Raw genomic sequence first — 72,089 nt, 5'->3', positions numbered from 1 at the left:
TACACTACCATACTAGATGTTTATTTTTTAATATAAATGGGAATATCTATATACTATATAAAGACATTTACTTGATTATATTATTTAGATAAGCATAAATAATTTCTCTCTAAAATTCTTCTAAATTACTTCCATCTTTTTTATTTCTCAACAACTAGATATATATGAACAATATATTTTCCTTAATTAACTTTCTAATAAATAATATAATATTCAAGAAGTAGTAAAGAGTTCCCTAGCCACCTGCCACCCTAAAGTATATCTTCACCCAAAGAGGAAATTTGAACAGAAACAATATGTAAATTGAAAAAGATTTCTTCTTATTTCTTGAGGCAAGATTTTGTGGTACTGATCGACTCATTTTTTTAAGTTGGCTTTTTCACTGCTGTGACCAAAAGACCTGACAAGAAAAATTAGAAGATGAAAAATTTATTTGGGGGCTCACAATTTAAGAGGTCTCAGTCCATTGAAGCTTGACTCCATTTCTTGAGTGTAGAGATGAGGTTGAACACAATGACATGAGAGTGTTGTGGAGGGATATTGCTCAAGATATCAAACCAGGAATAGGGGAGTTTAAGAGGGGGGAGAGGAGGAGAGGGAGAGAAAGAGAAAGAGAAAGAGAAAGAGAGAGAGAGAGAGAGAGAGAGAGAGAGAGAGAGAGAGAGAGAGAGAGAGAGAGAGAGAGAGAGAGAGAGATGGTGCCAGCTGGTGCTTATTTCACTAGGACAAAATATAAACATCAAAGACATGCCCCAAGGACCCACCTTCTCCAGCCATATCATACCTGCCTATAGTTACCACCCAAGTTCATTCCTATCAGGGAATCAGTGTACTGATTAGGTCAAACCTTGTCACCCAATCATTTCATCTATAAACTTTCTTGCATTCTCTCTCAATTAGCTTTTTGGGGACTCCAAACATCTAAACCATAATACTGACAAATTAAATCTATAGAATTTAGAAACCCTCTCCTTTCAGTAAATTGGGAATGTCAACAAGTGAAAAGATCAGTTCACAACTTGTTATGACTGAGGAGGATCAGCAACATCTCCCATTGGAACTGCATTTTGAAAAACTGGGCAATGCTAGGACATAGCACAAGCAAGCCTAGTGTTTATAACTGCACACAGCATTCTACCAATTGATTATATTTTGTCTTATAATACTTCCAAATTATTTTCAATCTGTAAAGAGTAGGAATTGTATGATTCTTCAATATTTTTTCTCTCATAAAACCTAGCCCCAAGTTGGGGACTAATGAAATGGGTGAAGGGATAGAAGGAGGCAGAGGAATATGAGAAAAGGAATTTAAAAGACTGTACAACTATACACAAAACTACCACTGAATAAAAGCCTCTATAACACCCAGGTATCCAAAGATTACTTCAGGAAACCACTGTTTATTCAGAGACTCTACAGGTTGAACAAGCAATATTTTAGAAACATCTAAGACTATAAAAATGCACATGTTGGAAATAGAAACTCTGGTTAAGTATTGTTATTGAGAGGTAAACATAGTAGAAGTCACTCAGCATATTGACAGTTAATTACTGCTAGAAGTTTTTGTTAATACATATAAAGTTCCATAAATTTTGAGGGCTCTACCCTAATCTATTTTTGTGTGTTTAATTCTTGTTATTTTTAGGCTACTATTTTGCAGACTATAAAGTATGTATAGCATTATAGCAGAAATACCTATACTTGGATCTCATCTATCTAAAGTAAAAAATAATGGACAGAAAGCAAATTTATGTTAGAACTCTAATAAAGGAAATATCCTCATTTGCTTTGTTTATTTTTTCACCATAGCTTTACTGATGAAGCCTTCTGCAAGTCAGGCTAAAATGGATAAAAGGATTTTTATGCCTTCAGCTCCCTTCACTGTTTCTGATAATAATCAAAGCTTTCTGTTCCAGTGAGCACAAAACTCATTGTTCTTATTATGAACACTACAGAGAGTATGTTTATTTGATATAAATTTATATATCTGAGAAATCCCTTCTATAGCATTAGCTATAAATTTTGTGCTAAATATGCTAGTTTTTAATAGTAGTAAACAAAAAGACACAAAAATCTAGATATCAAATTATAATACATATATTTTCTAATAATATTCCATTGAGAAATACGCAAAGGCACTTCAGAGACTTAAGCACATTTAGTGCCTGCATTTTGATATCTAAACTAACTATTTGCTAATAAAAAAACAGACATCCTTAGAAAAATGACTGACTCAAGGGCAAGGGCAATGGAAATACAGGACTAATACATAATATTATATAATAAGAAAAATAAAAGAAAATATCTTGAAAAATAATATGAATAAGACAAAGAAGACAGGAATCAAGGTAAATAAATTTCCAATGGCCAAATGTAGTATGGTATGAGCAACAAAATAATGATAGAAATAGAGTAAAATCCACTGAGTAAAATAAAATTTTATGTTGTTTCAATGTTTTCATTTAACTCTTAAGAATATGTTTATTTCTTTCTTGATTTTTTCTATCATTTCATTATTCAAATAGTGTATTATTTAGTCTCCATTTGTTACCATAGTTTGTATTTTTTATTTTATCATTGATTTTTAATTTCATTCCATTGTGGCTGGTTAGATTGCAAGGTATAATCTATTTTTTTTTCAATTTACTAATAGTTTCTTTCTGGCATAAGATTTGCTCCATCTTAGAGAAGAAGCCATGCGCTGCTGAGGAGAAAGTATATTTGCTTATTGATTGATGAAATACTCTATATATCTATGTTAAGTATAAATTATTAATTATATTATTTAGTTTTATAGTTTCCTTATTTTGTTTTTTTTTTTTTTGGAAGATAAGACATGTCCAGTAGTGGGAGAGGTTTGTTAAAATCACCCAGTAATATTGTATTGTGGTCTGTTTGTCTCTTGAAATTGAGAAGGGTTTGTTTGATGTACATAGATGCTCCATTGTTTGGGGCATAAATATTTATAAGTGTTATGTCCTGCTTATATATACTTCCCTTAAGAAGTATAAAATGTCCTTCTTGTCTCTTCTAATTAACTTTGGTATGAAGTCTACTTTATCTGAGACGAGAATGGAAACCCCTGCTTTTTTATGTAATCCATATGAGTGATAAGTTTTATCCCATTCTTTCACCTTAAGCCTATGGATCTTTGTCCATGAGGTGAGTCTCTTGAGGACAGCATATTGTTGGGTTTTACTTTTAGTCCCATCTGCCAATCTATGTCTTTTCATTGATGAGTTTAGGCCATTAATATTCAAAGTTATTATTGAGATATGATTTGTGATCCCTGTAATTTTATTTATTTTTGGGTTTTGATTTGTTTTAGTTTCTCCTTTTGGTTCCTTTAGTGTAGATCCTCCCTTTGTTGGTTTTTATTTTTTTTTTCACTTCATCCTCATGGAATAGTTTTTCAAGGATGCTCTGTTGTGTATGCTGTGTAGTTTTGAATTCTTTGTATTTTTGTTTATCATGGAAGGTTTCCGTTTATATCCAAAGAACTTAAAATTAAAATACTACAATATTTTACCACAGTATTTACCACATCAATGTTTATAGCAGCTCAATTCATAATAGCTAATCTATGAAACCAACTTAAGTGTCTGTCCTTCAATAGATTAATGGATAAAGAAATGTGATATATATATATATATATATATATATCACTGAGTGTGTGTATATGCAAAATCAGTGGGATATCACTCAGCTTTAAAGAAGAGTGAAATTATGTAATTTGCCAGTAAATGGATGGAATTGGAGAATATCATGCTAGATGAAACAATCCAATCTTAAAAAAATATATCAAAGGCTGAATGTTTTTCACTAATATGTAGATGCTAGTTCACAATAAGGTGGGGGGCACTAGAGAAGAATAGTGTTACCTTAGATTAGGTAGAGGGAAATATTGGGAGGGAAGGAGGTGGGATGTGGGGATAGGAATGATAGTAGAATTAAGTAGACATTATTACTTTAGGTATATACGTGACTGCATAACCAATATGATTCTACAACATGTACACTCAGAAAAATGAGAAATTACATCCCATCTATGTATAATATATTAAAGTGCATAAATGCATTCTACTGTCATGTATAATTAAAACAAATTTAAAAATTAATTTAAAAACAAAATTTATGTCTATCCTGATATAAATAAATGAATAAAGAGTTAAAAAAAAAACACCTTGTTCATCATAGAATTCCAAGGAAAAAATAGAATAGTGAAAAGAGAAACATCACCGTTTGGCAAATATTATGCCAATAATGATTGTAGGCAAAAATCATTACTGGATGCTAAAATTACTGGGTAAAAATATTATAAGTAATAGGATATTTGCATAGTCTGAAAGTACTGTCATATATGAAAAAAAAACACACTCCAAATATTAACTCTATGGTAGAGAAAAGACAGAAAATTTTAAAATGGCAGATATTTAATCAAGTGATCAAAGCAGATATCATCTGTGATGAGACATCTTCTTTAAGAGCACATCACTTCCATGGTGTTTATGGAGAACATGCATAGTCTGAATTTAGTCATAAAGAGTTTCTTTTTTTTTTTTGAGACAAGCCTTGCTATATTGCACAGGCTGGCCTCCTGCTTCTAGACTCAAGCAATCTTCCTGTCTCAGTTTCAAGAATAGTTGGAATTATTAGTGTGGCCACTAAGCTCAGCTCATGAAGACCTTTTAGTCAAACTCAAATTGAGGGACCTTCTAAAATATAGCTGTTCAATGCTCTTTTAAAAAAGGACCAAGGTCAAAAAAGCCAAAAATTAAGATAGTGTCCCCTAGTGGAGAAAATTAATGTGATAACACAACTTAATGTGTGATTCTGGAACAGGAAAAGGAAGCTAATGGGACAGTTGACAAAAATTGAATAATATGTATACATAAGTCAATACTATTTTATCAGTGTTAATTTCCTGGTTTTCATCAATTCAGTAAGGTTATGAAAGACATTTGGAAAAGCTAGGTGAAAAATATACCAGTATCCTATTCTTTGTGCTAGTTTTAAAGTCTGAAATTATTACAAAATGAAAAAGTTTAAGTGAAAATGAGCTAGAAATATATTTTTTTAAGTCTAACATTTGAAGTTAGGAATCATATATCTCCTCAGCCTTTCCTTTGTATGCTAAATATGTTTCACTTTGGACAAGATTCCCAGAACCTGTACTATATTTGCAACTCCATTATTTAAAACTCATTTGTCAGTAGCCCTTCTAATGTATGTTACCAGGAATGTCTATAATATACTGATACAGAATTTTTTAAATGTAATTTATGAAATTTAATTTAAATTTTAATCAAATTTGATGTCTTATTTTTTTTAAATAAAAGAGCTGAAAGTTTATTAGTTAAAATTGCAGTTAAACTTTAAAAACAGATTAAAGCATACAGTTGGATTAATTCAACATGAATTCAAATTAAACTTGAGGATTTCTTTTCACTGAGGTCAAACTATATTTTCCCATCTTATCCTATGCAATTGATTGGTTTAAGCCAACTGTAAAATTACATTTTCCCTTCAATATTCCCATCCTTTTAATTTTAACTTATATTTTACACTGGTTTAGCAATGTTAGACTAGTCTGATTATTCTGATTATATCTGACTATGATGAATATATTTTTTGTTTTCAATTGACAAAAAGAAAAAGTATATATTTGTGTCCTACAATATGACATTTTAATACATGTACACAGTGTGAGATGATGAAGTCAGGCTAACTGGCATATCTGTCATCTTAAATATTTTTTGTTGTTGTTCTGGGAACATTCAAAATTATTTTTACTACTTATTTAAAATATTCAGTTAATCTTTGCCAATTATAAATATGCTGCTGTACTTGTAAAACTTAAGAAGTTTTTCTACCTACACTCTGTTAGCCATCATCTCTTCATAACCCCTTCGCAGGCTCTGGACTTAACAGCCTAGCGAAAGCGACCTCACAAACTTGGGTCCCTGGAGGCTCGGGGCCCGCCCTAGCGACCAACTTGGGGCCCTGGAGAAGGGAATCTCTGCCTGGAGGGGCGGACGGAGGCGTCGCACCCTGCGGTTTCCTGGGCAACCAGCGCCGCCTCAACTCCGTCTCCGCCCCTAGTGCCTCGCTGCAGCGCCCCGCCTTGGCGCAGAGGCACCAACAAGCGCCCTAGATTCTTTCCAGAAAGCATTCGGCCTTTCTCACCTCTCAGTGCGTGGTGCATGCCACCAATGCCGCTGTACAGCTCAAGGACCCGCAAGGGCTCCATTCCTCCAGCCGCCACCTCCAACGCCGCAGCCTGGGATCTAGGCCTGCCGGTCCCTCCACTCCTGCTCCCGCAGCCCCCACCGCTCCTTCTGCCTCTGATTCCGCGATTTTTCGGTTCCCTCGACTCTGTCGCTGGGCTCAGGACTTTACTGGGCAGCGCAGGGCCTGGGGACTTGACAGATGTGGTGGTGGTGGTGGGGGGAACAAAGCACAGAAAACTATGAGGCTTTCAACTGAGTAGCAGCCATTCCAGAGCCTGATTGACGTTCATTCTTCACTGATTGTTTGCTGTGGCCTTGAGTGGGAAAGAAACCCGGAGCTCAGTAGAGGAGTGAAAAACTGCCTTGCCTTCGAAGTGAATCCAGAACAAATTGTTTTTCAGGCGGGCTATTTTTCTGCCCCTTGGAAGTCTGAAGTGTCCAAACATTCCTTCTACTAATCTTGAGCAGGATCACCTACTCAGTGGTGTGTGGCTGCAGCTGCCTGCTGGGATGATGCAGATAAATCCACCAGCCTATTCTCTAGAGAAACTTCCAGAATTAGAAGCAGAACACTGATTGAGTGACAATAACTCCAGCGATGCTTATTGTCATCATTAATAGTGTTAATTATATTTCAGCTTGGGAAATAAGCCCACATAGGATACATTGTTCTTAATAGTTCTCTGCACTATGAGCTTCCAGGAACTAGAGACTTGACTCTCCAGGATGGTCCTTGTGATCAAGTGGTTAGAGGTTCGATTATAAACTAAGATAAGTAGCCAGGAAAGAGGAAGAGGAAATATTCTCATGGTGAAGAGAATGTCCTTCTATTTGTTCTCAATACTGCCACAGGTTAACCTTTGTTAAGATCAATTTAGAGGTGCTGCTTGTAGAGAAAATGATTTGTTAGAAACTTTGCATGCCTGCTAATGTAATGGTAACAAAAATTTTACTACTATATCTGAATTATAGAACTGACTGACTGATCCATTTTGATGTGATCTATTTTTAATTGCAAGTGTATGTTAGTCTTTAAATATTTTGTTTTTATTGGTCACTTATTTCAGATAAGAAGAGTTTCTATGATAGAAAGATACCAGAAAACTGAATTTTAGCCTTGGCATTGCCAGTAACTGATTGTGAGTTTGAGATAAGTGGTGTTGTCTCATCTGTAAAATAAATGGGAAGGAAGGAAGGAAGAGATGAGTGCTGACAGTGTTGCAGTTCCAAGATTCCATGGTTGGTTTAGTATTTGAAAAAATAAGTTCTTTTTTGGCCCCATGATAAGTATCTCTTCCAATTAAATATCTAGAAAGTTTTTTTATCTGCCTTAAACAAATATAGTTTTAAACAAACTCATAAAACTATACATATATACACAAATATATACACAACATACATGTAATGCATGAAACAAACTCATGATATTTATTATATGATATTAACACCATAAACAATTTTCCGCACATAAAGTATAAAGGGGGCTTGATAGTTCCAGAGATTTATATATAGTCAACAGCCAATTTAATAAATAAACCTAGAATTTGTTCAGCATTAGCACTATAAATCAAAACATACAATGGAGAGCCTTCCCTTGAAGGAGGGGCCAGTACATACATATGTGGCACAGTTGATGAAAAATACCAACCTCCTAAAAGAAAGGAGGCTAAACCACCATTCCTGCACAGGCTAGTATTTAAGTATTCAATCTGATACTTGAGAGTCTTTGCAATGTAGCCTGGAACTTATTTTTCTTATTTTGATTTCTCCCTTTCTTGAACTCTGTTGTAAACTAAGTTGATCAGCATTCCCTAGACATACCTGTCACTTCTCTGCCTCTTTCCTTGCTGATATTCATTACCTTACCTAGAAATCTCCTAACCGTCTTTAATGCCTACACTTCAAGTGAAGCCTTCCTTTTAAATTCTCAGGCTAGACACCTTAACTCATTTCAGTTTTCTCAATCTCCCTCCTTTGCTGAAAACACAGGTTCCTCCCTGTTCCTACACTAAATCCTTTTAGTTCCTTCTAAACCTGTTTACAGCTCCCATGAGCCACATCATCTCTTTTTGTGATATTTTCTCTCTAAAGTTCTTCGTATGTGATAAATTTTTCAAGAAAAAACTTTCTGCATAATCATAATTCATAACTACCTCCATGAAAGTATCTGCACAAGTTAGGATCCCTTGGATTACATGCACTCTCTTCCAATTTCTGATACAAACTGTGTGATTTAGGAAGAGAACCAGGAGGGTTGACACAATGGGGAGCAGCTGAGAAGAAAGATAGGATGAACAAATAGAGGTGGAAAAGAGAACATATATTGACTTATTTTTTTTTCCTCAAACTGAATCTAGAATGTTCACAGGGGAGAAGAAAAACCTCTCTAATCCCCTTGTTTCCCATAAAATTATCCTTACCAACATTTCCAATAATGCTTATATTCTAATAAGAGAAAGTCAACACATTTTCAAAAATACAACTATCAAATCTTAGATTTTAGTATATTCAGTGTATTTTCTTTTAAAACATAAAATGCATCTTTAAGAAATAAAAATGTTAGTGAATCCATGGAAAATGAAGGCACATATAAAGCATATCAGAATTCACCAAGAGCACTTTGTAATACCAAGATGAATATTAAAATAATAGCAGGACTCTCAGTTATAGAAGGGCACATCATGCAACTTGGAATCCAGTGTCATTTTCTTCTTCCTTTCCTGCTTGTCATTATTGTCTAACAAGATTAAATAGATCTGTTTAAAATACTTTTGGCAATCACCTTAGGGTTTCCATGATCCAGCTCATTTTTTATTCCTCAGTGAAAAGTGAAGTGGATTCCTCTACAGGTTCACCTACAGTGAGAGAATACCCTCCTTCTGCCAATTTAGGTAATAAACAAATTCCATTCTGGTTTTACATAGAAAAAAGAATCATCTTATAAATTTCATAGAAAATGAAAGCTCATCATATAGAATAAATTGATAATAAATGTCCTCAAGAGACAAATTATAATCAGAAGAAATTTGAATTGGAAAGGTCCCTAGCAGGCATGTGCCACTCATGAGCTCCCATGAATTTAAGAACTCTTCCTACCAAGTTACTGATATTTGAGCATTAAAAAACGCAGGCATTCAAGTAGCTAATGAGGGTACATGGTACTACCTAGAGTGAGCAGTTTGATCGTGAAGACCTTGAATTATTAGAAAACTGTTCTTTATAATTACTAAACTCAATTCCTTTTAGACTTGCCCTCTGTACTGACTTTTAAAACTCTATTTTATTATGCATTATAACTAAAAACACAAGCTCAAGAGCTAGAATGTAGATAGGAATCACAGGTCTCTACTTCTTACCTGGGTGACCTGGATTAAGTCACTTAGCCTCTCTGAGCCTAAGCATAACTCTAAAATATACAAATAAATTGGACATGTGATTGCTGAAAAGGTTAAATGAGGATCATTTAATTATATTCTGGTATGCAACTTTGCCTGTTGCATACCAGAATATAAATAGCTGTATGCTTATTGAATAGTTTCTATATACAGTAGCCCCTCCTTATCTGCTGTTTCACTTTCTGCAGTTTCAGTTACCTGCAGTCAGCTGGGGTCCAAAAATATTAAATAGAATTCTCCAAAAACAGTGCTTTAAATTATGCATTATTCTGAGCAACAACATGAAATCTTGTGCAGTCCCATTCCATCCTGCCCTGAACATCAATCAGTCCTTTGTCTGGTATACCCATGTTTGATATGCTACCTGCCATTGACATCTTGATTATCAAATAGACTGTTGAAATATTGCCATGCTTGTGTTCAGTAACCTTTATTTTACTTCACTGCAGCCCCAAAGCACAAAAATAGTGATGCTGACAATTTTATTACAGCATATCATTATAATTGTTCTATTTTGTTATTATTGTTATTAATCTTTATCTGTTCTTAACTTTTAATTTTAACTGTATCACAGGTGTGTATATGTGGAAAAAACACTATGTACACACACACACACACACACACACACACACACATATATATATATATATATATATTTAGAGAGAGAGAGAATTTTTTAATATTTATTTTTTAGTTTTCGGTGGACACAACATCTTTATTTTATTTTTATGTGGTGCTGAGGATTGAACCCAGCAACCCGCACATGCCAGGTGAGTGCATTACCGCTTGAGCCACATCCCCAGCCTCCACATTATATATTTTTTTTTTTTTAAAGAGAGGAGAGAGAGAGAGGAGAATTTTTAATATTTGTTTTTTAGTTCTCGGCGGACACAATGTCTTTGTTGGTACGTGGTGCTGAGGATCGAACCCGGGCAGCACGCATGGCAGGCGAGCGCGCTACCGCTTGAGCCACATCCCCAGCCCTCCACATTATATTTTGAGTTCAGTACTACCCATGATTTTAGGCATCCACTGGGAGTCTTGGAGCATATCTCCCAAGGATAAAAGAGGACTAATGTAATGGTCCCTTCAACTCTGATGTGACATGAATCCAATCTTTTATGTCAGTTATACTCCAGTTTGGTGATGCTCATTTTAGGAGCTAAAACTGAACATTGGACCCTGAAAAAGGTCAAATATTCAGACTATAGAATGGTCCAGTTAGCTACAGTCTAAGGGCTCTAGGAACGGGTGGGCCTTGTTGTAGGTGTTCAGGAGTAGCCTGGGCTTGGGCCAGGGTGAGTAAAACTGGAAACTAAAATCCATAGACCTTGCTGAGAAGATGATGAGTGTGAAAACACAGGAAGTCAAAGACAGACTTTTCCATAGGTAGTAAGAGACACCTCCTAATTGAGGTTAAGCAGACCTGGTGTGGAGGTGGAGGGTACCACTAAAAGCATAGTCATTTGTTAACTGTTTTATGTTCCCGGCACTGAAGAAATATTTAATCAAAAAATTTAAAAATTTTTTAAAAAATCTATTTCAAACCATAAATTGTCAATAGTATTTTAAAAGTGGGGAATGTCTTCTATTTCCTAAGCATAGGACTTTTTACTAATTTCACTGATTGTTGATCAAAATTTTCATTGATTCTCTAGAGCTAAACTTTACAATAGAAGAGCCACTACCCACATCTGATGACTTATTTAATTCACAAAAAATGTAGTTCAGCAGTCACATTGGGTAGATTCAAGTGCTCAACAGTCACAAGTCGCTACTGGTTACCCTATTGCTTAACACAGAGAGTATTTTCATGTCACAGAATGTTCTCCTGGGTAAAACCACTCTAGAATGATGGTCTCCAAGTTACCACTTTTATGTCTAGGACTTCCATAAAGAAACTGTGCCAAAATGTCTACAAACTGCTTAATAATTCATATTGAACACTGATTTAAAATAAGACCCCCAAAATAGGACTAGAAGGAACTCAAATAAAGCAAGTTTTGCATCGAAACTCCTTCCCTTTCTCTAGCATCTAGTTACCTTTTCGATTGACTGTCACAACAGAAAAGAGCAGATGTGTTCTGTCAGCAGCATGATAAATTTTCAAGAGAAAAAGAACAGATGGAAAGTAAACTTTCTGGTGTCTTCAAGGAGTAGTACTTTTCTATTGAAAAAGAATATTCTGGTGACCTCTAACTGGGAATAATGTTATCTTATACTTACCCCAGAAGAAAAAGAATGCTTTTAAAAAAAACAAGAGGAAATTTTATTTTAATTTCTACTGGAACACATAAATACCATGCAGCCTGCCTGATATCTTGCCATAATTTTGCTACTTGAGATTATTTTTGAAATTTCTCATTCAAAACTGTTTGCAGCAATATTAAATATTATATTTTAGTCAAATTAAAGATAGAGGGGGTCTTTGGGGGCTGGGGTTGTAGCTCAGTGGTAGAGCACCTGCCCAGCCCATGTGAGACACTGGGTTCAATCCTCTGCACCCCATAAAAATTAATTAATTAATTAATTAATTAAAGGCATTGTGTCCAACTAAAAAATATTTTAAAAATATATAGTGGGAATCTTTCTTTAAAACTGCTTTTACCAGCTCCTTCCTCTGGAATGAACCTTAAGAACTATTTGGTCCAGTGTTTTCCAAATTCTTTTTTCCCCCAAACGTTTGTTCAAACACAAACTCATTTAGAATCAGAGCCAAGAGAGATGGAGACATAGAACAAGTGCAAGGTCCCATGCACACAAATCCTAACTGCTCTGTTGTTGAAGCATGGATGGTAGTGGGCCCAGAATAATGCTAGATTACCTCCTATTCTCCATCAATTCCTATGGCTTCCTCCCCAAAAGACCTATATCGTATACCACTGATTTCATGTAATCTGTTTTAAAGATGAAGACCTGGAGATCCAGAAAGTTTTAATATTTTGTCTGGTGTCACAGCTAGGTGGAAGAAGCCCAGCTCAGTTCCCTCTCAGTTCCCTCTGTCAATCATGGCTTTGCCATAATATAATACAAAACATGCTGAGTAGGCTCAGTGGACCCAGGCCTGCTGGGCCCCTTGACACAGAAGCAAAGCCAGGAATCTAAAGTAGCTCTAGGATGAAGATCACATTGCTTCCTGAGAACAGGCTGACCTGAGAACTGAGGGCAACTTTTGAGATCTATCAAGCAAACCAAAGCCAACAAAGCAATGCATGTTATAGAGGTCAGACAAAAAAGGTTAACATTGCATAGTAAAAGAGGACCAATCCACAGACTAATTAGCAGCATGTGTGATAGCTCTTCTGCCAATCACTCTAGCAAGACAGCCTAATACAGTGCGAGAAACATGGCCCTTAGAATCAGATGGGTTAATATGAATCTTGCTTCTTGCTTAAAATACTCAGTTCTCCTACAAAATAGGTAATATTTGCTAAAAGGTAGCTGTTTGTACTCAATTTTATACATATGTACTTCATAGATGTGGAAGATGGATAGATACATATAATCAATAATAAGCCTAAAACATTAAATAATTTTTTCTTCCAATTTTCTGAACAACTTTGTCAAAACATAAGATATAACCCATTCTTTTCTAATAGAGGAAATTCTAGTATGCTTTCAAAAGCAGTATATTAACATGAGATCAGTTTGCATATTACACAACAAGATTTCTTTCCTCATCTATTTCTAACACAGCTTTCATTCTTCCATGTGGGCAAATATAGCCCATGTTGGGACCACAGGAGAGCTGTTGTTACTTTGTTCCTTTTGTCTAGCAATTCACCCATTCAGATCTGCTGGAGGGAACCAAAACATACAATCCAGAACTATCAATATTAAGAAAAGGAAATAAATATTCAAACTCCATGAACTCTTTATTCTTCTTCATAGTCTGTTTCTGTTTTTCATTGCTACATCATTAGAATGATAAACTACAATACAAAAATAAAGGAAATACTTACAAGATTTTTTCTATCCCTGTTTATTTAGGACTAGATTAGTTACATGAAAGTATCACTTAGAATCATCTGCATATGATCCAATCATGATTAAAATAGCTAAAATGTAATAATAGTTCCCTGGAACTACAATCAATCTATTCTGTCTACATAAGAAAAAACCCTATACTTATTCTAAATTGTTAACTTATCAGCTTACAAAGTCAGTTTTAGAGTCTAATACAAGCACACTTATTCCCCAAACTCTCACTTCATATGCAGAATCTATCAATCCTTATTTTACAGAGCTAAACTTTTTCCTGCAGACAGACCATGAGTGTTTCATTTCCATGTAGGGTAACTATTGCTAAGCTAAAATATCTAAATTCCCCAAAGGAACTTGTTCTATTTTTACTCACTCAAAAAATACTGAGTGGCTAAAATAGGCTATATTTCAATTGATGGCAAGAGTACATTTTACCAGTAGGGTGGTATAACTAATAAGATAATCTAGGCTTTTAAGTTTCAAAGAATTTTAAATAATTAAAATGTTTATTAATCAGTTTTAGACCTATCAGCTTTTCTTGTTGAATATTCAGTTTTTTTATGAAGAAAAAAAGAAAAACTTCATGTTTATAAATTAACATATATTTGCAAATCACATAATCACATATATAAACAAATGAAAATAAAAAGATAGCACCAGCTTTATCTTTAAAAAAAACCCCTACAAGTTATCAAATAAAAAAAAAGAGTTGGCAAATATTTTAAGGAAGAATTCCATATTAGGAGTTTTAAAAATGATTCTTGTTAGGAAAGAATGTCAGGAATCCACATATCACATTCTCTCTTATTCCTTTCATTTTAGGGACTACATTCTAAAGTAGGGTGGAAAAATGCAACAAAGACCATTTTGTATAAATCCTTGTAGTTTAAAGATTTAATATCCAAAACTTAACATCACAGTTGAATCATATCACTTGTTCCTTCTAGGGCAAGATATTACTATTTGGAAAACAATTTTTAAAATATTACCAGAAGCGAGAGGGTCCTGATGAGCAGTAAAGTAAAAATAATCAGTAAACCTCAGAATATTGGGAGCCCAATCCAATTGTAAGAGTCTTCTGACCATTGTTTCTCAATTTTGCTAATAAGAAAATGTTTACCAATAACACATAATTTAGAAAATGAAGAAATATATAAACAAAGAAAATCAGAACTACATTAGATACCCATGGCTGAATTTTCATGTTTTTCCCTTTAATATTTGCACTAATTGTCTTTTACCAGACCTATTTACCACTAATTATCTTTTAATCAGAACATTATTGCAGATCCATCCTACATATATGAGCCCTCTCATCTAGTATTTTAACATGATCAGTTCTGTTTTTCATTAGACATACCAAAGAGACCTGTGATTTTTAAATTTATTTTTATTTTTTCTGAATTTTAGAAAGAATATGTGCTGATGGTGAGGGGTAAAACAAATGACACAAATTTAACATTCAAAGCTCCTAATATATTCTTCAGATAGAGTCTACAGGTGGGATTCCTGGGTAAAGACTTATAATTATAACCTGAGTTCTTGAAACTGGTTTCCCCCTCTGCACTGTCATGAGACGTGAGCCAAAACAGCGTATCATTTTTATTTACCATTACTGATTAGTATTGAGGGTTAATTATTGTCATCTGTTTTTTTTTATTTTGTCAATTACTGGTGATATGTGTTCTTTTCTGATGAAGAAATATTGTGTTTCTTACTGAATAATCATAATTTCATTTTTATCATTTATTTTTTAAATGAGCCAAATTTGCCTACATGTTCTTATTTTTAAAATTTATTTTCATGTAGGATGTGAAATGAGGTTTTAAGACTAAACTTTTCTCCAAATATCCAGTTTTTCCTTTCATATTGTTTTGTGATACTTTTTAAAAACAAGTTATAATTTTATTTGGTATGATCTGTATTCCTGTCATGTGTCTGCTATTTTTTCTGAAAATTTAACCCAGTAGTCCCCCATTTTCCCTGAAAAAAAATGAAATGTAGTCTTTTAATTCAAAGGATACAAAATATTAGACTTGCTTTCTTTAATGAAAAAGGTGTATTTATTTCCACCATTTCATGAGAAAATGGAAACATTCCTTCAATGGAGCATTAGAAGACAAATAAACATACCTATTTTTTATAACCTTAAAATCTGCTGATATGCATACTTATTCTACATTCCCAGGTGATGTCATCATATCAACAATCATGAAACTTAACCAACCCAGACACAAAATAACAACAATCACAACAACAATACTTAAAAATGGTATGTTCGATTTTTAAAAGCTGCATTTTCATACTTACACATTATTTTCACAATAATCCTGTAAGTAGGCATTATCAACATGATACTTTAGATGAAGAAAGTAAAGTTAAAAGCTCTTAAAAATTGTGATTTGTTGGGGCTTGGGTTGTGGCTCAATGGTAGAGTGCTTGCCTTGCATGTGTGAGGCACTGGGTTCTATCCTCAGCACCACATATAAAAAAAACAAAAAAAAACAAAAAAAAACAAAGTTACTGCTACAACTAAAAAACATTTTTTAATTGTGATTTTTCTAAAATCAAACAGCTCATATATGACTGAGTCAGCACCAAAAGGAACCTCTATCAAAGAGAAATTAAAATAAGCAACTAATTTTTAAATCAAATCTACACCCCGGACTCCCACAGAGTCAGAGAGGAGACCCACGGTGCCAGCGCAGCGACTCTCCGGGAATTCACGCCAGGCTCCCGGTTTGGAGAGAACTTGCCGCCTGGGGATCCACACTGGATCCACCGCAGCTGACCAGGTTTTCAGCCCAGCACTTCTCACCTAATTCAGCCGACTCCTGACCTAGAGTCCCGCACTCAAGGGCGCGATCTGGGTCCGGCCCACGGTTTCCAGGAGGACGTGTAAACCCTGAAGGGGTCGGATCCGAAATGGGAGCTCCCGGAGTAGGTAGAAAGCCCGAGGGCGTATTCTCTAAGAGGGAGGTTAAGGAGGCTAGGGCGCAAGTGGAGACGGCGGTCACCTGCCTCTCTCTCCTGGTGCAGAGGCCAAGGTGCTAACCGGAGGGTCCCCATAAGGGAAGGATTCTGGGGAAATTTAAAGGTTCTTCTATCCTTCCTTATGCCGCCTCCTCAGGAGCTTTCTGGCTTCCTCTGGAGTTGGCAGAGGCAAGCCTGGAGTCTCCCAGTCACAGCGGCTGGCCCGAGCGCGCAGGGAAAGAGGACTCGGATGCGCAGGGCTCCCATTCCCCTGACGCATTTTCTGCACCACTGGTGGCCGTCGGGGAGGTGGTGGGGAAGAGTAGGAGGTTCTGGGGATGAGGCGGTTAAAAAGCACAGGGACTGGGGGGCTCCGGATTGTGCAAGAACCGCCCCCTCTCCTTTACCTTCGAGCCTACCCTGGGCTCTCCAGGCTCTGGGCCCGTCCCGCGCCCGCCGCTGGCGGATATGGAGCGTGTTTCCCGGAAACCCCCAGGTAAACCTTCCTGAGTTTGGAAGGGGGACAGCTCTTCCGGGAAGCCAGTGAGAGCCGAGAAGACTATGGGATAACGTGGAGGGGAGGGAAATTTCCTTTTTCTTTTCTTTTCTTTCTTTCTTTTTTTTTTTTTTTAATATGGGAAAAGCTGCCCCTGGACGGCGGGGCCTTTCCATCTGAGGCTCTCTGTCTTGGGGAAAAAGCAGAATTGCGGGTGACACCTGGGAAGGGAGGAAGAGAAGGTCCTTAGGGGAATATTTACAGGTCAAATCGATATCCCCGTTGGGCTACGAGGATGGCCAATTTCAAAGCAGATTAGATTACTTTGTGGCATTTCAAATAAAACGGCAATTTCAGAGCCTTGAGCATGTGGGCGACCTGCGGGAGCTGTCCGCCTGCTTGGCTCAGTGAGCGCAGGGGCACTCTGCTGGAGCCCTCGAAGGGAATTCCTCCTCAGGTATTTTTCTTTTAAACCAAGGGCAAAGGGGCGGCTGCGAGGGCACAGGCTGCAGCATGCTGGGCAGAGGAGAAGCAGGGGCACGCTCCAGCCTCGAGGAGCTCAGGGAGCTCAGGCTCTGAGCGCTCTGGGTGGCGCCACCGCCTCTTGCTGAACGCTGCCGTTTACTGGTTGTTTCATTTCCTGGTCCAGGTTTAGGAGATGCATGGGGACAGCCGAGTCGCACCGGGCCTCTGGATAGTGTCGCCAAGGAGCTGGGATCGCACTTGCTGCAGGTAGAACCACCGCGCCGTGGGAGGAGCGCCGCCGCCGCCAGTCGCCCTGGCGGGGGCTCCCTTCCAACCCTGTCACCCGAGTTTCTAGGTGCGCGGCACAAATCCACAGGCCGCCCCCAAGCTGAAGAAGTCCCAGGGGCGGGGGTGGCTCCCGCCCGGGAGGGTCAAAACCCAAGCGTGGATGCTTAGCCTGTCCGGTACAGCCTCAGCCCCAGCCCCAGCCTGCATCCCTCTCCATCCCAGCGCCCCAGGGGTTTCTAGCTCACCCAGACCTAGGCGGAAAGGCGCCCCTGAACGTGGTTAAATCGTTTCAACCTTACTTCGGTTTGTCCCAGAAACCGGGCCAGGCTCTGGAGCCAGAGAAGCACCGTTCAGGAAGCATTGTGCCACAATGTGGCAGCGTTTAGCAAGTGTGAGTGTGTGTGTGTGTGTGTGTGTGTGTGTGTGTGTGCGTGTGCGTGTGTTGTTTTTGAAAATACATGTGCGAGGGAGAAGGGAATGGGGGAATATTTGAAACCCGGAACTTTCACAACTAAAGAGAACTGCGGTGGCATAGCAGCCGGCCAGGTAACACTCTCTGGGAGCCTGGCCCACACGCCCTCGGCTCGCCGTCTGCCCGCCCTTCCAGCTTTGCGCTGCATGTTTTCCGTGTTTCATACTGTCCACATTATAAGTGACACTAATATCAGGGAAAACTAAGTGCTTGCAGGGGAACTTCAGAGAAAGTCTGGTGGGCAAAGTCAACACTTCCAGAGGTCTTACATTTAATTAATTCCTGAGTGGTGTGTGGATGGCTGTCTTTGCAGTTATTATACATGTAAGTGAATTAGGTAATTGAAGCTAGGAAAGCACACTCCATGTTTTCAATTAAGAATATTATTTTTTAAGCTACTGCTGGTAACGTTTAGAATTTAATTATGATAATTTCTTCACTTTTATTTGTTTTCCTAGATGTTGCAAGAGATCTGTTTTGTTAAATGTATCTCTAATGGTTTTAGAGTTTAGCAACTATGCAAAATACATCAAAGTGTCTGTAACTTTAGAAATTGCTTTATAGTTTGTCCCAGATTCTGTTAGGAAAATGTGTTGTAGCTGAGTTAGAAACCTGAAAGTAAGACATAATCAAGTTGCTGGTCTCAACCTAGCACAGGGAAAGGTAGTGATAATTTAGTTAGCAAAGAATTTTTGCAGCAAACGGTATTTGAGACAGCAGAATGTAAGGATATCTTTCAAGTTTCATTTCTGCTACATTCTTTATAGCCCACCTCCAAGGGGGAGAGTAGAAAACCCAAAGGTAATCTGGTTTCAATTACATGCTGTAAAAATAGAATTTGTGGCCAGAAATTAATTTGTAATATTTTTTTATGGGAGTTGCACTGCGGATTGTATGGGTCTTTCACAAACTTTATTGCTTTTCTTTGGTTCTGGATCTAAAATATGAATGAGTAAATAAAGTACAGTTTCCTTTTTCAAAAGTTAAGTCTTTGACACAGAAAAATAATCATTACCTTTTTATTTGTCTTAATTATCTCTTATAGTTTTATCTTATTTTTAGAGGGATTAGGTAAAAATCAGAATTTCATTTGGGTAGTTTTAATTTTTTTGGAAGATACTTTTTCTCCTTGAATTTGGCAAAAGTTATTCAATCTTTTACAAAGTTGAAATAGTTAATTCTATAGACTTTGTCTGGTAAAATAATCAGGTATTTTGTTTTATTTTCTGGGGAGCAGCAGTGGTCGGAATTTATTATTCAAATGGTACTTATGGGTAACTAGAATATTGTGGCAAATAATGAGTATGTCCTAGTGGTATAAATGACTGCCAATTATGACTTAAATGGTCTATATAGTAGTGGATGTTCCCCTAAGTACCATAGAACTCTGGATTTGTGCTAAGTGCTAAAATAACTCCAAACAATAAAGCTACTACATTTAAAGTGAGCATGATAGGAATTCTCAAATGTTTCAGATGATTTTTGTGATGTGGATGTAAGGTTTTTTTTAAAGTGCTTTAAAAACATTTCAGAGCCTGGCTTGGGAAATAAACCTTGAATGTTGTCACCTGTGGTCCTCATGGCCCTGACTTCTTTTTTGAATTTAACAAATATGCATTGATTTTTTTTTCCCCAGTTCTGGGCTCATGGATGCTGGCGAACACTTCACCACTGAGCTTTATGCCTTCCTCCCACTTCACCTCCAGCCCAGTGACAGCAAAATTTCTAGATTTAATGCTGGTGTAGAACTAACATCTCTTACCCTGATACGTTTTCTGTTTCAGACTTTGGATGGATTTGTTTTTGTGGGAGCATCTGATGGCAAAATCATGTATATATCCGAGACGGCTTCTGTACATTTAGGTTTGTCCCAGGTAGGTATGGCCTAATTTTATGTACAATCAAAATATTCGATTATATTGTAGCAGATTGTGACAGCTTTGCCTAGCCTGAAAATGAGTCTGCATTAGTTTATGAACATTATTCATAACTGCAAAATACCCCCACCCTCACCTAGTGCTGGGGATTGAACAAGCTCTATGACTGAGCTCTACCCCCAACCCCAAATTTCTCTTTAATAGGATTCCCATGCAGTTTTCTTCTTTTTCTTCTTCTTCTTCTTCTTCTTCTTCTTCTTCTTCTTCTTCTTCTTCTTCTTCTTCTTCTTCTTCTCCTTCTCCTTCTCCTTCTCCTTCTTCTTCTCCTTCTCCTTTTTCTTCTTTGCATTTTTACCTTTTTCCTTTCTTTTTCCTTTGAGGCTTGTGACAACTATGTCTTCACTGTGGCCAGCCCTGTTCTGAGTCTGTCCTATGTATGCCCTGCCCTACCTGCTCACCTAGTGATGTTAGATGGCACAGAAAAGAGCTTCCCCAGGGGACCTACAGTCAGGCCACACATGCTGGGCTGCACATGGTATTGTGCGTTGCTGTGAGGTGAGAGGAAGCTTCTGTAGAACATGGATTTATGCGGCATGTGTTTTGGGGAGACAGAAAGGGAAGGGGTAGATTTATGAGTGTTCACATGGAATTCAAGGTCATTTTTCCTGAGTTTTTCCAGTTCAGTGGTTGTTTCAGTAAAGCATTTTATATGCTTGTGATAGAAACTCATAAAATTCAGTTTACTACTGTTTTGCACTGCGAGGTTCTGGTTTCTTTAGAACATTTAAATATTACCCATTTTTCTGGAAAAGTGAAACCATCTTCTGAAAAGGGGGTTCCTCCCTTAGAAGGAAAAGATGACCTCAGCTTGTGGACCCCCAGCCAGATGAGGGTTGGGTTGAGGGTCCGGCTGCTGTCTGGGCCTGTGGATGGCCCGGACAAGGAGAAGCAGACTGGGTTTCCCTTTCACATCTCTGATTTAACAAGCGTGGGGAAGAGAGATAAAAGTCACATTTTTTTATACATGCCAGGACTAAACGTTCCTTTATATTGTGAGCTCTCAGCGTGACTTTTCATCACAAGTGAGGACATACTTCAATGAATGACAGAGACAGAACAAGGGCTCCTAAAAAGCGTGTGAGTGACCTGTTCTTTCCATCCTTCTCCCACAGTTAAGCCCAAATGGAACATGCCTATTAATGTTTCTTGAGTTTTTCTCATTGAAAAACAAAATTACCAAATTTGGGAACCCGAGTTTGGTGTATTCCTTTTCTTTTTCTGCCAGTACATTAAAAAAAAAAACAAAAAAACTTTTCATTATTTTACAGCCATCTCTTCCAATGTATGCACATCCTTCTCCACATCCAAATGGGCTTATGTGTTTCCTATGCAAAGTCTGTTAAAGGAGATTGCATATTAAAATAGTTTAGAAGGTTGTTTCTTACTCTCTCTTCTCTTATGGGACCTGCTATCCCAAATAGTTTATCAAAGCTTGATTCTTTTTTTAATGTTTATTTTTTAGTTATAGGTGGCACAATATTTTTGTTTTATTTTTACATGGTGCTTAGGATTGAACCCAGTGCCTCACATATACTAGGCAAGCACACAAGCCAAACCTCCAAAGCTTGACTCTTGCATCTATGTGAACTGAGGGATAAATATGTGTACAGACTGAGAAATGTTTTGAGAAGATTAGATTTACTATTTCTATGGGATTGGAGATTGTAGCAGCTTAGTGGTAGAGAATGTGCTTAGCTGAATAAGTATTGCCCACTCCTCATCCCCAATCCTCCACAAATAAATGGAAAGGAAAGAAAAAAGAAATTTATTACTTTACATTTTTTAGAATTAATCAGAATTATTTACTTGCACCTAGACTGGTTTCTACTTCTGACCTAATCTGTGGATTATTTACCTTTTAAAAGTATAATTTACTTTTGATAGTCTTACAATATTGTCACAAATAAGATAAAACATTTCATATACTTTTAAGATGATTTGTCAAAACATTTTTGATCAGGGGCTCACACTGGCATTAAAGTGTTTTTGTAGCTGCAGATGGAGGCTAACACAACCTCATCGAGGAATCAGAAGAAAACCAGTTGCCCTGCATGATCAACTTGACTTATTTTTTTTGCAATTGTCTTCTCTTCAGGGAACAAAGAAGCTAAAGGAATCTACAACTTTCTTAGAAAATGGTAGTACTGGCCCTTCCTCCCTTTTAAAACAAGGATACAAAGTTTTATTTCTGCATATGATCACAGAAATCAATTTGACCACTATTTTTCAGTATTAAATTTATATCTGAGATCCCTAGCAGTCAAAACAAAATGGGAAATAAATTCAACTATCCAGGAATTTTATGTCCTGGGGTTATATTTTAAATAATATGGTAATGTCTGCTCTGTCTCTCTTTCAGATCATGCTGGGAAACAGATCAGAATAACTATTTTGTGTGATTTGTGAAGTATAGGGAGCTATACAAAAGCCAGAAAGCCTCACTTTCATTAAATACAGTTTGCAACTAGAGTACTTTGGTGGGCATCTCTTAGGGTTGCTCGGTCACTTGGAATATGTGAGCACATCTTTAGGTACTGAGCACAACTTAAGCAATCTGTCACTCAGGCAGCTCAGCCTACCAGCCTACCTTGCACCCCACACAGACTCTTTTTATGTGGGAAAAAGATTCTGTTGATTATGAACACAATAATTAAGAATGACCAACACATTGGAAAGGTAATGACTAAGCCTTCTGTCAAGATTAACTCCACATGAGGAAATGGAGGCAACATAAAAGCATGATGTTTCTTTTTCATCATATGCAAAAATACAACTTTGTATCGTTGTTTTAAAAGGGAAAAAAGTCCAGGTATGACCATTTTCTAAGCAAGTTGTAGAGATTCCTTTAGTTTCTTTGTTGCCTATGAAAGGACAATTGTAAAAAAGATAAGTCAAGTTGATCATGTAGGGCAAATGATTTTTTTCTGATTTCTCCATGGAGTTGTGTTAGCCTCCGTCTGCAGCTACAAAAACACTTTAATGACAGTGTGAGCCCCTGGTCAGTGGCTGGGGAGTGTTCCACAGTGAACTGTTTAAATAAGCAACAACAAACTTTTCTCTTAGATCTGCCTTCTGTTCATGATTAACTCCATAGAAGGAAATTTAGGTAGAATTGCAATGTGTATTTTTTTCTGTCTTCTTTACTTAAACAGTAAAATAAAGTATTGAATAGGATGTCAAATACCCAACTACTCTTTAAAAAAATGTTTTGCACCCTTTAGATTATTTTCATTATTAGCAAAGAATTGGACAAATATAACAAACCAAAAACCTTAATAAAATAGGCTTACGGACTGGGGATAGTACTCAGTAGTAGAGTTCTTGCCTATTCTGCGCCAGGCTCTGGGTTCAATCCCCAGCATACACACAAAAATATTAGTAAAATTTTACCCAGTAGACAGAGTAATGCTTTAAAATGTTTTCTGGTGAATAGCAATTGTAGTAATAGCTTATATTTACATGGTGCTCATCTGTATTCCTAGAACTTTCAATTACTCTCAGTGACATTGTCTCATTAAGTGAGGTTCATGTTAAGTCAAGGTTACACTCCTCGGTAGAGGGTCACAGGAACATACCTTCCCCCATCAGTTCTGCCATAATCGTGTGAAAATTCACAGCAGAAGGGAATTGTTCTGTTTTGTCCTGCTTTTGATCTGTACTATCTAAATACCTGAATTATACATTTGAGGATGTAAAAATGATTCTTTATATTCTTCAAACCCAAAGCCTTTTTTTTCCTTTTAAATGCTGGAGATGGAACCAGAGTCTCTTCCATACTAGGCAAGTGCTCTACCACTAAGCTATACCCCCAAACCATGTTTATTTTATTTTGAGGCAAGTCTTGCTTAGTTGCTCAGTCTGCCCTTGAACTTACCTCATTCTCCCAAGTAGCTGGGATTGTAGGCATGTGCCACTGCACCAGGCTTAAAAAGGATTCATTAAACTTTTTTTAATTCCAGTATTGGAATTTTTAAAAATCTACGTCTTATGACAGTGTATTTTTTTTTTAAATCTTAAGCTAGTAAACAAGAGGTCATTGTTGTTAAACTGTGGTATTAAAAATGGCAGAGATAAGCAGAAAATACAGTTAGTTTGTCCACCTAGTCCAGAGGCTGAGCATTAGAAAACAGTTGCATCCAACCTGGGGATTCTGTCAGGTTTGCAGCACAAAAACATACAGACATATTTTAATATGTTGGAAAAAGTAGTGCCGGGAAGCACTCTTATCCATAACATTCACTGAACATTTACCAATGGATTTGATTCCTTTTTTGTTCTTATTATTGTAATTATTTTACTTATATTTAAGCAAAAACAATCCCTGTATAGCTGCTATATATAGTTTTAAATATCCTTGTGGTTCAGATTTCCTTACCAAAGTTCCATGTTATATAACATTGAGGTTACTGGTATACATTTTCATATAAAATAGCTGTTTATGAGACACATAAAGAAAAATGTAATATTTGAGATTGATACCAGAAACACAATAATACAAACAGCAACCGTGTAAGTTAGAGGCACAAGACCAAATTTTTTCACTTTTGAAATAAAGAGAAAGGACGATGTTTTATGTTTGTTGACATAACTTGAACCCTGAAACCCAAACCATCTTAACCATCTTATTTTTAAATGCTCAATTTACCATACTCAGCAAAACATCCAAAACAGAGTAATGTGCATTTCCCCAGTGCCGAGTGACTCTGCCCTTCCCCACAGAATATACCCTTTTAGTGTTGTATTTATCATAGGCAGTTTTCTTGGCAGGAGGAAAAGCTATTCAGCAAAACATAAAAAAGCTCTTAGTAGAAAAGTCATTCATTTTGTAGTTAGCAGGGTTCTACAAATAATAAGGGATCACATCGAAGTTCTGTTTTAATAAGTCTGATGTATGAGTCCAGGGAGTTTTATGGCAACAACTTTCTCTCCTTCTCTAGACAGACAGACAGACAGACGGACACACACACACACACACACACACACACACACAATATTTTTCCTGCAAGGTAGTCACATTTCTTCTGGCATTGAAAAGCATGAATAGATAAATAAATACAGGAAACATATGTCAACCATAATTTTGAGTTAAGGTCAGCACTGTTTTATCATTCCAGAATTTGTTCTGTAAAAACATTTCCTTTATTTGACGGCTATTTTACTTCCTAGACAGTCTTAGTGTTTTCCTGTCCGTTTTATAATGGACCCAAGAACTCAGAAAATCAAGCCCTCCTTCCCTGCCTCTTGCCCCTCCTGGTTCTCCAATCTCTGATGAGAACAGGAACTTTGGAAATAGATGAAAATATTTGGGGATTAAAACCCCTAATTAGTAGAGATACAAGTTTTCCTGCAAGTCCCTAAAGGTGTTTCTCAACAGAGACGTTAGTAAAGTACTGTTTTTTTTTTAAATTTTTTAAATTTTTGTTGTAAATGGATAGAATATCTTTATATATTTACTTCTATGTGGTGCTGAGGATTGATCCCAAGGCCTCACACTTGCTAGGCATGTGCTCTGCCACTGAGCTACAACCCAGCCCCGCAAAATACTATTTTTCTCTCAAAAAGAATTTCAGGAAAACCACAATGATCATTTTTTTCCCTTAAAACATGGATAAGAGTATCCATTACAGGCCAATACTAAAACATTATTATTATTATAATTATTTTAAAATAAGCTGGACCTCAATGGCACAGTGCTTGTCTAGCATGCTTGAAGTTCTGGGTTCAGCCTGCAGCCCCCAGAATAAATATATAAATAAACACATATATAATAAGCCATTGAAATAATGATTTTAAAAATCCAGCTCCTTTAGTGTTTAGCTCGAAACTCCCCATTTTGATAACACTCTATAATGTGCCCCATAGCTCTGTCTCATGTGGCTGGCTTAAATGTTGCTGGTTTATTTAAAACTTTTTAAGGGGTAACAGGAATGACTTGAAAGAAGAAGGTTCATATCTCTCTCTCTCTCTCTCTCTCTCTCTCTCTCTCTCTCTCTCTCTCTCTCTCTCTCTTTTCCCAACAAAATGACATAAACGTTTTTCACATGGGCCAATCTCCATTGAGGTCGATTACAGAGGCCCAGATTCGGGAGGTGGCTGTGAGGAGGTGACAGGGGGATGTCTGTAACAGGATTCTCTCTGTGCTCTGCTTGCCTCATATTTGAAGGAGATGCTCCAGGAACGATGCCGAGAGTGGAGCCATGCAAGCCTTCTGAGGGGATGAAATTACTTAGCAGACCAGAAACAATCTCTTCTGAATAAAGAAGGCAGTTTGCCACATCTTGACAGATTAGGAGAACTGGCTGGGAGGAGCGGGATACATTACTTCACCTCTCCAGGGCCCTTTGGTTCCAAGTGAAGAGCTGAGGGCCCTGGAGGCTCCAGGAGAACTTCTCACTGAGCCACTTGTCTGGCCTTATGCAGCTGTGGGACCTGGCACATGGCACCTGCAGGGCTACCCCTTCGTAGATGACCCTCTGACTGACAGCAGGTAGTCTCCAAATGTGCCCTGGCCAGACACAGGACAGCCACAGCCTCCTTGTGCTCCCTAGGGTCACACCTCCCTTGGGCAGGGCTGTGAAGACTCTTCTGACCCACTCAAGGTCCTTTGCCTCCCAAGGGCACTATTTCAGCTGGGCTTTGGGGTTCCCACTGGCTGCGTTGAAATTACCGTCATTCTTCTTTATGCTCCTCCAAACAATACTGGAATACACTGACAACTGCCCTTATCTGTCACTCCCAACTCTACTAATAGGAGTCTTAAAAACAGGACTGTGTCCCAGTACTCAGAAGACTGCCCTGGTGGCTCTTTCTGAAACTTTCTGTGCCTTTGCCCATTTGTGAAGGGGTGCAGGTCTCCAGGACTCAATAGCGTATCCTTGAGTGGCATCCGTACTTGGGTGAACATTCTAAAGATGCTCACAGTCAGGAACAGGACCCCCAGGGCCCTCTGTGCAAATATCCCAGTAGTGGAGTTTTTCTGGAACCACCCATTCCTGCAGAGCCAGGTCCAGGCCGACACAGACACGGCTGGAGGGCTGCCATGGGGCCCCCTGTGGGGCATGTCTGGAAGGAGGCGTTACCCTGGTGTTGAGGTAGCAACCCCAGGAAATAACCACCACATCATGTGGCTGGCTGGAGTGGCCCCAATCCCTCCTGCAGGTCACACAGAGACACAGCCGCACCCTTGGGCCAGAGCTGTAGAATTTGCACAGTCATCTTGGACCAGGAAAGCCAGAGATACATTTCTGGCAATGTGAGAGAGGCCTGGCAGTGCCTGAGGCACACGGTTCAGAGCTGCTGAAGAAAGGGGCTTTGTCAGAGTAGAGCCTCCCGTGGTCCCTTGGTCAGCTCTGAGAGGTGGAGTGGACGCGACTCTGGGAGGGAGCACAGTAGGGCTGCAGTGGCTATCTCAGGCAGGCAGCATGTGAGTGGGGGTGCAGGACACAGCCCAGAGAGTTGGAGTCCATTTTGAGCTGTCTCTGAAGGATGCTGCCCAGGCCCCTCCAGGGCGTTCCTTTGTGCTCGGGCCTCCTGGGCTCTGAGCTCAGGCCTGGCCCTCTGGCTTCTCAGGCATGGAAGGCAGTTCAGAGCTGGGCTGTGGGGAGGCAAAGGTTCCATGTTTGACACAGGTGTGGGTTGTGGGCAGACTCCAGTCCTGACCCCAGCGGGGTGTGAGCATGTGGCACACCCTGCACTTTCCCCTGGTGCCAACCCTGGAGAGATGGTGACATTTCTGTTCCCACCCCTGCAGGTAGAGCTCACAGGCAACAGTATTTATGAGTACATCCATCCATCTGACCACGACGAGATGACGGCTGTCCTCGCCGCTCACCCGCCTCTTCACCATCACCTGCTCCAAGGTAGTTCCTCCAGGTGAAAGTAAACAAGGCCACGTTCTTAACTATGACCCAGGGCTTGGCTTCCAACACCTGCCAAGGTCTAGGGGTTACCAGGGCAACACTTGGCCCCATCAAGTGGGAGGTGCATTTTGGCCTCTGTCTTTTAAACCAGATTATTTAAACCAGCCTCCATTACTGCCAAAGACTATTCAGAGCTGCCGGGGACAAAGGTGCTCGTGATTTAGAATTGCAGGTTGCAGCCTCACAGGTTTAGACCTGGGCTGCAGCTTCTGAGGATACAGCCCAGGGGGCTGTGAAACTGCCTGGGGGAAACTACACCTGAAATTCCCCTGGGTGACAGCAGTTCCTTTGCTATGACCACAGACTGTAAACCATCCTGAGAGGAGGAGGACAGTGGCTTTGCTATTTTCATGTTACCTTGTAGCCATGGTGGACATTTCAACATATCATTTATGCTCGTGGCTACTGCAAAATTCTGGAAGTCATGAGACCCACCACTGAACCTTGTTTTTTAATGTAGTGATAAAATAGCACACTTACATCCATGTTCAGGGTGTGCCACTATGTGTTTAAATACTGGGATAACTACTTTCCTACATAGTTGGTTTGTTTTGTAACTATATGCATTTTATTTTATGCATTTAAAAGTGTTACTCTGAGCAGGGGTATGGGTTTTTTTTTTTTGCCATAGCACAAATCAGTTAAGATGCCCTGGGCATCACAAAATTAGAACAAATGCTGGGAAGATACAGAAGTTTTCTGGGACCCCGGCCTTTTAACTTCGTGGACAGCTCAGAGAGGCCAGCAGACTAATGGGTCTCACTTATGTCTTAGACTATAGTACCCAATGGGGCCCCAATTCCCCAGTGGAACAAAATGCAAATAAAAGACTTCAAAGTGGTGAGGACATTTAGCCATGGAGGAGAAATATGGCTTTCATTCTTATTGCTCCCTCCTGGGGAAGATTACCCTCAGGCTCGGAGGAGGGACCACAGAAGTGCATGCTCAGTTGTCCAGTAGCAGTTGATCTCGCTGTTCCTTTCCAAGGAGAGAGTCTGGTGTGCCAGCTTCTCAGACAAGATGGGGCCTGACTATAACTACAGCCTGTGATAGTCGTTGGGATGGGATGGCGTCTAAATCAACATGAAAAAATGATGCCGAGAGTCATTCCCAACAACAATGACTAATCTTTCCACTCTGGTGTGTTTTCAAAGCTGGACACAGACAGCAGGAGTCCTAGAGAATTCCTCAGAACACCATGTTGTTGCTTAAAACACCGCACAGGGTGCCCCCTGCTTGGCAGTGGCCTTTTGCTACTGCCCTGGGTTTCATGTTCCCCTTCCTGTGTTGTAGCCTCTGGAAAAGTGGTGAAGGAATGAAAGTAAGTGCAGCTGGGGGGACAGTGAGGCCCGTCTACTCCTGTTTCTGTGGGGTTTGAGGCTGAGGTGGAGAGCAGTCCTAGAGGAGAGGCAACAAGCTGGGGGCCTAGGGTCCCGTGCTGACTCCCTGCAGCGCCAGCCCAGGGGTGCAGGGAAGGCTCCCGAGCACACGGTGCTCTTCTCTCTCACAGATTTTCTGCCTGGATGGAACCCCATTGTTTCATGGTGAAATGTGTGAGAAGTGCGCCCTCCCCCCAGATGAGTAAGACCAGGTGGTACTTTTGAGACGTGAGCTTCCACACCTCAGTGACATCTGTCTGGTTCAGACAGGAGGACTGTGGGTAAAGCACATAGCCTGTCCAGCTGGGGGAACCAAGGAGGCCTCTGAGTTGATTCCCAAACTTCCATGAGGCAGTGCCCTCAGGGACAGTGGAGGAGGACCTTGCTCCACTTCAGCCTTTTTTTTTTTCGGTACTGGAGATTGAACTCAGGGGCACTCAACCACTGAGCCACATCTCAGCCCTATTTTGTATTTTATTTAGAGACAGGGTCTCACTGAGTTGCTTAATGTATCACAGTTGCTGAGGCTGGCTTTGAACTCACAATTCTCCTGCCTCAGCCTCCAAAACCACTGGGAGTACAGGTATGTGCCTCCATGCCCAGCCCAATCCTTTTTTAATGATAAATTTATCACCAGGCAGAATGGTGCATGCCTGTAATCTCAGCCTCTCAGGAGGCTGAGGCAGAAGGATCACAAGTTTAAGGCAGCCTCAGCAACTTAGTGAAACCCTGTTTCAAAATGGAAAAGGGTTGGGAATGTAGCACAGTGCTAGAGACTTGCCTAGCATGTGTGAGGGCCTTGTATTTATTTACAAAATAAATAAATAAATAAACTTATTAACCTCCAACAAATGTCTATTTAGAGTGGAGTGACAGCCCCTCACTCAGAGGTGTGGCCTTTCTCTATTGCTGTCTCTGAGGGCTGGTGTCCTTTAAAGCCAAGGAGGACTCCTGTATGTTTACAAGAGTGAGAACTCTTTATGCACAGGGCCTTTCAAAGAAAGGAAAGGAAGGTCTGGCTTAGCTAAACTGTGAGGGGTTCCCTGGGGAGGTGGAGACAAGAGTTGCTCCTTCCAGGGCCAGAAATGAGGGCCAAAGCTTTGCTCTGGCCATGGTGGTTCTCGGCACCCAGCCCCCACAGTGCAGGAGGTATGAGTGGCCGGCCCCCTCTGCCAGGGAAAGAGCCTACGCTGTGACTGACACTTAGCATCTGCTACCTGAGGGGAGTCAGACTCTTCTGGGCCTTCACGGTATCTCAGGCACCCACCCCAAGACTGCCAGGAAGTTCTCCCGATGCCAAGCCACTCTGTGGCCTCTAGGAGGTGATGGTGGCTGGTGGAGCTCTGCCAGGCCCAGCCCTTGACTCCAGGCTGGCCTCCAGGCTGTGGCTGAGATTTGAGCTGCTCTCTTTTGGGGCCTGTGGAAGCCACACCAGGACAGGGCCAGTCTCTCCCCTCCTCACCCAGACCTTAGCAAGTTCTCAGAGTCAGAGTCGGGCACAGAGGAGCAGGCCTCTGACTGTGGCCCTGGGAATTTCATGGTGCTGTGTGGGGGGAGATGGGAAGCAGGTGGGACCATGGCCCATGGAACCTCGCTCCTGCTTTCAGAGTACGAGATAGAGATAGAGAGGTCCTTCTTCCTCTGAATGAAGTGCGTCCTGACAAAAAGAAACACGGGCCTGACGTGCAGTGGATACAAGGTATGAAGGGCCCTGGGGGGACGGAGAGCTGGCCGTGTTCTGCACTGGGTACTTGGTATTCCGCCTCACACTCAAGGATGTCTGCAGAAGGGAAGCCTCGGGAACTGAACATATCATTCCCACCAGGGCAGAAGTCTCCAGTGACTGGCTCATGGCTGCTTCTGAGGCCATGTAGAGCTAGATTTCTTCTAGCTCTACAGACGATGAATACCTTGAGGGATCCTGGAGAAAGGGTTTTTGAACAGAGAACTTGAAGGCTAAGGATGTTAGTCTGTACCACTGCAGTTACGATGATTGTGATTCCAGCACGATTTTACTGACTTAATATGTTTTTGCCATCCTGGATCCCAGAGTCTCGTGCAGGCCAACAAGCTATACCTTGCAGAGCTATGCCCCAGCCTGTTACTGACTTTAACTGGCATAAATGCTTCTACTCATCAGGCTCCAGGTGGTATAGAGGTTCCTGTTTGAACTTGGTGCGTTCTTGCCTACATGGTCTTTGGCTCTAACTGGAAGGCTTTTAGATAGCCACTCTGACTTGTTGATTATTAAGATCTTGAATTAAAATACATGAAATTAAAAGACATAAAAATGAAGATTTTTAAAAAAATCTATTGAAAGGATTCTTAAGGAGGTTTTGAAGTTGCCAAAGTGTCACATCATGAAGTCCCAACCCCACCACCCCAGCTGCTGGTGATGTGTTCTTATTTTATCTGATGAGTCTGGCCTGGGAGAGGAGGGGGTTAGGGCTTGGATCTGGAATGACCCCCAAAGTCTCTTGGTGAAAGCCTGGTTCCCACCACAGCAAGGTTCAGAGGCAGGGCTTTAGGCAGTGAGTGGATCCCGGGGACCCTGACCTCATCAGTGGATCAGCCCAAGGATCAGTCCATTGATGGGTGAATGGAGCTGTTGGAGGAGGTGCTCACTGGGCAAGGGTCTGTTACTTTTCTTAAAATTTAATTTAGGAAAGTAAAATGATCAAAATGAGAAGTATGATTAATCAAAGTTCTTTTAGAATGTCTTTAAAAATCCACCATACTGAGTCCCATAGTTTGAATCATTTTTTTTCTTATTGAGCTATGTTCAAGAGGAATAAGTGTAAAATAACAGATTTTTATTTCTCTGCTTCTTCTGAAAAAGCTACAGGAGCCTCTGAGAGCCTGGCTGGGGATCAGGAGGGGCAGGGCCAACTTGCTGGTGTCTCTTGCAGACACTGTGCAAGGAACCTGGGGCAGACTGCACATGGGCTCTGGAGGATCCAGGCTCTTGTTCCACGATCAGCAGGTGGAAGAGGCCCGAGCAGCACCCTGCTTCTGTGGTCACTTTGCAAAAGATCATTGATCTAGTGTCCACCTCATGAAAATTCCAGTGCTGGCTAGGGTGGGAATCCACAAGCGAGAAGCCCTTCCACATGATACTTAGAGACACAGAAGGACCCTCGGGAGGACCTTCAGGAAAATAAATCTAACACAGTTATGATTTACAAATGCAAAGACCAGAACACATCAGAGAGAAGAATTTACAAAATGTAGGCCTGTGGTTGTTAAGGCCATCAGAAGCAAATGTCGAGTGACCAACCCACACGGCCGTTTGAGAGAGTATTTTGATTCTGCTGAGGCTAATGCTTCCCAACACGGTTTCCTTCCCTCTGGCCCCATTTCAGAGGGCTGTGAAAATGGGAAAGACTCCAACTCAAGTTGTCTCAGTGATTAGCACACAAGATCAGTGGGCTCTCTGGCCAAGAGAATCATAGATTTTAGCAAAGAAAAACAACAAAAGATGACTGACCTTTGCCCTGGGTTTGCCGGACTGCAATGGCAATTAAGCCCATTTCCTGTGGCATCTCAAACATCAACCTGCAAATGGTGGGAAAAATTGGTCAGCTGGAACAGGGAATCGTGCAGGAGGAGCACAGCTCCGACAGGAGGGGACAGGGCTTGTGTTCACAGTGTGCGTGTGGCCAAGGAAGTTGAGTCGCACAGCTGGAAGGGCTCTGCCCTCCTTCACAGACTCTGCAGTGAGAATGCCCACGAGAGCTGAAGAAATGCCCGAGGGCACCGAGCGCAGAGGAGGGACAGAGGCACCTGTTGGTGTCCTCAAGACTGGGTCAGATGATCCATCTTAGGAATATTCCACCAAGTTCTTTCTTCCCCCTCTGGTGCATGCACTCTGCTCAAGTGACAACTAGCAATTGCTGTCATTTGTTTCTACTTACAGTGAGTTTCTGTTCAAACACCAGTACACAATCACAACAGAAGTTTCTGATTATTCAGAAAACCAATATGGTGGCAATAAAGACGTTTAAAAGATACACCATCCCCTGAGAACTAATTAGGCTTTAACTATAGTAAATAAATCTACACCTTCTGAGAACCTGGAAGAACCTGGATCATTTTAGGCTTTAGTCCCGTGTTCTAAAAATCCTATATCCAAAGTGCTTATATGCTGAATACATTTTAAGAGGTGACTATTTTAATATACAATTTTAAGCTGACTTTTACACACATTTGTTGTATTAATAACTTGTAATCGTTTACATTTTTTTCTGTTTCAGTATTCCAAGCAAGGAATTGGGGATTTAATTCTATTTAGTAAAACATTTGTCTTATTTTAGTCTATTCATGGTTGTTGTCTTCCATCTTAAAATATCAACCTTAAAAAAGATCAATGTTTATTAAATATTTAGTAAAAAGTTATCCAGTCATCCTTTAAATGGAATTTCCCTGAATAACTTTAGTTTAAAAAATAAAATTATTTAGGTCTTGATATAAATTTCAGAGCTTCCCTTAACAACACACCCATGATTTAATAATCCCATTCACAGAAAAAAATTGCTTAGATTCCTTATGTTATATATAAACTCTTCATGCTCCAAACAAAACACATGTCCCCTGGTTGCATCCTCTGGAGAGATTGAGAACAGTTGGCCACCAGCCTTTCTAATAAGAACCTTTGAGTACTTGAATTTCATTACTAAATTTCCACTTAGTCAATAAAAGAATCTATTTGTAAAAGTTCCTGTTGGGGCCTCTTAGGCAGCCCAATGTTATTAAAATAACAGCATTTCCTATGTACACAACAGAAAATACACTTGGATTAGAACTTTTGTAAAAGGCTGGTCTTGCCACTGTTGAGAAAGCTTGTTAAGGAATTTTACCTTTAAAGTAACACCCTTCAGGTTCTTTGTGTACTTTTGTCATTATTGTTGTTGGGTTTTTATTTTAATTTTAATTTTATTTTATTTTTAATTTTTTTGCTGAGGCTGGCTTTGAACTTAAGATCCTCCTGCCTCCCAAATTGTTGGGATTATAGCCATGCACCATTGCCCATTGTCTTTATGTAGTTTTGCTGTGGACATTTGTTCCTCTTGCACCAACCATTTGTCTTTATCTTGTTAATATTAACTGCTCCTTTCCTTCTGAATCCCTCCCTCTCTCATTCTCAGCCACAGGTTTTGGGTGAGATGGATTCCATTGTTAACTCCAGGTGAACCCTAAGTGCTCAATTGGTCCTATTTCATTCCCCTTTAATTTTCCAGAGCACTACCATCTTAATTGATGGAAAGAATGTATCCACACTGTCTTCATTAGGTGAGTGACACACAATGGGGGAAAAAGTGTTTTCTCTGTTGCCTGAAATAGCAGCAGAACAGATGCTCTCTTTTCCAAATGGTTTATGCACTGCGGCTACTAGGAGAATAGCCACACTGGAAATTAAGCTGCTGAGGGAGCCCAGAGCATAAAACCAGGGATCTCCTGATAGAATTAACTGACTTAGGCCTGCTGCAGAACTGTTACATTACCATATACACACATAGCTTGCTTTCTTGCTTTCTTTACTGGAGGTGGGAGGTTACTGGGGATTGAACTCAGAGGCACTCAACCACTGAGCCACATCCTCAGCCCTATTTTGTATTCTTTTAGACACAGGGTCTCACTAAATTGCTTAGTGTCTCACCATTGCTGGGGCTGGCTTTGAACCCAGGATCCTCCTGCCTCAGCCTCCCTAGCCACTGGGATTACAGGTGGTTGCCACTGTGCAGGCCATGTAGCTTTATTTGTATAAATTATGCATACATTTATATTTTTGTTGTTTGGCTTAATTGCAGTTTTTGTAATAAAACAATTACTAATTCATGAAATAGTCTAGTTAAACTTTTTTAATTTCTAAAAAGTTTAATTGATAACAAGAGCCACCTAATAAAGGCTTGAGGGAAATAAATGTTTAAAATACATAAAAATTAATGAAAAAATATAGAACTACCATGACACAGCAATCTGTCTTTCAGAAATGTACCTGAAGGAAGTAAAACCACCATCTCTCTCTCTCTCTCTCTCTCTCTCTCTCTCTCTATATATATATATATATATATATATATATATATATATATATATATATATATATTATGTATATATTATGTATATACGTATACATACATATACTATTAGTACTCTTTATTATCAGGAAATATTTCTTTTTACTTTAACCATAAAATCTTTAAAAATAATAAATATGATTGAATTCTCCAGAAAAACAAACTTTAATTCCCTCAAAAATGACAATCTTAAATATTGGATGTGCTAAAGACCTTTATGTGATTAGATGCAAATAAGAAAGCAATTAAATCATTATTCATCAGTACTAATGAGCATGTTATTCAGGCCTATTCTTCAATTAAAAGAAAATAAGGGCCTAACATGTGAGAAAGAGTGATTGTAAGAACAGAAATGTAAGTACAAGTCATGTTGCACTGAATGACTGGTGGGACCCACTGATCACCCCTTCCCAAATCCTATCAATGGCAACACTATCTGTTCAAGTCACTTCACATTTTATATTACTAATAGGGAAAAAACTCTCGAGAGTCAGGTGTGCATTTTTCTAAGTGAACGTTCTTTCTGTCATCTTTTATAAATATTTTTAAGGCCTCTATGACCTTGTTTTCTCAAAAATGTTTTACTATCTCTAAAAATATATTCAAAATTCTCCCTTAACTCTATTGTTTCTGTAAACATTCTTTTCCCAGGCATATTATTTTGCTATTATCACTATCTACCCCAACTGTAGCTCTCCTTTTCTTTATAAGATCTAGAGATCTCTCCATGCTTTATAAGATCTAGAGATCTCTCCATGCTTTATAAGATCTAGAGATCTCTCCATGCATTGACCTCTATCAAACTTTCCCACATGCCCACCACTTTTGTCACACATATATGCTATTTTCCCCCATTAAATAATGTTACATAAAATTGTGACTACGATAGACTTGCTGATCAACATTCATGTGATTGCCTTTATTTCATATAGTACCAATATGCGCTATTCATACATTTATTTATTTAGCAAACATTTATTAATTTTTTGGTATGGGCAATGCTTTTGGCATTGCAGATATAATTGGAAATTAGAAATTTTAGGTAGTTTTTAGCTGAGTGGTTTTGTTAGCATTTTGCTAGTTTATATGACATGGAAACATTCCAATGTGGTGTTAATACGTTCAAACTAGATTATGTGATCTTGAATTGTAGGGATATGTTTATTTCATTTGCATCCTGGGGCAAAATCTGGAGGACTCTATTGAGAAAGTATTAGGAAAGAAGGAATCTGAAGATAAGTTGTAACTGGAATTAGAGTGGTGAAAAATGCTGCATTAAAAAAATCTTGATTTTGCAAGATTGGGGGCATGTGTTTTAGCTGGAACTTTCGGCAATACATTCTGGAAGAAAATTTGCTCCTTATCACTTTGTCCTGACATCACTTTGAATATTGAAATGGCGAATTCAAAAATATTTTATAATTTTATAATATTTTATAATTTTATAATATAATTTTATATATTTATTTATAATTTTATATTTTATAATATAATTTACATCAAAGGCATAAATGCTTTAGAATGCAAAGTATATTTATGCTTTAGAATGCAAAGTATATTTCTTTCTTTTTTGACACCTCATTAAACCTTCATCATGTAATTTTATTTAAACACACTAGCCATTGGTCCTCATCAGACATGCCACAGTGTCCAACTTGCATACATTCTTTCCCATATGCATACTCAGATATAAAGCCCAGGCCAGTCAGTGTCAACTCTGTGTTCCAGACCTTAAAACCCATGGCATCATTTTCTGATAGTTTTATACGAAACGCTGATTCTGATACAATCAAGAACAAAAAAGAAAAAACATCTCTTCTCATAAAGATGATTGTATTCTCCCAAATCATCTTCCACTGTCCAGCTCCCTGTTGGGCCACATGAGGGCACATGAAAACAATGACTATAAGACAGGTTCCACAAGTCTCCAAGTTTTCCAGGAAGACTGAGCTGTGGTTGCTCTTTGTAAGATGGATTTGCAACTTTCTTCACTTCCCTATTTCAACTCCAAATTAATTTCTTGAGCTCCAATCCTTATTTATGATTGGTTTCTGAGGAAAACCCAGGCCAACATAATATAAGATGATTTTTGGGCAGCACTAAAGTGGCTAAAGAAGTTTGCTAAAGAAGGCTATGTTAAAGTGGAGCTTTTGAAAGAGGACTCATTTTTTGTACCAGCTTTTGGTGGAGGATTAGATTTTTGTACTGTGTAGCTGCACTGAATCCCTTAACGTGAAGCCTAGTGGCTGAAAACAACCCTTACCTATACTTCTCACAATGCTGTGTCCAACTGGTTGCTCTGATGCCTATTGGGCTTCCTCATGCAGCTGCCCTGGGTGGGGGGAGGTCACTGCATGAGTAGTTTAGCAGCTGAGAGACCCTAAAATTCGGTACTGGGTCTTCTTCTTTTTCTGGGGGTCCAGAGTTCCTCAAGAGCTGGGGGCAGTGGGGAAGGAGGTTGTGAAAAAGCTCTGAAAGCTGGTGAGGTCTAGATTCTGAAACTGCCCCACATAGCTTCCTGTCACATCTTATAAAAGCCAAGGCAGTTGACCAGGACAGCTCAGCATCAGAGGTGGGGGCAAATCCCACTGCTATTGGCATAAGGTTCACAAAATTACAGCTATGTTTTTTAAAGACCACAAATGGAAACCTTTGAAAACTTGATATTTCATATTAATTCCCCACCAGAGAAAAACCAAAAGCACACATATACCAGTTCTCTGTCCATTTTAAAGAAAGCTGATCTTCTGTGTTACCTTAGAATCAGGATGGTCTGATTCAAACAGCTTCCATTTTTATGGATTTAATTCTACATACTGTTTAACATGAATAAACAGGAAAACCACAAGATAAAAAACAATTGTCCATCTGTAACTTTTTCAGTCTTAGATTCTGTATTTATTAAAAATTGCATTTTTATTCAACATAACATGATTTTTACAGAAGTTAAGGCTGAGAAACTTGAAATATAGTAGTTCAACAGAAACTTATAACTTTTGGAAAATATTTTGTTTGACCTCAAATGGAACATTACTCATATGAATGAATACATAACAAGATGATAGTACTTTTCAAGTTTTATAAAAAGCTTTTTATTTTAATCAATTTGTCATTCTGTCTCTGATTACATTCTTTTAATCTGAGGAGGTTAAAAGCAAATAGATTTTAATCTTCTGCAATCATGGGTAGAAGGAGCTTCTCTCAAAGAAGAAAGCAGATATTATTTTTGCTTAATTAATGTGCTTTAAAAATATGTTGAAGCATATGAGCATTTTGCAAAAATAATTTAATAATTACTGTAAATTAATAATTGGCATCAGTTAAATCTTCTCAAGATACATTTCTTATTTGATAGAATTTTTGTAGTGAACTGATTTTATAATCCCTGTTGTTAATTTAATTGGGCTAACTTTAAAGTGAAATCAATGAAGAATATTTTATTACTTTTATTTTTATGTGCATTCATTATTTGCTTCTGGAAGAATTTAGAAATTCCAATTACATAAGTGCCTAGCACTTCAGTCTGTAATTTGTAATGGATAAGAAAAAAGCAGGACTTTTAGATATGTACACAAGTTACATAAAAGAAACCTGGCCCAGTTCCTGAAATACAGGAGAACCAAGGTGCTGCCATTGTATGCCACACGGGAACCTGTAGAGAGAAATAGCATAATCAAAGTATGCTCAGATGGGAGCAGGGACCATCATGGTAAAGTTCATGGTAGGGGGTTATATCAGGAGCTCATTTATCACACACGAAAGTAAATGAAATAAAGTCCCAGTTGAAGCAAGATTATAGAACTAAACCCAACTTGGGGGTGACTGTCTGGGAAAATCTTTGTTCAACTGTATTTTGCCCCACTGTTGCTGGCCTTTGAAGATGGAGAGGATCATAAGTAGGGATTGGAGAATGGCTGCAAGGAGCCAATAGTGACTGCTGCCCAAATACCAAGGAGGACACGGGAACCTTAGTCTGCAACTGCAAGGAACTGTATTCTGCCAGTCCCAAAAATGGGCCTGGAAGAGGACCTGATGTTCCTGAGGAAAACAGGCCAGTGGGACCTCAGTTGTTCCTGCTGTAACTCCTTGAGCTGGGAACCCAGTTGAGTCCTGCTAGACGTCTGGTGCACAGAAACTGGGAGGTAAGGAGTGGGTCCTTTTTTAGTTTCTAAGTTTGTGATAATAGGTATGGAAGCAACAGAACACTGATATAAATTCTGGTACCAGCCATGCTACCATAACAAAACCTCAAATATGTGCAAAGTGTTTTGGAATCTGCTGGTAAACTAAGCCTGCTGGAATTTTGAGGAGAATAATAATAATTTTAAAAGCCTTGATTGCTTTAAAGACTGCTATAACTATGGACCCTAAAAGGACTGCAAGGGAGTGCTCAGAAGAAAGAAAGCCTCATGTTATTGGAACAGCAGGAAGGGAGACCCTTGTTCCACCATGGCCGGAAGCTTAGGAAAATGGTTCCCTGCAGTCCTTTAGGAGGTAGGACCTGTCATTGGTGAGTTTACAAGTTGGGTTTACTAAGCAAAGTGTTGAAGTGAAAACTGTTTTCTTCTTTATATTTATAGTAAAATTTCAGGGTGGGGAGAGAGAGGGAGAAACTGAGGAAAGAGCTGTCAATGTGGGAAATCCTCATCCTGTACAGATGGCAAAAGGTGCTAAAAATAAGAGATAGCTGCTCTGGAGGTTAGCACAAAGAGCTGAAGGGGTGCAGCAGTACAGGCCTTTACTGCAATCTCAGGAAGATGGAAAGGTCCCAGCACTCAACACCAGGGGTTCAAGTTATGCCTGTAGGTCTTCTCAGTCCTTTCAGAGAGCCACCAGGGAGCTTCTTGGAATGATCCTTCAGCCACCACAGAAGAAGCTGAAAATGGAAAAGGAATGACCTCAGCAAGATGTGAGCACATGTTCTGTCTCATGAAGCATCCACAGGGGCCCACAAGGAACTGGGCTGTCTCATCAGCAGGACAACGGCCCATGGGAATGGACAGGGACAGACCTCAGGACAGGGAGAGATGCTCAGAACTATCAAGATCTCTGGCAGGAGGGGGCTGGGCAAGCCACGCGGCTACTAACACAAGCTCCCTTCCATGCAGAAGCAAGAAGACACAGTGAAGCTCCCAGAGGGCAGAGATAATCCAGGTGGGATCTTCCCGGGCCTGGGGACTTAACGTAGAGGAATTCCTCCATTGGATTCAATTTTCCCCACGTTTAAAGAAGAATGCCAGTAACTGTCAGTTTTCAATCCCCATGTAACAAATTAGCACAAAGGTAGTGACTTAAAACAGCACAAATTTTTTGGAACCTATTGAGAGCCACAGCCAAAGTCAGAATGATGCCTGGCATATTGCCAGAGGGAATGGTTGAAAGGTGCTGCCAGCGAACCATTGAGATGATGATTTGAGTTAAGCTGTAATATAATAGCTGTGGTGCTGGATTGATTGAGTTGTATATGAACCCTATGGGTGGGAGGGGATAGGCTGGCTCCGGGAATCTGCCTCAGGCACCCAACACTTTGTAGTCATGTTGCAAGGCCCTGCTTTTGGAATTCTTTTCAGAGTTTATTGGAAATTTTTGAATGGTGACATGTCTTGTTCTCTAAAGATTAATTAATTTTCAGCAGTAACTAAATTTCCAAAAAGCAAAGTATGGTATATAAATTTGGGCTCAAAATTAGACAAAGGTTATGAAAGGACTAGAAATCAAGTAGACATAATTTCCCATATGGCTTTTAACTGACTGTAAAGAAAACTCAAGAAGAACATTTAGAATAGTTGAAATCAGTTGTAACTTCCCATATTAACTTTGCTTTTATAATTAGTTTGACATTATCTTAAAATCTAAGTATTTTCATATCATATCAAACATTTTAGCAGATAACACTAACTTGAATCAGTTACTCTTAGTTTCTTTACCTACATTCATTGTATTCATATAACAATAATAATAATAATAATAATAATAATAATAATAATAATAAATGTGTTAGGCACCATTCTGCTGCAAAGGTGTTTCTATCAAAATTTTTGTGAAATTACAAAAGGAAAGTAAGCTTTTACCTTGTAGGTTGAGTTCTGTTGCCTACTATAATAAGTAATTGCCTTTTATAATAAGGTGATTCTGTGCAGAGTTCTGTATTTGCTGTAATTCTAAATTTTTATTTACATTGTCAGAGAAGCTGACAGGTAAGAGGTAAGTTTCATGAGTTACACTTAGACCTAAGACCTTGAACTTTACTGAAATTGTTTAGTAGCAATGAATCACAGCCCTTCATCACCTGAGTCCTTTTCATATAACCAGGACATGACTACAGCAGCAGCTGACTGTGTAGATTTTCATATAGGCTACAACCAAGAGCAATTATTAATCTCCTTACTACAAACAGCAACTCTAGAGTTAAAATATTGAATTTCAAGAGAATGTACGTGAGGCCAGAGACCTACCAGGTGACCCGATGATAGTGTACCACTCCAAACCAAATATTTCACAGTAGGAAAACTGTGGCTGATACCTAGAGTAGAGTTGGAAGACATCAAACCAGCATGGTTTTTTCTTCTATTGATAAACTTACAGATTTCTTCTGTAAGAAAAATTCTGAAGAAAGGAATTACCTTATTTTCATAGTCAATGTGTAACTGAGTATGTTTTTCTGCCTCTTCTGTTAGTTTTGGAATGCCCTTCAACCCTGACTTCTGTTTATCCTTCTCTTTACAATGAATGCTATCAGAGCAGTCAGTTACTTTTATGTTCATGGTGCATGGCACAGAGAAGGTCATGAAAAAATCTTTTTGTTGGAACAAAGAAAAGAAATAAATTATCTTACTGGATTTTGCAAGCTTAAAATTAATTTTGTAGTCAAACTTTCTGTATTAAGATTTTATTTATTGTTATAATGTTGGTGAATAAAAAAAGCATTTCCTCCCACTGAACATTAATTCCCTTAACTATAATACTGGGGTATAATTTGACCAATCTAAAAACACTGTTGTAAAGATTAAATGAGATAATACAAATAAAGTTGATAATATAATAAGTAGGTATTATATAGTGTTCTGACTGTAAATAGCTTTATACCATTTAACTTTTATTATTTCAAAGGGATGTTATCAATCTATTAAAGAATCTAATGGAATCCCCTCATCATACCCTCATCATTCCATAGCTTTAGCAAGCTCTTCAAACTATCTAAGCACAATTCACAATAGATAAATTGTGGAGCCGACCCAGATGACCTTCAGTAGTTGAATGTGTAGGGAAATTTTGGTATATATGCACAATGGAATATGACTCAGCAATAAAAGGGAATAAAATCATGGCAAATAAACGGAGTTGGAGAATATAATGTTAAGTGAAGTAAGCCAATCCCTAAAAACCAAAGGCCAAGTATTTCCTTTGATATAGGATACTGACTCATAATGTGGTGATGGGTGGGGAGCATGGGAGGAATGGAGAAACTTTAGATAGGGCAAAGGGGAAGAAGAGGACGGAAGCGGATATGGGGGTAGGAAAGACTCTGGAATGAGTTAGACATCATTACCCTAAGTTCATTTGTGAAGACACGAATGGTGTGAAAATAATTTGTGTACAATCAGAGACTTGAAAAATTGTGCTCTATATGTGTAATATAAAATGAATTGCATTCTGCCATCATATATAACAAATTAGAAAAAAATAAAAGAAAAACTACCTGTGTGCTCCATATCAAAAGTCACTCGCTGACACTAGTCACATTTTCCCCCACTTACATATCATGATCCATTAGTGAAATGAAGTCTACTTATTTCATAGGGACTGATTTTATTTGGGGGGTGGAATGACTTGCCAAGGATTGAATTCAGAGGCACTCGAAAACTGAGCCACATCCTCAGCCCATTTTTGTATTTTATTTAGAGACAGGGTCTCGCTGAGTTGCTTAGCACCTTGCTGTTGCTGAGGCTGTGTTTGAACTCAAGATTCTCCTGTCTCAGCCTCTGGAGCTGCTGGGATTACAGGTCTGTGCCAAGGCGCCCAGCCCCATTATATTTTTAACTAATATGAACAAATGGAATGGAGTGGAGTAGAGTGCAGTGGAGTGGAATAAAAGAATAGAAGAATAGAGTCTATGTTTTGCATTTAGTGGGATAAATAAAGGTAAACATTTTGTGAAACTTCCTTAAGATGCATGTGCATAGTATGCTTATGCGCCTATATATGTATGTTAGGTTCAAATATATCTTGCTTGATCAAGATGGCTCACACAGAGCATCCTGCAGATTTCTATGCCTTATCATTTTCATCACCCTTGCTGTTCTTAGTTTCACCTTTTTTGCTTTATTTCCCAACATCTAAGCACAACAGCTACATTTGCAATACAACTGATTACAGAGATCACACTTATTTAAAAAACAGATTAAACCAACCAAGTGATCACATTATCAAGTGATCACAATAATTGTATGCTAGCTTCACTTATAACACAAAAGGTCATGTTCAGAAGGCAAGATGCATCAAATTTTGAGTGTTCCACATAGATAACCTGTATTCCAAAGTTTCTTAGAATATGACCCGGGAGCATGTCATACACAAAGCAGGAAAATGAAGGTGCACTCTTCTAGATGATGTCAGAAATTGTTCTAAGTCAAACTTTATATCAGAGCATGATGCCTTACAGTAAAATTATAATAAATAAATATTCCAGATTTTTGTAATTAAGATGCTTTAAGCCAATTTATCCACTTTCTTAACTTGAAACTAGAATCAGAACATGAATCAAATATGTCAAGTGGTTTTCTTACAACACAGAATTCCACAACTATATATAAAATGTTTTTGTTTGAATGATATATAGTAAAGACTGTTCACACACACACACAAAAAAAAAAAACACTAAAATGCCTGCAGATGATGGAGACACCTTTGAAATTCTCCATTCCAACGACCATTAATCTAATTTTCTTCTTCTTCTTCTTGAATTCATATCTCTTCAAAAAGGATAGTTTCTCATTGAGTCTCTGAAATGCAGTGTAGCTGTTCTCCCTCATTGTTAATTTCTTGCTTATTAAACTTTTCCAAGAATTAATCTAATTAACATTGAGTTTACTTTTTAAGACTTGTATTGTTTCACAAGAAAAAGACATAAAAGGCCTTTGATGTTCCGCTCAGCCCCGCGCCCTTACCCGGCGCCCACAGCCCGCCCAGGCGGAGTCAGCCCGCGCTCCGCCCGTCGCGATCCGGGCTCGGAGGTCCAGACTCCGGGCTCGCCACCTCCCGGGCCGGCTCCGCGCCCCGCACTCTCCGCGCCCCGCGCTCCCTGCGCCCAGGCGGGCGGAGGGCACCATGCCGCAGCTGGACTCCGGCGGGGGCGGCGCGGGCGGCGGCGACGACCTAGGAGCGCCCGACGAGCTGCTGGCCTTCCAGGACTAGGGCGAGGAGCAGGACAAGAGTCGCGACAGCGCCGCGGGCCCTGAGCGCGACCTGGCAGAACTCAAGTCGTCGCTCGTGAATGAGTCAGAGGGCGCGGCCGAAGGCTCTGGGATCCCGGGTACCGGCGCCAGAGCACGCAGCGAGGCCGAGGTCGGGGCCGAGGCTCTGGGACGGGAGCACACTTCGCAGAGACTTTTCCCGGACAAACTTCCAGAGTCTCTGGAGGACGGCCTGAAGGCCCCAGAGTGCTCCAGCGGCATGTACAAAGAGACTGTCTACTCCGCCTTCAATCTGCTCATGCACTACCCACCCGCCTCAGGAGCAGGGCAGCATCCCCAGCCGCAGCCTCCACTGAACAAGGCCAATCAGCCAACTCACAGTGTCCCCCAACTGTCTCCTCTCTACGAACATTTCAGCAGCCCACACCCCACACCTGCACCTTCGGACATCAACCAGAAACAAGGAGTTCACAGGCCTCTGCAGACCCCTGACCTCTCTGGCTTCTACTCTCTGACCTCAAGCAGCATGGGACAGCTCCCTCATACTGTGAGCTGGTTTACCCACCCATCCTTGATGCTGGGCTCTGGTGTCCCTGGTCACCCAGCAGCCATCCCCCACCCGGCCATTGTGCCCACCTCAGGGAAGCAGGAGCTGCAGCCCTATGACCGCAGCTTGAAGACACAAGCAGAATCCAAGGCAGAGAAGGAGGCTAAGAAGCCAACCATTAAGAAGCCCCTCAACGCGTTCATGCTGTACATGAAAGAGATGAGAGCCAAGGTCATTGCAGAGTGCACACTCAAGGAGAGCGCCGCCATTAACCAGATTCTAGGTCGCAGGTGGCATGCACTGTCAAGGGAAGAACAGGCCAAGTATTATGAATTGGCCCGTAAAGAGAGGCAGCTGCACATGCAACTATACCCAGGCTGGTCAGCGCAGGACAACTACGGGAAAAAGAAGAGGTGGTCAAGGGAAAAGCATCAAGAATCTACCACAGGAGGAAAAAGAAATGCATTCGGTACTTACCCGGAGAAGGCCGCTGCCCCAGCCCCGTTCCTTCCGATGACAGTGCTCTAGGCTGCCCTAGGTCCCAAGCTCCCCAAGACTCACCCTCATACCTTCTGCCCCTCTTCCCCACAGAACTGCTTGCTAGCCCAGTGGAGTCGGCACCAACATCCCCACGTCTCTCCACTATTCTCAGTCTCCCTGCCCCTGGACCACCACAGGCCCCTCACAGCACCCTGCAGAACACACAAGTACAGCAACAGGAATCTCAGAGGCAGGCGGCCTAGCATGCACAGGACTCCTGGCCTCCTCCAGAGGCCTAACCCTTTAGAGAAAGCAGAAGCCCTAGTCATATGGAAACTGGCCAGCAGCCCTCCCAATGCTCCATGTAGGGTCCATGCCCTGAAGATTTCAGAGGCTGAAAAACTTCTGCCTGAACGTGAGGCCATCAATTCAAACTTCTGAAGTGGTGGGACCATATTAATGCCAGTGTGTCGTCTCATTAAGGGAATCCTGATGCCTGTGGCAGCCTACATTGTGGTGTCCCCCACCCTGCTCCAAACCATGTGCTTTACTAGCCAGATACCCTTGTCTCCCTTGCTTTTCTGCTATAGGTCACAGAAGGGCAGGACTAAGCTCAGCTACATTCTCTACAGAAATGCCTCATCTGTCCTCTGCCACACCCTTCCCACACCAGACACTTCCATGGATCAAGAATAACCTGTTTGATATTATCAAACAACATCTGAGCATGATCACAACCACAAAGCTCAAGATGACTATGCTTCTCCAAAGGGAATGGAGGAGCTGTTTACAGAAAACCAGCTGCTCTTCATAAGCTGGACCAGAGGAAGCCTCTTAGTATATTCTCAGGAGCTTAGAAGAGGAGGAGGGAATAGAATAGGTTTAGGCCTAACAACTTATCAGGCAAATTCGGGTTCCTGAGCAACTTAAGAAACCCTGACACCAAAGCTCAGGCACCAGATGATGCAGGCAAACAGTTCAAAGAAGTCATGGCCCAAATCTAGTGTGTATCCCTCTCTATTCAGTCTTTTTCACAGTTCCATTTCCAGCTCATTCATGTCACTTGAGCCAGCTCTTAGGCAATTTGAGAGAGTAAACCCAAAACCTCCTCCAATAGCCAGAGCTTGCCTTCTAGCATTCAGACCAGGCCAGCGTGTTTTTTTCCCTTTGGGGCTGAAGGAAAGAGGACTGTTAAAACTAAAGGAACCCAGAAACCTCTAGTGGTGGACATAAGTTTTCACCACAGCCTACTTTAATCAATTTTTGAGCCAAGCTTCAACCCTGAGCCTTGAGAAACAAGTCTTTTATTTTAATTTAACTTTTTTTTCCTTTTGCCTTCTCCTCATTGTACATAGCCTGAATCCAAAGAAAAAGGGCTGTCTGTGTACTCGTATACACCCTTACAAAAAGCCTTTAGTTACATACTTTAGCCACTGGTTTCTCAGAATCCAAAGATCACCTATTCTTGTGTAGTGTTGCAAAAAGTCTTGAGAAAAAAGGACCAATGTAGTGTTCAAAATATTTTTGTATTGTTAATGCATCATCAAAGAAAAACTTTTTTTTTAAACATGAGAATAAAGATACTTTTTACTGGGAAAAAAAAAAGAAAAAGACATAAAATTATTTGAGGAAAAAATGCAGGCATTTCTTGTTTTTTACCTGGTGCATTTTTACTCTGTTTGCCACAATAGTGATTTAATTTACACTGAACAAACACAACTCTCTCCAATACAGTTTCATTTAATGCAGCTAAATTTGTATTTGGCAACAATGTACTATATTTAAGATAGACACATTAGTTAAAAAAGCACATAAACAAAGAATTTCTTTTTGATATTCTATGAACTCAACATTAGAGATTTTAGGAAGATTTGCCAGAGGAATTCCAGAAGTTATAAGTCATTATTTATTTAATTGCTCTTCCAGGGAATGTTTGAAACTTTTCATGATTCTATATCTCATGTAGATGTTTGCCTTAAATGTTGATTGAATGAAGAATTAAATAGTCAATATGTTAGAAATTAAAAACATAACTAAACTTTTAACTTTAGCAATTCCTGGTCTGTTGACTAAAGATATGTGGATGTTCTTTGATGCACAACATCTTTAATAAGCTTTAGAATATATATGTTTTTGAAGATTGTAACTTCATATATATTATGTGAAGAGTTGAAATAAAGCAACTAACTATTCAAGCCAGATTAAGAGTACCAGGAAACATATTATTGGTGTAATAAATGGTGCTTTGTGCATGCAAATTTAGGAAATAGAATTTACAGGCATAAAATAGAATTTGTAACAATGGCAACAGAAGCCAAACAACCAAGATATAGTCACATGATGTGGTTCCTTAAAGAGCATTAGCTCAGCAGTCAGGAAGTCTTCATTTTATTTTTCTTATTGTCATGTTTATTCTTAATTTGTTATCTTTCATAAACTGAATGTCTAATTATAAATGTGTGAAACAAATATAAAAGCAACATTTTTGTTTTGGAAATAAGATACTAAAGTGGTTGCTTTAGTCACAAAGTTCATATACAGGCAATTATGACTACCCATTTAATGCCTGTAATAATTATTTCTTTCCAATAGCATAATTTTTTTGTTCCCTCAAATGGTGACATTCTTGAGTAATTTTATAAGTACAAAAATTATTTTAAAAAGTAAATGTTCTCCAGGAATGCCATTCATTCTCTCATAAAAACTGGAGAGAATTCTAACTGCAAGTTAAAAGAAAGAAGGATGGACAGACTCAGTCATTTTCATTATAATCCTTTATATCCAGTCCCAGAATATAATTTGGAGTCCAAAATAAACAGTGAGGGCAGGGACCACATTTATCTTTCACTGATCAAGTTACCAGCCCCCAATAAGATTTCAGTTAATAGAGTTTGAGTAAGTGAAAGAACAAAACTAAATCCAAGTAAATGAAACATGATAAAAACCATTTGTGCCTTTAACATAGAAGAACAAAGGCTTCCTACCAAGCATTTTTCTCTTGAAATTTCCTATTACAAAATAGTATAAATTTCTTCAGAAATCTAAGCAATTTTTTATTAATGTGTTGTCCATGAATTTAGAAAAGCTTGTGATTTTCAGAATTAGGATGATTTTCTCCACCAATAAGAAGAGGAGGAATTGATACAGTAAGTTATAATGTCTTGATCCAAAAATATTGGATGACACCAGGCAAGTATCGGTCCTAACATGCAAAAGAGTGCAGGTCCTGAGCAAACCCACACTCAGACAATCAGAACAGTTATTTTTCATGTACTCAGAAGATGTCTTATCACTCACGGCCTATCTTCTGTTTAGCTGTGGTTTTTAATTAACAGAAGGACAAATGAAAGGCTATGGGGTGGGATGGCCAAGTTTTGCAGAACACTCTGGAGATGATGCACCTGCCTGTACTATTTAGCCCAGGGACGCCCAAATTTGGGTTGACACATTTTGAAGTCTGTGATAAACGTTTGCAAAATTAAACAATATTGACAGTGAAATGAGCTTTTTATTAAAGTATTTTTTCAACTTTAAAATCTCATTTTAAACAGAAGTTTTTAAATAGAATATTATTGAATAGTAAATTTTGCTGTTTCCAAGCTCAAATAATTTTAAACTTTAGATAATTGGTAACAGAAACACATTCTGAGATTTCATTAAAAAGAAGAAAATAGAAAACATTGCAAGTGCAAGAAGAAAACATTAGATTAAAGGAACAAATTTCAGTGTCTCTATTTACAACTTCCATTCATTGATGAAGACAGAGAGTCTAGGAGTACTATGAACGGCGTTCCTTCCTTTTTTATTCATCCTTTGTAAGAATCCAGCTACCTTTGATACTTCTGTGAAAAATGGCATTCAATTATACCAAAGGAAAAAGAAAAGAAAAAAAATGAAAGGATGCCTTTTTTATTAAAGAATGAAAATGGCCTTGGTTCTCAAAGGCTCTTTTTTTTCATTAATTTATTCGGACCTGATCAAGTTATGATGGAAAGTCTTACAATTTATTGTATAATTTGTGCACAAATGCAAGAAAAGAAAAGCAAAACAACACTTACTCCAAAATAAACTCACTCTACTTAGGCAAATTGCTATTACCAAGTTATGTTGAATTTTAAACAATAACTGATGTGCCTGAATTCATTTTTAAAAGAGCTAAACATATGTTAAACTTTTCTACGAGTATAATTTAATTATTAAGAGATCTACTTCAAAGTTCAGAGATGCATGAAAACTAATATATTTACTTTCATAGAAGTCTTTTTAAGAGAGGGAGCTTGATACTTCTTCAAAATAGTTAAGCCAGGTTTCCTATGAAAGTGGTGAATTGAAGTTTTTACCCCAAGATTATTTACTGTAAAATTATTATGTAATTAAATTAATTTATCATGTAAAAGAATAAAGTATAATTTCACATAATTTCTCTTGGTAAGTAAATAAGCAAATAAAAATACATAAAACATACCTCAAATCACCAGGGTATTGGGGGACTATAGCAGAATCATGATACCTTTGAGCTAATGTCATTACCATATTCTCTCAGGCTTTAAAATAACAATTTTCCTTACACATTTACCATACATTCACACACATATACACACACAATAGGTGCATACACTCACATAAATACACACACATGCATAGACTTTAACCCTTTTGCTTTACATTTAGACATTTACAGCTAAAACACACCACTATGTTCCCTATATGACTAAATAAAACTTTAAAAACTCTCCTTTTGGGAATTGTTAATTTTTTATATCATTGAAAAATTTATTTACTGCCTCCAATCAATTCTGTAGGAGAATCAAATGAGTATAAAGTAGTCTTGAAGATTTAAAAGACTGCAAACAAGTTTGTAAGAAACACTACATCCTGAATAGGAAAGATAAATATATGTAATAATGAAAATGATACACTTAGGCAAGGGAATTTGGAAAAAGTTGTAACAACAGAGAAAATAGACATTTAAACTCTGAACTGGACCCTAGTATTTAGATTTTTCTTTTCAAAGTTACTCATATGTTAAATAAGGATAGTAGTAACTACCTTCTTGGTCATTGTGGAGATGATCAGGCATGTTAAATGACTAGCTCTGGAACAAGTATATTTATTAGAATTAGCAAATAAATGTTTGTTATTATTAATGGTACTTGATGACATTAATAGTTATAATCATACTTGGTTGTGATCTTCTTCTCCAGCATTCCCCTCACACTGAAGCTTACTTTACACTTCTCTTATGATCCTTTTCATCTATCTGATTATTAATATTCTGCTACTAGTTGTTGAACTGTGTGGGGTCAAGTATTATGATGAGCTGATATGTGCATCCTACAAAGCAAGGTCTCTCCAACTACAATCTGGTTACCATGATTTTATTGTTTTATTTTCATTAATTTATTTTAACTGATACATAAAAACATGAAAATTACACAGATTTTGGAGGCTATCATGTAATATTTTTGTATATGTAAATATAACTTACTTATTTATCTACTTAACATACTGGGGATTGAACCCCAGAGACACACTAACACTGAGCTACTTCCCTACCATCTATTCCCCCCCCCCCTTTTTTTAGAGACTGTCTCACTAACTTTTTGAGGCTGATCTTGAATTTAGGATCCTCCTGTCTCAGCCTTCTGAGCAGCGGGGATTACAGTTGTGTGCTATTGCACTCAGCTACATGTAAATACTCTCAATAGTTCTGGATGGAGTTCCAAGGTTTTGCACTTTAACAATGATTCTGGTTCCTCTCATCATGCTTATAGTACAAAGGTGCTACTGTACTTACCACATTGCAAGATAGTTTATATTTCTTGAATTAAAATTACAACATCAAACACATGATTTAAATTGTAAACTTAATGTTTGAAACAACCATTTTTCAAAGATGTTCAGAGGGAGAAACTACAGAAAACTTTATAGGAAGAGAGTTTTCTCAAGTTCTAAAAATTATAAAAACAAAAATGGTCAGGATAGAAAGAAAACAAATTTAGACTTGTAGAAGACTTTGAGCTAAATTATGGATGGAGTAGAATGGAAGGAATGTTCATGCATTAGTGCAGCCTACATGCTTTTTTGAAACATAAGCTTTAGATTAGATTAAAAATAAGTTAAAAAATATTGGTTGATATAAATGTTTTTCTGAAAATGAACAAACGTACAAAGTTTTTAAGTAGAGTCTGTGAAACTATCATGATGTTTTTAGGACAGCTATTCCTTACAACCATATAAGGTAGTTAAGAGTAAAGAGAAATGTGGAAGACAGGTGCTTCAATAAGGTCTTAGCTTCAGCTTCTATCTGTATATTCAGTGAGATTGCCAGAATTTAAATGTAAGATATCCTTGCACATGCTTCCTATTGCTATGTTAAATCTCATGCTAACCCAAAGACAATTAAACAAGAGTATTTGTATATTTTAGCCTCAAAATAAACTTGTTTATGGTTCCTTCTGCCAATTAAACATGTTAATATGATGCATTTTTCCTGATTTCAAGCATCTCCAAATTTTTGAGGTCTCTTACAACTTTCCTAACTGCATTCTATTGGGAGACTCATATTTAGCAAATTTCACACTGTTATTTTCTCAAATAATAAAATTTCAATGAAACGCTTAAAGCATGAAAATATTAACAACCCATGGATGGGTGTAAAAAGTAATCCAATTGCTTACCTTCTGCAACAAAGTGAAAAAATAGAATGCAGCATTGCCTGCTATATTTAATAACAGAGAAAACAGTCATGTTTGTGGAAAGGAGTTTTGATTGTATTGTAAAATAATTGACAAGTTTTGACCATAAATTCTTAAAGTTTATAGCTGAAAAAAAACCACTCACTAATATATATTTCAGTGTATCTAATTGCAGTTTTTCCTATTATGTGATTCATTTCTAGGGAGAAATAAAATGAGACTTGTCCCATATTATTTAGTAGTAACATCTAACTATAGGATATAGCTGGCATAAAATAATCGAAGCATAACTCTCACTAGTGATGTCTAAGATCAAGTGATTTAGTGTACTGCATTGCTTAGAACCAATGAAGTAAAGTAAGTAATTGGCAGAAAAAGCTTTTAAAAAATAGTGAAATGGCAAAGCAAGGCAGCTACCATTAACAACAACAACAACAGAAAGTAATGACCTTATTATAGACATTGTATGCCGTCTCCACTCTAATATTCACAACTCTGGATTCATTTGCCAGATTTGTAATAATGTTTTCTTCTACCACATAAATTTTATCTTTAATTCAAGTGTAAAATAAGAACACTGTTTAATATTGTTTAGATCTTTATTACAGGTTTTACACTTAAGTTACAGTGTTTCATATGCCCATGTGCAGTATCGATTAATACAGTTGCTTTCCTGCCCCTTCTTTTCTAATCTGAGATATAGTAATTCATTTACATATAAAAGTCTGAAGGTAAGCATCCATTAATTCATACTATGTGTGTGGTAGAAAAGATTATTTTACATGTGGAAAACTCAATAGAAATAACAGAGAATTCAAAAGATCATTGTTATAAGTCCTTTTAGAAATAGATCTCAGTTTTTTGAACTGTGAGATCTAATTTAAAAATTCATGAGAATAACTTTCCTGTGAGAAGGCTTAGGGAATTATGAATGACAGATAAAATCAAAATAAAAATAAGAAACTCAAAAATCTGGAATTCATTCATTATGTTGGTTTTATAGTTTATTATCACTGATTCAGATAAATCTTGGACATTTTTCTTCAGTTCACAAACTGAAAAGAGGAAGTGTTAAACTACCTGTGTAAAATTGTTTTGGAACCATGTAATTGTAATTAGATAGGTCAGGATATATGAAAATGCAATCATATGCAGTAAATTTAGAGTGGGACCTGCTGGAACTGCAAGGGGCGGTACTCCTCACTTCAGACAGACAGAAGCCTCCGCCAGGGCCCAGGCACAGCCGGACTCCCTGGACTCCAATCCTCAGCCGCCCACTTCAGAAACCTGCCGGATACTTCCCTGAAGGGCTGTCCCTCTTCCACAGCTCAGGCAGTAGCGCTGTATCCGTGACTCCTGAAAGCTTTACTTTCCCAGGGTAATTTGCATTCCACAGGTAAGGGAGTCCAACCAGCAGAGCGAACCAGGTTAGGGAAGAACATGGTCCATTCATTTGGAAAATAACTCGGAGCATCCACTTCATGCTGAGCACCATAGGACTCCTAAGTGTGACTCAGACAGACCCTAGTTCTCAAGGACCATGTCTAAGCTGTGAGCAGCCAGCGTTAGAGAAACCAAGGAGAGAGTAAGAGAACCCAGCTTCTTCCCATCACCCTTGCCCACCTGCAGCTGACCCTGACCCCAGTGTCTAGCTGGTGCAGAGGGCCATTGGAGCCTTGCTAAGTCTGTCCTGCAGATCGCCTGGCATTCAGCTCATGCCCACAGTTTCAAGTGAGCTGGCCAGTACAAGTTCTCCAAGGAACAGGGAAGGCTACGGTGTCCTCACTCCCTAATGCAAATGCCACCTGCTGCCCGTAGAACTCAAGCCTCAGGGGCTCAGAGCAGACGCAGAGTGTCTGGGCATGCTGGAGTCCGCTGAGCAGCTGCTGGTGGAGGACCTGTACAACCGTGTCAGGGAGAAGATGGATGACACCAGCCTCTACAACACCCACTGTGTGCTGGACCAGCAGCAGGCCCTGGTCCAGGACCACCAGGAGGCCCCTCAGAATGAGGTGGATGAGGTCTGGCCCCATGTCTTCATAGCTGAGAAGTGAGTGTGTCCATGGTGGTGGTGGTGACCTTTGTCTCCCCTCTGTTAGTGCCTGGGAGAGGTGACATTCCTTCAGCTTCCGCCCACGGCCCTCGCAGCTCCAGCCCCCGAGGCTGGCTAACCATTTGCCCTTCCCTGGCCTGGCCTGGGGAGACACTCCCCAAACCCTCAAACAGATGCCCAGGCTCCCTGATCTAGCCTTGCCTCATGGATGCCTCCTCTGGGCTTCCTTTCCTGACACAGACTCCTGACACCATGTCCACCATCCCTGGACACCCATAACAGCCATTGGACAGAACGGCAGGAGCCGTCCACAGTGCTGGTCTGCACGTGTGCTCACCAACACACGAAAGTGTGTGCCACACAGTGGGCGGGAAACCGGGTTACAAAAGAATACTGAATGCTCACAGATAGGTAGAGGGGTGTGTGTATGTGTGTGTGTGTGTGTGTGTGTGTGTGTGTGCTCACACGTGCACTTTTCCATCAACAAGTTAGCAGGAGGAGTCTCTGGGAAGTGGTTTTACAAGTGGCTTTAGTTTCCTGTCTAGGTTTGTTATGAATTTTACAAGTTCTCAAGACATTTATTGTCTTTGTGATCAGAAAAAATGTTATTTTTTAAAAGTTTATGAATGGTTTCCAGAACAAAAACAAAGACAACTTCCACATTCCACATATTATCCCTCCAAGCCTTACCAGTGCATAATTGGTACCAGCAGGTTAATATAAAAAACTGATTTTGGCTGATCCACTGCCTGCTGAATGGATGTGCTCCCAATGTAATTACCCAGGTGTCCACAAGCACAGAGGGACCCGGGCCCAGGCGGGCAGTAGGAGATAGCTGGGGACATGAGGTCTGAAACTCCTTCCTGTTGTGATGGGTGCCTGGGGACTGTTCCCTTGGGCAGGGACCAAATCCTGTGTTTTCACCACCAGAAGCACTTGACCTGTGGCCCCAGGCATCTCCAGCCGCCCCAGCTCACTGTCCTGCTCCTTCCTAGGCAGACCTGTGCTCAGGGCTCTCAAATTGAGCCCTTCAAACTCAGTTGCAGCACAAAGAGCTCAGAAACACTGGTTCTTGTTCCATCTTTTTCTTCTTTCATGGTCTTGGGCAGTTATTCATTTTTAGAATCTTTGAATGGAGTTAAAATTGTTGCCTTTGAGTTTACTGTAAGGGGAAAACGAGATGATGCATATGAGGGGATTTGGGCAATACAGTGTGTGTCATCCGTGCACAACACACCTAATGTCTTGTCTGCCAGCTTTGTGCTTGGGTGAGTGTGCATTCCCAAGGTATGGGATTTGCAACTAGAGAACCCTGGACCACCCTAAAGATTCCTTGCACCCCAATCTCATTCCCCCCATCCTGCCCATCCAGCTCCGTCTCTTCTCTCTCTCGTGCAGCAGTCAAGTCAGGCCCCTTTAAACACAGGTGTCCACAGTGCGCCCCAGTGCCAAATGCCAATGTCTCGGCTTGGGACAAGATCATGAGCCACCACACAGCTTTGTAGGTTCAAACAGCAATTCTTTATTTCCGATCTCACACCAGCGTCCACACACACTCAGGGGAAATTCTCTTTTTCTCCCCCACAATACATGTCCTAAATACTTTTTCTCCACTAGAACTCAGCGGGAACTCAGGCAGCAGGCACGCCCTACTCCCAGCAGCAATAATCTTTAACCTCCCACTTCCCTAAAACTCCTTTTGTCTTAAACCGGAAACACCCTAAGGAGCGGGATACTTCCTCAAACCTTATCAGCTCTAAACCCGGATCCGCCTTGGTCCTTGAGCAAGGTCACCTTGCATGCAATGTCAACAGCGAAATGCATTTAACATGGGGTACACTGGCAAGGAAATTTTGAAGCGTCATTCCTACTTGACAATGGCCCTCAGCACCCCATACCTCCTGGGGAGAGGAGGAGGCACCCTGCTGGGTCTCCAGGCCCAGAGGCAGGCTCCCATCATGGTGGTCAACCTGCCCGGCTCTCCCTTCAGGAGCGCGGCTGTGAACAAGGGGCAACTGAAGAGGCTGGGCATCACCCACATCCTGAATGCTGCCCACGGCACCAGTGTCTACACTGGCCCTGAATTCTACACTGGGCTGGAGATCCAGTACCTGGGCGTGGAGGTGGACGACTTCCCCGAGGTGGACATCACCCAGCACTTCCGGAAGGCTGAGGAGTTCCTCGATGAGGCCCTGCTGACCTACAGAGGTGAGGGGCTCTGCTGCTCGGGCTGTGGACTCTCCCTGGGTAGAAACAAAGGGGGTGTCACGGTTATCTGAGGGGATCTGACAACACGGTTGTTCTCTAGGAAGTGGAGAAAGAATAGGATGATCACTGACCCCACAAGCAATCCCGGGGGCCTCTCGTGTGTGGGTGCTTGGTGGCACCCAGGCAACAGATGGACACACTTAAGCTGGCCAAGGAGAGATGACAGGGAGGGCGGGAGGTGTGGGGTGGTGACAAGCGCAAGGCAGGGACTGTCCTGCGATGGCTCCCAGGGCTGACTGGCTCCTGGGAGAGGCCATCTGGGAGGTCCTTCTGAGTCCCTGGTCCCCAGGGGAAGTGATCTGAGAGTAGCCACAGTAGAGCCTGGAGGACAGGCTGGAGCCAGGACAGTGGCCACAGAACGGCACCCAGAGGACAGGGTCTCAGTCCAGGATTCGTTCGGCTTTTTCCACCTGGACTGGGCTGTTTCCCTGTCCCGGGGAGCTCCAATTTTCTTCAACACAGAACAAAGATCAAAACATCTGATTCTAAAGTTGTCATGAGGGGCTGGGCTGGGCCTCAGAGGGAGAGCACTCGCCTAGCATGTTCGAGGCCCTAAAATAAAGATGCTGTGTCCAGATAAAAAATAAATACTAAAAAAAAATTTAAAAAAATAAAGTTGCCATGAGGGATAAAAATCTTTAATGCATATTAGGGTTTATTTAGCACAACACCCAGCTCTTGGTGAATGCCTGAACGTCATGCCATTATTGTAATAAACCATGTGGCATTCCTGGGAAGGGCATTTCCTGTCATCACCAACATCAGAGATAGGTCACATCTAATGGGACATGCACACACGTCACGTGTGTGTGTCATAAATACACACATGCACACACACGTAATGCTTAAAATTCTCCTACTTTAAAAAACATGAGCCTTTGGACACATTGGGGTTGCTGGCATCTGTCCAGGGTCTGTGGGAGGGGACCTGTTCCTTCCACTAGACCTGAGAGCAAGGCCAACCTCCCTGTGGAGAGGGAGCCCAGAGCGTCAGACACAGGGTGGGTGGCAGGTACCCACAGCATCCAGAGCAAAAGAGTCTTCAACTCATTTTGGGGGCCACTGAGGCACCACGAGAGCCTGTGGGGAGGCGGAGGGAGGATGTTGCATTGGGTGCAGGAGCTGCGGCTCCAGGAGGAAGCTCCTTGCTGTGTCTATGAGGGGCCAGCCCACATTGAACACCCACGTTGGTGTCAGCAGGCGTGCACCCAGTCTGCTGGTGAGGTGACCTCTCCTGCCAGGTTTCTGTTCTTACGACTAAAAGGCTCAGGGGTCACTCCAGTTGCACTGGGCTGACTGGGCTGTGCAAGAGACAAGAGACCCAAACACCTTTTTCTTTGGGGTCGCGGTGACAGCTCCTCTGAACTTAAGGGTCCACAGGAAGAGAGAGAGTGAGAGCATGCGCTGACCCCTTTTATTGAGGAGAAGCTACTCAAATGAGGCAAGGGGTCAGGTTTCAGGGGGCTGAAATGATGTCCACTATTCATGATGTCCACTATCATCAGGTTGACTGACACCTGGGTAGGCCACACACCAAGGGCACAGTAAGAGAAGGGGACACACACAAGGCACTTCCATGGAATATTCTATCCTAAACAGGGCAAGGGGTTACATTACAAAGGAACAGGTGAGCATAGCTCCACCCATAGGGCTGTAGGAAGTCACACCCGTGCATGACACATTTCTGTGACTGAGCGCCTCAGCACTCAGCAGGGAGTGTGACTCAGTCACGTGCAAAGTTGGCCTCCCACAGTCTCCTGTCCCTCAAGCCTTGCTCTTGAGCGGGAGCAGAGGGCCATACCCTGACTCTGGCTGCTGCCTGTAGGGTAGGTCCCACTCGTGAACGTCCCTACCCTAGAGCCTTCTTCCTGTGGCTTCCTCTGCTCTTAGATGCTTGGACACTAGCTTCTGACAAGGAGGAGGGTGGAAAGGGACACCCCCGACCCCTCAGGACAGTGCTGTTATCCACATCTAACTGTCCTGGAAGCTGAGACCCACTGGCAGTCTGGTGACTTTGCCAGATGTAACAATCAAGATGCCCTTGGTTGCTGGTAACAGAAAACCACCCCAAACCCTTCACAGCAGCAGAGGCCTTCAATAGGAGGCCACAGGAGGATCCAGAGACCACAGGAGTGTGGCACCGAGTGGCTAGGAGCAAGGACAGGCAGGGCACTTTTGGTCCCACCCTTACTCGCTTCCCTGGGTGGCAAACAAAGGCTTGGCATTAGCTGATCACCTGCCTCTGCCCATCGCCATGGGCTTCTACCCACCAGCAGTCCCTCAGGCCACCCTGGCTCCTCGGACGGACCCCAGGGTACAGTAGGCCCAGAGACACACGGAACCTGCAGCCTCGTCTGAGTGGGATCTGATGCCCTTATGAGGAGGACTGGGTGGTCACGTGCAGGAATGCGTTGGCAAGTCCTTGGTCCTGCCAGATGGCCCAGGGAGGGACCGTGGAGCCCTGGGCTGGAGTAAGAGGGGCAGTGGCCTGAACCCCTGAACTCTGCTGTCCTGTGTCCCTCAGTGGGTACCAGATATTGACAACATACCCTGCAGCATCGCTGAGCCTCAGGGCCCATCTCATCTCTGACCCCTTGTGTGACAAAGGCATGGCCTTGGCTGGCAGGGAGACAGAATAAGGAGACTCGCCTCCCATCTCATCTAATCAGGGCTCTCAGCCGACGCTAAAGGTCCCCCAAGACTGTGGGCAGACAGACGGTGACGGCCAGGAAGTAGGTCTCCAGGAGTCTGGTCTGCACTATAAGCCAGCACTAGAGCGGTGGTGTAGACCCCAAGGCCATCCCGTTCAGGGCAGAGGGGAAGCACAAGGGAGGGGCAGATGACTGACGTGCTGAATAGCAGGGTCACGACTGGACTAGCCCCGCAGACTTACTAGCAGGTCACAGCTGCCGCAGTACTGGAAGGAATCTGTGAGATGCCATGAGATAAGGAAGACAGAATTGGAATTTTTTTTAAGTTTTATAGATTTCGGTTGATATAGAAGACGACTTGAGCATATTGTGTGACATGCCCACCCACACAGACCACAGGCCCGGGCACGTGGTGCTGTGGTTCAGGTTGGTCTGAGTGTCGCCCAGCACTTCCCATATTGGAATTTAATCATCCCATTGTGAGGTGTTAAGAGGGTGGGAACTTAATCAGAGTATGGTGTTCAGAGACCTTTGTGAAGGATGAGGTTTGGATGCAGGCATTAGGGTGGAGCCTCATGATTGAATCCTGGAAACGTTTGAAGAAGGGGGTAAGATGAAGGCAGACATATATGCATGCTCCCTGCCTCTTATCCTGTAAGGCTCTGCACTGCCTTGGGACTCTGCCAGCAGGAGGGCAATCACCAGATGAGGCTACTGAATGTCGCACTTACAGAACCATAAGCCCAAATAAACTATTTTCTTTGTAAAGTAGCCTGCCTCAGGTATTTCATTATAGTAATGGACAGCTGACTGGTACAGAATGCATGAACGAAGGCTATGTTCTTAGAGTCAGAGTGGTGAGGGTTCCACCTACTGTATGCCATTCAGTCAAACATGACATGTTTGGCTCCATCCTAGACCCAAACTCCTCAGTGACCAACTGATAAGTTTAACTCTTAACCTGGAGGAGAGTGTCTAGAATAGCATGGAAATATGAAAAAGAAAGTTTGAATATTGATTGAAAGACACATAATATCCAGGAAAAAAAATCCTTAGTGAAGAATATGATAGTGATCCTCTCGAGGAATTTTGCACATAGGTTGTGATCATATGGACGTATTCATTCTTGAATGCAGAATGTCAGAATAGGAGCGCTGACTGCTGTTGCATTGTTATGCTTTGCCCTAGATAGGAAAGAACTGCCAAGACTCGAGTGATCCCACATGAAGGGAGCCATGTCCACCTGATTCTGTGAGCCAGTGAGCTCCAAATCGCAGGAAGTATCCTGCAGAGGCTGGTGGTGGCCACCCAGCATGAGGACACTGTACAGGGCAATCCCAAGCTCTGACTGACTGGGGGTGCTCTTCCACCCTGGGATCTGCTGTGATTTGGGGACTCAGGCGATGATGAACACCAGCTCCAAGCACTGGGTCCAGCACCCCGAACAGCACTTCAGAGAAGCAGGACCGGGCAGCCGCCATGGTGGCATCACTTCTCTGTGTGTTCTATTTGCAGGGAAAGTCCTGGTCAGCAGCGAAATGGGCATCAGCCAGTAGGCAGTGCTGGTGGTGCCTACCTGATGATCTTCCACAACATGGCCATCCTGGAGGCTGTGATGACCGTGAGCAGGAAGCAGGCCATCTATCCCAACGACGGCTTCCTGAAGCAGCTGCGGGAGCTCAACGAGCAGCTGATGGAGGAGAGAGAGGAGGACTGCACCCCAGAGAGAGCCAGCGAGAGCCAGGAGGCCCGGGGCACCCTTGGGGCGCGAGCGCAGCTGACTGTGGAGGAGGAGGACGAGGCCACCAGCCACCTCAGCGGCTGCTCCCTGGGGAAGGCCAGCCAGGCCTCCGAGCCCCTCATCCTCATTGACGAGGAGGAGGAGGAGAAGCTGTACGAGGAGTGGAAGAAGGGCCAGGGCCTCTCTGCGGGCAGCGAGGCCGGGGGTGGACAGTGTCCAGGGCCGGCCTCTTCGCGCCAGGCCAGCCAGGAGCAGGAGCAGGAGCTCAAGGACCAGGGCGTGGAGAGGATCATCCAGGAGTGGCAGAGCCGGAAAGAGAGGTACCACACCCAGGGCCACCAGTGGTGGGCCCTGGAGGAGGAGGACAAGGAGGTCGAGGAGGAGGAGGGCAAGTCCGCGCGGAGGCTCAGGAGGACGCGGAGCCAGAGCAGCGTCTCCAAGAGCGAGAGCATGCTCAGCCGGGAGGCGTGCTCCTGCGGCAGCTGGAGCTCGGTGGCCCCAGCCCAGGCACCTGGCGCCGCTCGGACTTGATGTCCACCGAGTGCACGTGGGACCTGTGGAACGAGAGGCTGCAGGACATCGAGAGGGAGGCCGTGCGGGAGTTCCGCTCCAGGAGCAGGAGAGAGGAGGAGGACGCGCGCTCAGAGGCCGGGAGCACGGTGCCTGAGGATGACCAGCAGAGCGTGTGCTCCGAGGCCAGCTCCTTTTACAACTTCTGCAGCAGGAACAAGGACAAGCTTACTGCCCTGGAGAGGTGGAAGATCAAGAGAATCCAGTTTGGATTTCACAAGAAAGACCTAGGGGCAGGAGAGGACAGTGGTGAGGTGCAGGGCCCGGAGGATACCCCCGGGTAGAGGAACCCCCCCCCCATGTCAACCTGATGGCCTACCAGACCTGGAAGCTGAAGCACCAGAAGAAGGTGGGCAGCGAGAACAAGGAGGAGGTGATGGAGCTGGGCAAGGCGGAGGATGCCGTCCTGGCCAAAAAAAGACAGCGGAGGCTGGAGCTGCTGGAGAGGAGTCGGTGGACGCTGGAGGAGAGCCAGTCCATGGCCAGCTGGGAGGTGGATGGCTCCGTGGCTAGCGGGAGCATACCCTGTCCGCCTTCTGCTCTGCAGCCTGCTCTGTCAGTGCTAATGGGGACACAGGTCAGTACTGAGTGCCCAGAGCCACCACTCCCACCTGTCCCAGGCCGCCAGCAGCATTGGGGGATGCTCACCCACCAACCCCAGCACTCCCCTGCCCAGCCTGCCAGTGAGGCCTGGAGACACCATTTCCATTGCCAGCATCCATACTGGATTGCCAGCGTGGTCAGTGAGACCCTGGCTCAGAAGCAGGGTGAAATGCTGCTGCTGTCTCGCTCACGGACGGTGGCAAGCATGAGGGTAGGGCCAGCCACCAGCTGCCTGGGGGATGGCCAAGTCTCCATGCTCAGTGGACAGAGCAGCTCCCTTCTGGGTGACTGCCTGCTGTGTCAGAGCCAGGCAAGGCCCAGCTCCAACTCCCAGTCCGTGCTGTCCTCCAGCACTTCACTGATCTCCAGGGCCAAAGGGGCTGGGAGCAGGGTGAGGGAGACCAGCAAGCCCTTCTACAGCCTCTTTGCTGACAATGTGGACCTAAAGGAGCTCTGCTACAAGGAGAGGGAGATGCAGATGGAGCTGAGGGAGAAGATGTCCAAGTACAAAATGGAGAAGCTGGCCTCCGACAACAAACGCAGCTCCCTGTTCAAGAAGAAGAAGGTCAAGGAAGAGGATGATGGTGCCAGTGATAGGGATGGGGACACAGACAGTGCCATCAGGAGCTTCCGACTCTCTTCCCGCAGTAACTCCCAAAAGCCTGAAACAGACACCTCCTCCTCCCTGGTGGTCTCTGACCACTGTAGGAGAGGCAGCAGAGGAGATGGACAGCAGCATCAATAAGTGGCTCAGTGGCCTCAGGACCGAGGAAGACTCTCCTCCCCAGAGTGACTGGTCTGGCAGCTCCAGGGATAGGTACAGCAGATCTTCCCTGCACCGGGAAACCGAGTCCAAATCCTGCAGTTACAAGTTCTCCACATCCCGGTCAGAGGAGCAGGACGCCTCCTCCTACCACGACGCGGAAGGCAGCTCTGTGAGGAGTACTTCCTGTTTCTCCTCGTCCTCCACCAGGGAGGGCAGAGAGACCCACAAGTTCTCCAGGTCCACATTCAGTGAGACCTCCAGCTCCAGAGAGGAGATCCCGGAGCCCTACTCCTTCTGCCGGACCCCTGAGTCCTCCGAAGGGGAAGAGTCCCCAGAGCCATGGCGCCGGGACTGGGCTAGGCCCAGGGACTGGGAGGACGGGGAAGAGTCATCCAAGTTGGACTTCTCTGAGTTTGGAGCCAAGAGGAAATTCACCCAGAGCTTCATGAGGTCTGAAGAGGAAGGCGAGAAAGAGAGGACAGAAACAGAGAGGAGGGAAGGTTTGCCTCTGGGCAGAGGAGCCAGTATCGGAGAAGCACAGACAGAGAGGAAGAGGAGGAGATGGACGATGAAGCCATCATCGCTGCTTGGAGACACTGGCAAGAGGAGACCAGGACTAAGCTGAAGAGGAGGAGGGAAGACTGAACAGGGCCTGGGCCACCTGCCACTCAGCAGAGCACAGGGCTCAGGCACACCCTGCCACCACCCCTCAGGGGCCGAGGATGCAGAGAGGATCTCTCCAACAGGCAGAGTGGCAGTGCCCAAGTGGAACGACACCGGGGTGCAGGGTGGGAGGAGAGGAGCCATGCTGGGCCAGCTCGGGCCGTTTTCTGTCATCCAGGGCCCTCTGTGCTTTGGTGCTTATGTGTTCGATAGTGTGTGTCCTGGACTGGAGAGGAGAGCGTGAAAGGAATTGCAGTTTGTTGGAGACTCCAGTGTACATCCAGAAGGCCATAAGGCAGGACTTGCTTCTGTTCAAGTAGTTTCATAACAAGTCCCAGGAAATCTGTCAGCAATGCCCAGCTCTGTTTAATATCTTGGATCTCCATTAAATTGGTTTGTTGTGAAATCTTCCTTCTGCACCCTGGTCACTTTAGCTCTTTAGATGTTAGGGGAAACTCACTTCAGAAGTCATGGTGGGTTTTTATGGGCCAGCCTCACCTTGCTTCACAAAATCTGTGCCTCCAGGCAATGCCACCACCGTCTCATTGTTATATAATAAAGGAAGATGTGGTGCAGGATGGAGGGCAGCTGAGAGGCCATTTCAGGACCCACCCCCACCTCGCCTGGGAGCAACAGAAGGAACTAAAGAAAGAGTGAGGTTAATGTGTGAGCGGCAAGGTCTGGGGTACAGAGAGGGTCCCTTGGAATGACAGGAACACAAAACCAGCCGGAGGGAGACCAGAAAAGCCCAACAGTGCCAGGTGGAGGTGAGTTTTTATAAAACCTCGCGGCCATCCTTGCTTTCATTTCTTGAAGGCTGATTGGATAATGAGAGTGTACTTGGTCCTTCCTTACCCTGTGGGTGGGCTGAGCTGGTGAGAAGTCTTTACCCTTGTCACCAAGACATTTCTGTCTCCAAGACACAGGTTGGCTTGCTGGAGCAAGCAGAGGACTTTGAACACCTTACAACCTCCACTGGTGGGCTGCTCTCCAGAGCTGCTGTGGGGCCGCAGACCCTGGCCAGATTTGAACAGGCCTGTGCCATGCAGGGGTCTGAGATGTCTTGAGTAACCATGAATCCCAGCCCAGGGACGCAGCTGGCCATGACTTGATTATCGAGAGGGCAAGAGTAAGGAGGAATACACCAGTGGGTAAACAGTAACTGGTGATCCTGGGATCCCTTTCTCTAACCTGAGCTGCCCGGGACATGGAGATGAGGCAGCCTTTATGCATGGATTGGCTCAGCATCACATGCCTCATGGCTTCAAAGATGAAAATGCTAAGGCGAAGGGTGCCAGCACGATGCCTGATCCCTGAATGACACACAGCTGCTGTCGGAGCGGCTGAGTTCATTTTCTGCCTCCCCCTCCCTGTCCCTGCAGCTCAGTTGCTGCGGCCCCATCTCCCCTCATGATGGACAGGAGCTTGGCAGGGCGGGCCAGGGGGCTCAGTCTTTATCCCATTCCCCCCATTCCCCCCTTTCCTTCTCCCTGTTCACCGTGGCTTCAGTGGGCTCCCCTGGGCCTGTGTACTCCCACTGTGTACAAAGGTGCCCTTCTGGAACCATCTGCACCAAGAGGCTGCTCCCACGGGCCCTGGGCCTCCAGGAGCTCCGGGCTTCCTCTCCTTCGTGCTGTGGGGAGGCTTCTGACCCAGGCATGAGCAGCTGGGCACCCACAGAAGGAGCATCTTCTGAAGAGAGGACTGAGGATCTCACTGGATGGGCCCTGTGCCGTCTCCACGGAGCCAGTTAACCCAGGTGTCTGCCCAGGCCTCATTTTTAACATCACTCACACAACACACAGATGGGTCCCCGTCATGTCAAGGTAGAGCAGAATTCTCACAACTCACTCCTGGTCCATTCCAACTTCCTTCTCTGAATGTGGACCAAGCAGTTGAGGTGTGTGGAGCTGAAGAGTTGCCAGCCTTCCTCCAGCCGGGATGTGCACTGCCCACTTGGGTAGAGATTTCAGGCTATAAGGGCACCTGTAGACCAGCTTGGCTTACTAGCAGAGGAAGCCAGAGAGGTCCTTTGCTGGCCTTGCTGGGGACCCTGCCGCCCAGGGTATCTGTCTGAGAATTCAAGACTCTGGATTCGGCTTATTCCTGGAGTCGAGTTTATTTTTGAAAACCACAACAATAACAATTGTATCTGATTTATGATGAACTTGAGGAAATATCTGGGATTGAACTGTTAGACTCCCAAGTGTGACTTCTGTATCATACCTAACCGAGGGTGACAGTGGCAGCCCCGCATGCTGTCTGCCTGTTGGTAAAAGCCCCACAGGAAGAAGCGGGCACATCCACAGTGGTGACTGAGGAGAGCTCCAGGTTGGACGTTTGCAGAGCACCAGAGGAAAGGGGTCAGAGGGAGAGAGTGGCCCCACCCTCGTGCTGAGGGACAAAGTGAGGAAGTTGTTTCCAGAGCCCCACAAGAGCCATGACCAAGGGAGAGGGGCCCCTGACCACCTGGAGGTCAGGGAAATAAATGTCCCAACCCCTGTCCCCCCATTGTGGTCTCATGTAGTAGCACCCACCACCAAACCTGACTGAAGGCAGTAAGTGGAGGAGTCTGAGGGACAAAATGTGGGTCTGGAGAGGCCGCGCCACTGAACTGAGAGGAAAGAACATCACGCAGCCCTTTCCAAGGACGTGTCTTGGATGAGGGAGACGCTCTGCACTGAACACAAAACCCACCCGCCCTAAGATCAGCACTTGGCACCGAGTTTCAGCTACATGGAATCAACTTTTGGAGACGCTGAGTTTGTTTTACAAGAAAACAAATAAGGAGAACAAATCTGAAGTTTGGCCTCTGCCCTCTCCTAAGGTACTAGAGCTCACTAGGAGAAAACTCCCCACTTCCTGGCTGTGAAAGGGTTTGGGAGACCCAAAGGCATCTTGTGCACCCAGGGCTGGGCTCCACCTCTTGGCCAGGAGGGGCAGCTCCCTCAGGAACCCCAGAGACAGAGAGGGCTGGGGACGGAGTCACAGAACTCCAGCCTCTCCTACCCTGGCGACTGCCTGCCTCCCACCCGCAAATCCCTGCGTCAGTCAGCCTGTGACAGTGTTGATAACAGGGTGGGGAGAACCTGCTTTTAGTGTTTGGAATGTCACCAGAATAGAGAGTGAGGGTTTCTCTGGGCTCCCTGAGGCGGACCCCTGGAGAGTCATTAACCAATGACAACTGAAGAACAAATTTGTGCTACCATCTGTCTTAAAGCATGTGTAGAGCTGCCTTGTGAGAAGCACCCTGAGTGCCACACCTGTCCCTTAGGGTTGTCTGCTCTGCTGCTACCAAGAGAACACCATATGAAGCCATGGAGAGTGGACAGTCTCAAGTCCGGGAAAAGCTCAAGTCCCTCACAAGAAGTAGCTAGGTGCCGTGGTGGTGGTGCAGGCCTGTGTCCCAGCTACTTTGGAGCCACAGCAGGAGGATGGCAAGTTCCAAGCCAGTCCCAGCAACCTAGTGAGACCCTGTCTCAAAATACAAATTCAAAAGGGCTGGAGGTAGTTCAGCCCTAGAGCGGCTCCCAGAACCAGCAACAGCAACAACAAAAGAGTTGTCAAGCGAATCAGAAGAGCCCGGCCAGGTCTCCCACCTCCTCACTCCCACCTGCACCTGGGCCAGCCGGATGGCTCCTCCACGCATCCACTCCCTTTATTCTGCCACCACCCCCCAAAACCAGGCCTCTTCCCCACCCCTGGCGTTTGCAGTGGACTTATAAACTAGTTCCACCTCACCACCCCTTCCTTATCTCAGGACCCAATTAATCTCCCCACAGCTCACATTTCTGTTTCTGTTTACTACTGTTTGTATGGACTCTGAGGGCTCCCGACCCGGGAGTCTTAAGTTCCTGTGCATGGCCGTCATCCGTCCCCCTCTGGCTGCATGTGGGCCCCATCTGGAGCACTTTCAGCTGTCCCTCTGTGTGGCACTGCCCTGTTTACCTGCTTGGGTGCTGCCCTCCAAGTCCTTCTAGCAGCAGCCCACACTTAAATCCCTCCCAGCCACTGGGCCACACAGTCTCCTCCTCCTTCAACGTCACACAGCACTCTGTGCCTGACTCTGAGCTCACCCCAGTCTGCTTTTCTTCATAGGCATCTGGTATTTCAACTTTCCTAACTTTCACCATGTCTGTGGTGCTACAATTAAGTAAGATTATTTTAATGTGCCGAGGCCGTCCATAGCATGCAGGAGAATTTAGTGGTTCCACGTTGCTCCATATAATTCTATAACAATGATCAGTTATAATTATTATTATAGACATGGTGTGGTAAGTAGTTAAGAATACAGCTTTGTGATCTAATTGAAAAACTGCCAACACTTATACAAAGTGTTCACCGAGTTCCAGGCACTACACTGAGAGCTTTAGCATGGATTATCCACTTTGTGTCTACTGTTATCAACTTGATCTCTCCCCAATCCTACCCTTGGTTATTATTAATTTTTGAAGCACATGATGTACAAACACCGTGCCAGCCACTGGAAATTCAGCAGAAATCAAGGCAGATCAAAAATGGCCTCAGCGAGCTGGCTGTCCTGTTACAGGAAACAGTGGACAAACAGGCTTTTCGAGATCTAGAACACTGTTCACGTCTGTCGGCCTTTGCATCGTGTCTGCCCCCACTAGCAGGGAAGCTCCCAGGGAAAGGGTTATTCTGGGCTGCATCTCCCACAACTTGATACCAAGTCTTCTCTGGATGAAGACAGAAAATGCTCTGAAGGAAGTGACGGGGACAGGCATGGGGTGGCGTGGCTTTAGGCAGGTGACATGAAACCTGGACCGGTCAGGCCAGGGCTCAGGGGAAAGATTGCTCCCCTTGGGCAACCCCTGGGGACCATGGGGCTCTGGAAGGAGGGATGATGAACTACCTGGGCCACAGGGCTACTCCACGCCCAGCCTGAGGGAGTCCCCTGGAGTCTGACTTCAGGCCACGCACCTCAAAGGGCAGGCAGCCTCTGAGGGTGCTTGGGAGGGTGCCTGTGCATCTAACCGAAAACATGGGTAAGGGTCCGCTGGCTGATTCAGCAAGGATCCTGGGGCCCGAAGGAGGCAGCTTGTCTCTGCTGAGGCTCAGAGTGCCTGTCCATCCGTCCTTCCTTCCTTCTCTCTCTGACTTGCTCGCTCTCTTTCTTCCCTATGGGTGAGCAAGACGGTTAAGTGTAATGGGAAGAGAATGTCACAGGATTCACAGTTGGAGGGGACTCCAGGAGGGACTCAAGTCCAGGGTGGAGTGGTTCAGCCACCTGCTCGGGAGAATAGCTGCTTCTGCTCACTGCGCTGGCCATGGAGCCAGCACTCCTGGAAGCCTCACTGTCCGGGCCCGGGGATGCTGCGAGCTCTCCAGCACAGCCTGTCTTGACCCATGTCCTGCTCTCCAAGGCAGAGCAGAGACAGGGAGGAGGAGGAGACAGGGGAAGGAGCGTGGCTTCAGAGGCCATTGGTAACAACTGTCCTGCCCTGCTCTGGGTCTTTCACCCAGAGCACTGCCAAGGGCCTCTGGAGGAACCAAGCCTTCCTCACAGGAACCCAGAGGGACTAAAAGCCCATTCACAGGCAGAAGGGCAGATAGCAGGCAGGACTCTCTGCCTTTTGTGGGACATTGAGACCAGGTAAATCATTTCAAAGACAATGCCAGTAATGTCCCGTACCCAGCCCCAGGGGCCCCAGAGAAGGGGCACAGCAAGAGAGACCCTCCTGGCACTTCCTTCGGGGATGCCATCTGAAAAGCCCAGTGATGACCACGTGGTAAGATTCACTCAGCTCCACTGCCCAGCATGGCAAGGCTGTGACACGGGTTACTATCCCACCTTACAGATGTAAGACTCCGATTGAGAGGGGTGCTGTGCACTGTGTCCCCCAGATTCATATATTGAGAGCAAATCCCCAGTGCAGTAGTCAGTAGCACCCAGAGGCAGGTCCTCCACAGGAGAGCAGGCCCTGAGGACCTGTCCTTGTGGATGGGATCATTACCCGTGGAATGGTGCTTGCTCCCCATCCAGCCTCGCCCTGCTGCATCCTCCGTGAAAGGGAGAGTCCTCCCCAGACGCGGAATCTGCTGGCTCCTGGGTCACAGCCCCGGGAGCTGTGAGCAGCACAGGCTACTGTTTATAAATTACCCAGTCTACATGGTTTTGTTACAGCAGCACGAAGGGACTGGCAAGGGCTGAAGTCATGTCCCCAGGATCACACAGGAGGGGAACGGCAAGAATCTGAGCCTAGACGTATCTGACTTTAAAACCACTTTTCTACCACACCATTTTGCCCAGGGAGAGGTTAACACTGTGATTGTAGAGAAATCTGGATGTGGAGGCAGGGCTGGGGCCGGTTGGCCACTCAGGAGACTCGGTCCCCGAACAAAGCACGACTGGCCTTCCTCCCAGCAGCATGCAGCCAACTCACTAATAAACAGCGCAGCACGGGAAGATGACAAGCCCGCAGCCCCAGGGACTGCTCCAAACAGGAGCTGTACTTAGAGACGGGATGTTCAAAGAGGTTAAGATTTCCATCTGCACATCTGCACTCTCTTCCCCGCTCCCGGGAGAGAAGCTCTCATCGCGGGGAGTCACCATATTTGCGCGTCTTTCAGACAGCTCTCTCTCTTTTAAAGCTGCCAGCACAGGTGCAAGGTAGCTCTCCATCCATTACAAAGGCTGCCGTGGGCAGCAGGGAGTAGGAGGGGCTTCGGCAGGGCTGACACAGGACACAGATGTTCTCTGTGTGTGTGTGTGTGTGTGTGTGTGTGTGTGTGTGTGTGTGTATAGACAAAGAGAATTTCTATACATAGCTATTTAAGAGGATGAATAAACCTGAGTATTTTGCAAACTATGTATAAACATAATTTTCAAATGTAATCTCTTTTCAGATTAAAATTGCATATTTTCTAAGCTTTTATATTGAAATTTTAAAAAGATTATGGAGATAATTAAATATTATTACTTGTGTGTCTGAGAAGCATATCTTGCTCAATAATAGGTTTTTTTGTGAGTTGCTGTCCTAGCTGTTTGTTGAAGATACAGTAATTGAAGAGTGTCCACTAGCCTAAGCACCAGGGGCCAGGACAATACTGTTACTTCCCTTTACTCCTCTTTTACCTTTCAAAGAACATTAACTAAACACAAAATCACCAAATCCCCATTTTACTAAACTTTTTGTAAGTCATACAGAAAATACATTCAGAAAAACATGTCAATTTTTTTCCAAAATATGTCATTTTGTAAGCATTGTAAATGTTGCACACAGTTCTTTGCTTTTATCATCTAGACTTATTCCTCAACACATTTCAGAAATATTTTTTTGGAAGGACCTAAAAGTCTCAGTGGCATTGTTCAGCTGCCTGCCCTGATGATTTCTTTTATTATTCTCATGAATCTTCCCTTTTAATTTCCACCTTAGCTATTCATATTCTTATTCTGAATATTGTTTAGACAGTTTGAAATAACTTAAATGATTTTTCCTTCAGTTTTTCCCCTTTCCTTTAAATTATGTATGCATTGCATACCTGTATCACAACACTCAAGGGTTTTTTTGTTTGTTTTTTAGAAAGAGTCTCACTGTGTTGCCCACACTGGCCTTAAACTCTTAGGCTCCTGCCTTAGCCTTCCCAGTAGGTGGTACACATAACTATGCCCAGCTCACAACAGTGTTCTTAAGGGCATGTCAGTTAAAAAAAAAAAAGAACAATAAAAACACACTTCTATGTAACTTATTGTTAAAGAAATCCTAGATTCCTCAGCAAGGAGTTTGTGAAAGGTCCATTTCAGAATGACTATGCCCTACTTCACTTTACTTTTCACAGCCATCCCTCTGCTTTCAGTTGGGGATTTTAAGTAATTGAACCATGACAATTTTCCAAACTCTTTGATTTGGAAATCCTCCCTAGTCTTTGGGACTGGATTCCTAATATAGATCTTGTTCTTTTCCTTTAGGACATAAAAGGAACTTATTTTGCTGAAGCTTATAGATTGAATGTCTCTCTTTTTAATATAGTGATTTGGTATATGTTTTATCACACATAATAGA

General features: G+C 42.3%; 1 protein-coding gene, 1 long non-coding RNA gene and 1 pseudogene across 2 annotated transcripts; all 3 read left to right on the top strand.

The window, feature by feature from the left end:
• Nucleotides 1-17,614: 17,614 nt before the first annotated feature.
• LOC144372445 (uncharacterized) lies at nucleotides 17,615-31,808 on the top strand. The gene is made up of 4 exons (XR_013432451.1): nucleotides 17,615-17,810; nucleotides 20,088-20,181; nucleotides 27,995-28,099; nucleotides 31,146-31,808. It is a non-coding gene; the product is annotated as an uncharacterized LOC144372445 (long non-coding RNA).
• Nucleotides 31,809-44,924: 13,116 nt separating this feature from the next.
• On the top strand, nucleotides 44,925-47,370 carry LOC144372444 (transcription factor 7-like). Its single transcript, XM_078035818.1, is given in 2 exon segments — nucleotides 44,925-46,014; nucleotides 46,017-47,370. Coding segments are annotated over 2 exon segments (1,374 nt in total). The 5' UTR covers nucleotides 44,925-44,939; the 3' UTR covers nucleotides 46,316-47,370.
• A 7,064-nt stretch (nucleotides 47,371-54,434) lies between these two features.
• LOC144372443 (serine/threonine/tyrosine-interacting-like protein 2) lies at nucleotides 54,435-64,471 on the top strand (annotated as a pseudogene).
• Nucleotides 64,472-72,089: the final 7,618 nt, after the last annotated feature.

Source organism: Ictidomys tridecemlineatus, unplaced genomic scaffold (genome assembly GCF_052094955.1).
Source record: "Ictidomys tridecemlineatus isolate mIctTri1 unplaced genomic scaffold, mIctTri1.hap1 Scaffold_1039, whole genome shotgun sequence".
NCBI classification, from domain to species: domain Eukaryota; kingdom Metazoa; phylum Chordata; class Mammalia; order Rodentia; family Sciuridae; genus Ictidomys; species Ictidomys tridecemlineatus.
This window is presented reverse-complemented; position numbering and strand designations above follow the sequence as displayed.